Source organism: Ahaetulla prasina, chromosome 5 (genome assembly GCF_028640845.1).
Source record: "Ahaetulla prasina isolate Xishuangbanna chromosome 5, ASM2864084v1, whole genome shotgun sequence".
NCBI lineage: Eukaryota > Metazoa > Chordata > Lepidosauria > Squamata > Colubridae > Ahaetulla > Ahaetulla prasina.
In genome coordinates this window covers 54689577-54761665 of record NC_080543.1, presented here as the reverse complement: position 1 = coordinate 54761665, position 72089 = coordinate 54689577, and the positions used below count along the sequence as shown (strand labels likewise).

General features: G+C 37.1%; 2 protein-coding genes across 6 annotated transcripts in view; both read right to left on the bottom strand.

Moving 5' to 3' along the window:
* Positions 1-14923, bottom strand: part of BACH1 (BTB domain and CNC homolog 1) — a 33182-nt gene extending 18259 nt beyond the window's left edge. Inside the window, exons 1-2 of one of the 4 annotated variants that reach the window (XM_058185676.1) lie at positions 14766-14910; positions 12342-12492 (exon numbers count right to left, since the gene is read on the bottom strand). The gene's annotated coding sequence lies outside the window, so the exon portion shown is untranslated. Of the gene's footprint in view, positions 1-12341; positions 12493-13680; positions 14151-14765 lie in introns of those variants that run through there. The other 3 variants (XM_058185673.1, XM_058185672.1, XM_058185675.1) reach the window with 3 other exon arrangements.
* A 17239-nt stretch (positions 14924-32162) lies between these two features.
* On the bottom strand, positions 32163-71412 carry MAP3K7CL (MAP3K7 C-terminal like). Of its 2 annotated transcripts, none has more exons than XM_058186197.1 (5): positions 71228-71412; positions 65804-65912; positions 48562-48623; positions 36610-36725; positions 32163-34562 (listed from the first exon to the last, which is right to left on the bottom strand). In XM_058186197.1, the coding sequence occupies exons 2-5, from the start codon at positions 65871-65873 to the stop codon at positions 34382-34384; spliced, it is 429 nt and encodes a 142-aa protein (XP_058042180.1). In that variant the 5' UTR covers positions 65874-65912; positions 71228-71412; the 3' UTR covers positions 32163-34381. The 2 variants fall into 2 exon arrangements, with proteins under 2 accessions (XP_058042180.1, XP_058042179.1); XM_058186196.1 differs by lacking the exon at positions 71228-71412 and adding an exon at positions 68727-68865.
* Positions 71413-72089: the final 677 nt, after the last annotated feature.

Below are 72089 nucleotides of genomic sequence, written 5' to 3'. Positions count from 1 at the left end.
TTCCCAGCCAGCATAGCAATTCCTTTATAAACTTCAAAAAAAATCCTATACCGTAGAAATGGAAAGAAAAATCATTTGGGAGATGACAGTCATCTGAACAAATGAAGAACGAGAATATAATATAGTGTAAAACACTGTGATTCTGTCTCATTCAGTGATACAGAAATATAAATAAATTGAACTAGGTTCCATGTCTGAGAGTAGCATTCTCTATTCTATCAGTGTTGTCTAAGATTTATGTGACTGTTTTTTTCTTGTTAACTGATCTTTCATCAATTTTTCTGCAGTATTACTAGCTAGTATCAGTAATATGGATTTATAACCATAACACTAAGATTAAAAACAAGTTAGATTGAAATTTCATTGCCCAGAATCTCTGAAGGGTTTTCAAGGTTTGTTCTGATAAAGCAGAACAAATTCAATGTTCTATTGCAATGCAGCCACAACTTGTAGCACTGCAACTTCCATGCTTATCCTCAGATGGACCTTATATTCCTCCATATGATATTATATATCAAATCCTATCATTCACTGCCATTGTTATTAAAGATAACTAATGCAAAATCTAGAACGTGCCCCACGTCCTGCTTTAAACTGAATATTCAAAGTCTCTTAGATGCAAAAAAGGAACGATCTTGAATGCTTTGCTAAACCACATATTCTCAAGTGACTTGATGTATTCTGTATTTTTATACTGCTTCTACTATGTTACAGGAAATAAAAAATGAAACAGAAGGCTAAGAAGAATCCAGAAAAATATGAGATCTTGCAGTTATCATTACTGAGGTTAAGAAAAATTCCAAACACAGGATAAATTTTGGATGACCCCTGACAAGAGTAGGATGAGAGTTGTGAAACTACTTGACCTCTTGGCTTTTGATAACATCAAACAATCGTATCCTTTTGAATTGGCTCAGAAGATTAGAGATGGGAGGCAGGTGCTGTGATTTATCTTTCTCTGAAGCTGACTGGAATTAATGACAATTGGGAAGGAGATATTCCACCCTCAACCCGTGTGCAATGCTGCAGGATTTGGTGCTCTCTCCTAATATTACGTGCGACTGCTGGGCGAGTTCATCCATCATCATGGGGTGAGATATCGATACACTCATAACCAATTATATGACAAATTAAGTAATTCTTTGAATGTCTTGCCAGTGACTGGAGCTGTGAGGTTGTGGATGGGGAACAAGACTTCAGCTGAACCCCGCAAAACTGAATGGCTTTAGGTTTTGCAGCCTGATGGTTCTAGGCTTATGTCATCTGTGGTGTTGGATGGGGTTGCAATGCCCAGACATATCCAGTGTACAATCTGGGGTTTCTGGAGGCTAACTCACAACTCTTGCTCAAAGAGCAGATGGTACTTATGGTTAGGAGGGCTTTTTACAGCTTCCTTTGTGTGCCACTTACACCCGTTCCTAGTCTGAGATGCTCTGTTCACAATAGTTTATGTCATAATCATCTTCAGATAGGATTATTGTAATGCACATGGGTGTACACGGGTCTGTCCTTTAGGAGTATCTGGAAGCTTCAAGAAGTGCAGAATGCAACTGTAGGACAGTTACGTGTACCTCCAAAACAGCACAAGTCATACCTCTGCTGTGTATGGCTCCCAGTTTGCTTCTGGTTCCTGTTCAAAGTGCTGGTTTTAATCTTTAAAGCCCTTCATGGCACGGGACCAGGTTATCTGAGGGACCGTCTTTCCTCAATTATAGTTGCTCATCCCATTAGATCTGACAGAGAGGGCATTGGCTAGGGACTTACACTTGGTGGGCTCCAGGAGGCAGGTCTGTCATGCCACTGGCCAATGGAACATTCTCCCCCAAATTGAGGCTAACCCCATCCCTGTTAATGTTCTGGAATTCCCTCAAAACCTGGACAGATCATCAGGAGCTCCCATGAGATAAGTAACATGAAGATGACTCCATCACTGCAGTTAATATTTACTCCCTTCTGTGCTTTTAGTTTTTTTAATATCTTGATTGTTTTTGTATTTTTAATAACAACTGCTTTATATTTATTGTTTTACTTCAGTGTTGTATGCTGCCCACTGGCCAGAATCACTTCTTCAGGAGGTGGTCAACCATATAAATTTGATACTATGATATATTATATTATTATTTGATTATAAGTATTGTACATTTTGACTACCTCTGGAAAGCTTAAATATTAACTTTCTTTTTTGAACAAGCATGTTGCATTGCAAGATTATGCATATATTCACCATGAATCATTCAGTTCAGAAGAAAATCCCAATCATGCAGTATTAAAATCAAATAATCAATTAGTAAGAGATTGACTGGTGTCAGCATTCAAAATTATAAACACAATAAAAGTATCCATAAACCACCTAAACTCTCCCCATGGATTTATTCAGAGAAGAAAATGTACAAATAAATAATAAACAAATAAACAGCAGTCTTCTCATACAAACTCAGAAATAGTTTGAATACAAATCCTTAAACAAATATTCTGCCAAGATTAAAGAATTATCAGCAGTTTCAACCTGTAAACTATTCTGTATAGCAGTTCTCTTTCGTTTTTTTTTTCAAAGCTTTGCATAGTCTTTTGTAAACTATTCTGTTTAAAAAAAATCTATTCAGATTGTATTTAAAAATACATAGGTTTCTATAAATATTCCACAATGTTTTTTTTACCTTTCATGAAAAGTAGGACTTAACATTTCAATCAACCTAATTATAAAAGCTTGATATCCAGATCATACTAGTACTGTAATTGATATTCTTTTCACCTTTTACACTTCTGTTTGTCCAAAAGTCAATGGATGTTAACTGTTGATGAATTTTTAGTACTGGGGGGAGGGGAGTTCTGTCATTGCCAAACTGTAAAACCCAGAAAACTATTGGTCATGAAATCTTACTTAATTGTAGCAAAATTAGTAGAAAAAAGTACTTATTTTAGCAGCCCCACCTCAAACCGCCTTCCCTTTTATGGACAAATAGATATGTTCCAGTTGAGTGCTAGCAGTAGTTAAGAGTTGCTGATTCATTATGTTATGCTTACACAGCATGAAACAGCATTTTACTAAAAAGAAAAACAGACTTTGCTACTGTACCACCTTACAATTTAAATGCAGTCAGTTGATATGACAAGTAATTTGAAATTAAAAATATTTTGCTTATTTTTCTCCTTATACATAAAATGTTATAAACATATTTTTAATAAATTCCTTCTGTTACTGGAAGATAGTCACTGCATAACTGCAATCTACATTGAAAAATCTAGAATATACTAATGGCTTTAAAATATCTGATTTCTCATTAGACATTACTATCTACATATTTAAGAGATCAGAGGTGTTCAATTCAGGGGGGAAATTGTGCGATAGGGTAATTAAAAGTGTCCTACTAATGCATGGGAAATCACATTCAGCTATAATGCTCATTAAATCTTTCAACCTAACCTACTTTATGGATTTACTGTGAATATAAATAAATAGGAGAAAATGAAAAAAAATTATGTTTCCCTTAAAAGGAAGATAGGATATCACAATTTCCCTCACAAAGTAGAGGGAAAAGCACAGATTAAAATGGCAAAACTGTTATGCTTCTAAAATATAAAAAGAGACAAAACACAATTTGTTCTTGGCTCCTAAATATAGATAGTAACAATTATTTAAGTGACTGGAGGTCAGACTGACATGGAAACCCAACTTTCAACTTTCAGTGTAAAACTCAGTGAATAACACTGGACCAGTTACTTAACCTCATCTATTACACTGAACTGTTGTAATACAATATATGTAAATGTGGTGGTTTATAAAATATATACCACTTTAAGGTCTTTTTAATAAAAATATATGTACAATCATAAAAATAACTACAAATTATCTCAAAATGTTTTTACCTATTGGAAAAATGCAGAATATTAGAAACTTCATCAGGAAAGAAAAGAGTACTTTAATAAAAAACCCTATTCCACAACACAACACAGAAATTAATAGGAGAAAAATAAGGTTGCCTTTCCTCATTTCCTGCTAAACAGTAAATATGAAATATGGACACATTGGGCATACAATTTAAAGAATTGTAAGCACTGAAGATCTGAACATAAGTTCTATACCTAAAATCATTACACAGGAAGACATCATCTATTTATAAGCTAGAACCCCGCAATCATAAATTGGTAGGGTATTTTTTTTTTGCCAGTCTCAAAAAACAGCCTTGTGTTTAGGATTACAGTTGTAAATATAGAAAAGAACAAGGAATATCTATAGGAAATGAGAACAATATATAAAATGAAGACAAGGTAGTTATCAAGGTAGTTAACCGATTAGAAAAAATAAAGCTGAGGCTTGTAAGAAATGCCCAAAGCAATGAAAGTCTTTATTGGATATGTCAGAAGACAAAGAAAGACAAAGAGGTTGTAAGGTCTATTACCATGATGGTGAATCTATGGCACGCGTGCCAGATGTGGCACGCAGAGCCCTCTCTGTGGGCACGTGTGCCGTTGCCCCAGCCCAGCTCTAATTGCGTTTCTCCATCACGTTTCAATCAATTCCAACTTCTCACGAAAGAAAAAGATCTCACAAAGTTGGACTTGATTGAGTGAGCTTTTTCACTCGCGCGCCTCAAAATGGGGAGACACAACCCCATCCTCCTGAAGCCCATTAAAAGGTGGAGCCACAATGCAACCCTGCGTCACCTCGGCTCGGCAAAAAAAAGCAGTTTCTTTTCCTGCAGAGCTGCCAGTGTTGGGATGCCGTGTCTCCCCGCTGGTTAGCTGGGCTTCTCCAGGCAATCTCACACTCTCCCCTTCTCTGCTACCCTTCTTCAGATAGGGTCGCCCAACAACGGGAAGGGAGAGAGAGAAGGGGGTGGCATTCCTGCGTGCTGCCGTTTCTGTATCATTCTCCCCTCAATGCTAACAGCCGCAGATGCCCTCTTCTCCCTCTCTGTTCCCACTGCTGGGGGATCCTGTGCGATGAAGGGAACAGCCGCTTTAGCACACAGAAATGGCAGCATGTAGAAACGCTGCCCCTTTCTCCATCTCCATTCCCGCTGCTGAGGGATCCTGTGTGATGAAGGGGCCTAGCAGAGAGGGGAGAGTGCGAGGTTGCTGCTTCTGGGATGAGGATACCCAGGAAGCATCTGGGTGTGGCTCACCCAGCTTCTATTCCTCTCACAGCCAGCTTTCCTAGTCTAGCTTGATGCAGGCTTCCTCCCCAGGCCCCCGTCTGTTTCCCCCCCCAACAGCTGGACAAAGCTAAGCAAAAAGCCAGTCCTCACCAGTGCCCAGCTTCATCGACAGCGGGCTTGGAAAGGGTAATGTGAGTTGCACTGCCACCTGCATCAAGCTAGACTGGGAAGGCCACTGTGACTGAGCACCGAAGAGACTGTGGAGAGATGCAGGCAAAGAGGCGAGCGAGGGGTGTCTGCAGCATGCCAGCCCTGGCAGACTTTCTAAGCCTGCCTAAAGCAGGGAGGGAGGGTGGGAGAGCAAGAGAGATCCGATCTAACCTCTGTGTGTGTGTGTTTGTATGTGTGTGAGTGAGTGTGTGTGGTGTGTGTGAGTGAGAGAGTTCTGATCCAATCTCGGAGAGTTATATCAGGGCTGGTGGCAATGTGCTCTCTCTCTCTCTCTCTCTCTCACACACACACACACAGGTTGGATCTTTCTTTCTTTCTTCCCACCCCCCTCCCACCGGAGACCCCTGGATTTCCTCCCCAACCCTACCTGTCCCATACAGGCAACACCCACGAGTGATGTAGAGTTGGCCATGGCCACTCAGTCACATGACACCCAAGACATGCCCACCCGGTCATTAGGAAGAACTGGTTATAAATTATTTGACTCCCACCACCGGTAGTAAAACCTTACTATTCAGGTTAAATTGCCGTGTTGACACTTTGCGATAAATAAGGGGTTTTGGGTTGCAGTTTGGGCACTCGGTCCCTAAAGGTTTTGCCATCATTTGTCTATTAGGAATAGAAAGGGATAAAGTAAATAATGAGTAATGGCAAAAAGGCAAAATGTCTTAACTTCTATACTTTAGATTTGTCTTCTTTCAAAAAAGAAATTAAGATCTACCTGGCTGTTACTAGGCCACTGATGAAAAGAGAGAATAGTAACTTAGGACAGAAAAAAGCATTTAATTTAAACAAATTCAGCTATCCTAAGAGAGGAGACAAACAAGCAGAATTGATCAAAGAATAAATGAAATTTTTGAGAACACCTACAAAACAGGTAAGATCCCATAGTATAATAGAGAAGAATAGCATTATCCCAACAGGAAGGACAACTGGGGAAATTACAAATTTGACAATTTATCATCAATGGTGGGCAAGGTCCTCAAGATTATTAAATTATAAGTGAACTGTTGGATAAGGATGCATCAATTAATAAACAAAATGGGTTTGGTGCTCACATATCAGACTAAATTTACAAGGTTACAAGCTTCATAAATCATGAACTTCCAAAGTATTGCATCAAAGCAAAGTGCCCCCATTAATAAAATAGTAAACATAAGCTACATGATTATGTAGAATCGTATGAGTGAATGGCCACAGCCAGATATATATCTTAAATGATTCTAGTCATTATTTATTATTATTATTGTTATTGTTGTTGTTGTTGTTGTTGTTATTTATTCGATTTTTATACCGCCCTTCTCCCGAAGGACTCAGGGCGGTGTACAGCCAAGGTAAAACAAACAGTGCAATATACAATTAAAATACAAATTAAAAAACTTATTACATAATTGGCCTAAAACTTTAAAACATATAAGACTAAAACCCATTAAAATTCATGATAAAAATTTAAAAAACCAATAAAATTTAAGCTAGTCCCGCGCGAATAAATAAGTGTGTTTTCAGTTCGCGGCGGAAGGTCCGAAGGTCAGGTATTTGGCGTAAACCCGGGGGAAGTTCGTTCCAGAGGGTAGGAGCCCCCACAGAGAAGGCTCTTCCCCTGGGGGCCGCCAGCCGACATTGTTTGGCGGACGGCACCCTGAGAAGTCCCTCTCTGTGTGAGCGTACGGGTCAGTGGGAGGCATAAGGTAACAGAAGGCGGTCCCGTAAGTACCCAGGCCCTAAGCCATGGAGCGCTTTGAAGGTAGTAACCAAACCTTAAAGTGCACCCGGAAGACCACAGGTAGCCAGTGCAGTCTGCGCAGGAGTGGTGTTACGTGGGAGCTACGTGAAGCTCCCTCTATCACCCACGCAGCTGCATTCTGGACTAACTGAAACCTCCGGGTGCACCTCAAGGGGAGCCCCATGTAGAGAGCATTACAATAATCCAAGCGGGAGGTAACGAGCGCATGAGTGACTGTGCACAAGGCATCCCGATCAAGGAAGGGGCGCAACTGATGAACCAGGCGAACCTGGTGAAAGGCTCTCCTGGAGACGGCCGTCAAATGATCTTCAAACAACAGCCGTTCATCCAGGAGAACACCCAAGTTGCGCACCCTATCCTTTGGGGCCAATAACTCGCCTCCAACAGTCAGCTGCGGCTGCAGCTGACTGAATTGGGGTGCCGGCATCCACAGCCACTCTGTCTTGGAGGGATTGAGCTTGAGCCTGTTCCTCCCCATCCAGACCCGTACGGCTTCCAAACACCGGGACAGCACTTCAACAGCTTCGTTGGGGTGGCCTGGGGTGGAAAAGTACAGCTGAGTATCATCACTGTAGAGTTGGTATCTCACCCCAAAGCCACTGATGATCTCACCCAGCGGCTTCATATAGATGTTGAACAGAAGGGGCAAGAGAATCGACCCCTGTGGCACCCCACATGTGAGGCACCTCGCGGCCGACCTCTGCCCCCGTCAACACCGTCTGCGACCGGTCGGAGAGATAGGAGGAGAACCACCAATAAACAGTGCCTCCCACTCCCAGTCCCCCCAACCGGCGCAGCAAGATACCATGGTCGATGGTATCAAAAGCCGCTGAGGGATCTAACAGGACCAGGGCAGAGGAATAACCCCTGTCCCTGGCCCTCCAGAGATCATCCACCAACGCGACCAAAGCTGTCTCCGTGCTGTATCCGGGTCGGAAGCCGGACTGGAACGGGTCTAGATAGACAGCTTCATCCAGGTACTGGGGTAGCTGCCGCGCCACAGCACTCTCTACAACCTTCGCAACAAAGCGAAGGTTGGAGACCGGACGATAATTACCCAAAATAACTGGGTCCAGGGAGGGCTTCTTGAGGAGGGGTCTCACCACCGCCTCTTTCAAGGTGGCAGGGAAAACCCCTTCCAACAAAGAAGCGTTGATAATCCCCTGGAGCCAGCCTCGTGTCACCTCCTGAGTGGCCAGCACCAGCCAGGACGGACACGGGTCCAGTAAACATGTGGTGGCGTGGAGCCTCCCCAATAACCTGTCCACGTCCTCGGGAGTCACAAGATCAAACTCATCCCAAACAGACTCAAAAGACGTGCCTCCTCCCTTTCACTTGGATCATCCCAATTTCGGTCCAGACCATCCCGGAGCTGAGCGATTTTATCGTATAGATAACCACTAAACTCCTCGGCACGTCCCTGCAAAGGGTCATCCTGCACCTCCTGATGAAGGAGAGAGCGGGTCACCCGAAACAGGGCGGCCGGGCGGTTATCTGCCGACACAATGAGGGTGGAAGCGTAGGAACGCCTCGCCTCCCTCATTGCCACTAGGTAGGTCCTAGAATAGGACCTAACTAGTGTCCAATCAGCTTCGGAATGACTGAACCTCCAAGTACTCTCTAGGCATCTTCTCCGGCGTTTCATCTCCCTCAGCCCCTCGGAGAACCAAGGGGCCGGACGAGATCTGCGCCGGGTCAGAGGCCGCAAAGGCACGACACGGTCCAAGGCCCCAGCCGCGGCCTGTTCCCAGGCCACAACTAGTTCCTCAGCCGAACTGTGGGCCAGATCCTCAGGGAATGGCCCAAGCTCCGTCAGGAACCTCTCAGGGTCCATCAGGCGCCTGGGATGGAACCAATGTATGGGTTCCGTCTCCCTGCGATGGTGGGTGGCGGTTCGGAAGTCCAGGCGAAGGAGAAAATGATCTGACCATGACATCGGTTCTGTTACTAAATCATCTAATTCCAGATCATTTAGCCACTGTCCAGAGATATAAATTAGATCCAGCGTGCCTCCTCCCATTTAAAATATAGGTTCAACATTAATATAGTAGCCTGCAAATGGCTCTTTCCAGGGCCCTATGCTGTTTAGTATTTTTATTCATGGGTTGAAGGGGTGATACAAACCTAGGAAGTTTTAACCCTAACCCTAACATTTTAAAAGATTCAAAAAGATCTAGACGAGCTTGAATAGTGGGCTAAAATAGTGACATTTAATAGGAATAAAAGTAACATTTTGGATCAACGGTATAGAAAGAAAAAATGTCAGGAACGAGTGTAAAAGGAAAAGATCTAACTTGGCACTCAGTCATATTTATGAAAAGGATGTGGCTACTGTAATAGTTTATAAGTTGAGTATGAACCTACTATGTGATGCAGATGCTAAAAAGGAAAACACTATTTAAGGATGCATAATTAAAACAAAAGAGTTCAGATCATAGGAATTAATTACCCTATTTCAGTCTAATTTTATCAGGCACCATTTGGAATACCATGCCCTATTCTGAGAACCAAAGTTTAAACAAATTAGAGTAATTTCATACCTACCAAAATAGTGGAGACTAAAGTGGAAATTATGAAGAACTATCAAAGGAGGTGTTTAGCCTCCAGAAGAAATTACTGAGAGAACCATAAAAGTAGGCTTCATATATCTAGAAAGCTGTATATCATATATCTAGAAAGCAGTCATACAGAGAAAGAAGCAGACTTCTTCCTCGCGACCCTAGAGCTGAGGACAAAAATCAATTAATTTAAACTATGGGGAACTAGATTCAGATCAGATATGAGGAATAATTTTCCGAAAACAAGATTTGTCAACCAGTAAAATAGGTTGCTTTATAAAGTGATGTACTCTCCTTTAGTGTTAGTACAGGTAGACTCCGACTTACAATAGTTAGTTTAATAAGTGACTGAAAAAAGTCACTTATGACCGTTTTCTACACTTATGACTATTGCAGAATCCCCATGGTCACGTGATCAAAATTCAGATGCTTTGCAACTGGTTGATATCTGTGAGAGGTACAGTGTCCCTGGGTCATGTAATCCCCTTTTGTGAACTTCTGACAAGCAGTCAATGGGGAAGCCAGAATCTCTTAACAACTGTGTTACTAACTTAACAATTGCAGTGATTCACTTAACAAATGTGGCAAGAAAAGCTGTAAAAGCTGTAAACTGGGGCAAAATTATTTAACAAATTTCTTACTTAGCAACATAAATCCTGGGCTCAATTGTGGTCGTAAGTCGAGGACTATCTGTATTGAAACACAGGCTGGATAGTCAGATCTGATACAAATTAGCAAATCTGATTGGACTAGATGTTCTCTGTACATTCTAATCTAAACTTTTGATTCTACATTCTGCATAAGGATAATCCAGACAGTTAAAATAATATGAAATTCATTAGGAAGTGAGCAACATCAGTTATTAAATAGGTAATTTATTTGTGTATTAAGTAGTTATAATGATATTTAGTAAAAAATATCATTCTTACAAATCGTAACTGTCATAAACAGTTCCAGAACTTGTAAAGATTAATTGCTACACTTACATTATCTTTAATCTCATAATTTGCAATTGTTTTGCTTTTAAAGAGATAACTAATGAAGCTTTTCTTATCTGATTTTATTGTGAATACTTTATAGCTTGCATTATTAGTAATCACAAATAGGGCATACTCTGAAAATGAATTGCTCCAGACCTTGTAAATACAGCACATCCCTGCTATTCATTAACACAACTCAACCTTTTTCAGATGTTCACATAAATCTGAAAAAATGTGTAGCTGCTTTAAAGAGTTGACTTATTATATTAAGTACAACCCTTAAAGCATCTAAACTAGTAAAGAATCCTAAAAAATGTCCAGAAAATACTTTGTATATGCAAAATGTCAAGTTCATGGTCAAAATATCTATTCAAAACATAAGAGTTCTAATCGCACCTCTAAAAAGAAATTGCAGTCTACCTTCAAACACATTTATATGCACCTTTATAATTTTACCTACAGTTCTGTATGTATGCATTCATTGCAATTCCACAGAAATATAGAAATACAGTGTCATATTAGATCTTAATAAAAAAAATATTTGTGGTTCTAAAATGCACAGGTTCAAACTGAATCCTGAAGTACAGGACATTCATTTTGGGAATCTGATTCTTCTGCAGGAATATAGTAACCTCATACAGTCCAAATTGAAAATCTATTCCACAGTGTTGATTAATCCCCTTTTCTTATCATGATTAAGTTTCAGTTTATATTTCTCCATGCAATCCCACCATTAATTCGGGTTAATTCTGAATTACAAGTGATTTGTGTTTAATGACAGAATTGGAAGCTAATAGAAAATAAATATAGGGACAGATAATATTGGACCATTAAATTCGAAGTACTTCCATCTATTAATGTACAAGTTGAATCTTATGCATAAAATATGGAATCCACTGAAACACAATTTTGCACTGAAACTGATTCTTTGGAATCAGCTTTGAAATTAATCCTCTAATAAGGCTGGTTCATTAGTGTCATAAATTTTCTCTCAACCAGGTAGTTTAGAATAATATAGTTTATGGTCCTGAAGGCTCTTGAGATATCTAGTAGAGCCAAAAGGATTAAATTCAGCCTGTCAGATTTCAACATAAACTTAGATGTTACCACATCCTGTAGCATATTTTCTCAAATATAGACTTGTGGAGACTGGCTATAAATTGGGGGGCAAGGAACGGGGTCGAGAGTTCAAAAAAATCAAACATTTTACTACCTCTTTTTTGAAGCAGAAAGGAATTGTTGCAATGAGGAACTCACCACTATTCCTATTTATTCAGCCAGTCCATCCACGCCCGACTTTTAAAAGTAAAGGAGAGCAATGGTCAAATACACATATAATTGGTCTCTAAGAACTTTAAGGGCATATTCCTGTATAAGCAGTAAAATATCAGCTGGACAAGACAAGCCTAAAATCACATCCTTTTTGTTAATCAGCTGAGGTATTCCCTATAGCATGGATACAAATTATTTAATTACAACGTGGTGTGAAATTTGATAATTATAGTACTTGGCATTTTCTTCTTCCAAAATAAAATATAATAGGATGTTAACTGCTGAGAAGGCTCTGAATGACTCTGAATGACTATTGTATTAGAATGGAAAACAGCAATGCCAAAAAATGGTTGTAGAAGGACCCTTTTTTATTTAGTTCACTGTCAGGCCATGTACTTTACAGTCAAATTTGGTCAGATCAAGGAGAAAAAAGCACTCATGAATTATTGTTAATTACCTGGAGCACTTCTCCATTTTAGAGGTACACATAAGTGACAAATAAATCCCCAATAATCAGCAGGAAGCCATTCAAATCCAACAGCTTTCCGGGTAAACTATCTTAATTGGTCCTCTTGTTGTAGTTTTGCAAATCTTAGTATATCCAAAGCCTACAGATATAATGATAAAAGATTACCAAAAAGTTCCTATATATACAGATTATTTCTATGCAGCCAATGAAGAAAATAAAACACTATGTGTACCTTATGATTTATATTTTGTGCTTTCATGACTGGACTGGGTTTGTTTTAGTCCATTGTATTTTTGTTTGGTTTTCATACTATGTGCATCATCCAAATATGCAATTATGGGATATGCAATATAAATTGATAGAATAATAAATAGAAGAGACTGACAAATGTCATGAAGTCCATAAAATGCTGGGCAATTCACAAAAGGATTGCTATTTTTTATGCTGAATTACTCAAAAAACATTCTTTGCTTTCAAATTATGCTGTCCAGTTTGGGATGGGAGACAGTTTAATAATAAGGCAGGTGGTATCAACAGACTATGTCTCCAGCACTCACCTTCAGATACACTCATTAAAAATTGGAATATTGGGCACCTAACTAGAATGGAATTATAATGTATCTAGAGTAGTCCCACTGTACAATAGGCAGCAAATAAATTTAATAAACAAATATATTTTGCTTGCCAGATCTTTGTTTGTTATGTACAATCAATCACTTCTTAAAAGTTAGAAGTTATTGGCCCTCCAATATCATCCATTCAAGATATAAGGCAAGTTGACATACTAATCCAAGATGAAATCTTGAATCATCTCTCTTTTCACATTTATCAACAGTCAGTCGCAATTCAAGAAAACTCTTGCTGTTTTAGGATTCTTTTGTAAATAACAAAGTATTCCTTACATATTGCCAAGCTAAGCAAGATGGTATTTAAATTTATTGTTTCAGTAATAATAAAAGATAGGGAACATTCAAAATATGGTTTGTCAGAATTAAATACTTTTTTGAAACTGCTAAATGTAATATGGAGAAATGCAAGGAAGTGGTTCCTACATTTGTTTATCTTGACAAATATTTCATGAATCTACTAATTTTTTTTACAAAGCATACTGAACTTTGGTGACTCAGTGATCATATAAATAAATCTGAGTCCCCACTTACTTAGAAATCAACTGATCATATCTTCATATCATATATCAGATTATTTTAAACAATCACTTTTCAGCTAGACCAAACAGATTTTATCCCACTACAGATACATTTTGCTATTTTCTTCAGAGTCTAATTAAACTGGCGCCCAGGTTTTTGAATTAGTTATTGCTACATACCAATTTCTTAGAAAAATCTCCAAGCTCCAGCCCCATTGCACAGCGCTCAGTTAGTATGATGGCTTTTCGTGTCTTTTCAAAGTTTGAAGAAAACTGCAAGACCTAAATTACTCCCTCTTTGTGTAAAAAAAAATAATTTCTATTCACGGCAAATACACTCACTTGGCAGCAGCCTAATCCTTCTGTCGGAACCGAAACTTAACATTTTAGGATCATGCTCATCAAAGCCGATTTGATCGTATTCGTCCCAAAGCTAGTTGAAATGAGTTAAATGAAACTTAAGTCTTGTTTAGACAGCGAATCGCCACTAATCCTCTGGTTACAAAGTGGCAGGTTTACTACTTCTTTCCCAGGCTACACACACAAAATAGTGGCCGCATCCGGTTCTTTTACAGCCGAAAGGGCTCCCTGTGAATCCCTACCGCAGTTATATTAAGAGGACTCAGAACGGCTCTACCTCATAGACCAGGAGTCTCCGAGCTTGGCAACTTTAAGCCTGGAGGACTTCAACTCCCAGAATGCCCCAGCCAGCTTTGCTGGCTGGGGAATTCTGGGAGTTGAAGTCCTCCAGGCTTAAAGTTGCCAAGCTCGGAGACCCCTGCCATAGACAGACCCTCCACAGTAACGAAGTTAATTTAGGCGCGGTAACTCAATCCTGGCACTCAGGTCTTTTGTTTTTTCTTTTTTAAATTAACGCGCTGTCCTACAGTTCACTGGTGTCTTAGTTTGCCCCCAGCAGACACCCGAAAGACCACAAGCGCCCAAAACCTCGGACGCCACCATCCCATCTGCTCCCCCGCTGCCCGCCCTCCGCTAAATCATCCCATTCTTCAGCGGGCCGCAGCGGAATCGACCTTTCCCAGCCAATCCAATAGAGAAAGGAAGCGGGGGGGGGGGGGAAGCAGACGGACAGGCAGCGTAACGATCCGATAACAGGCGCGCCTGCGCTCTACTGGTCCTCTCCTCCCCTTCTCTTCCGTCCCTCGGCCATCCAGGGAGCCCGTTCTGCCCGCGCGCCAAAACCCCGCGTCCGTCCGTCCCCCACTCCGGCCCAGCCCGAGCTCTCCACAGCGAGCGTTTCCTACCTAAACACTCCTCGGACAGCTCCGCGGTGTCTTCGCTACGCTCTCGGTCAACCGACTACAGTCAGGTGACAACATCACTGCCTCCTCCACCCTCTCTGAGCCGATTGGACGCCGATTCCAGCTGACATCACTATTCTCAATCCCCCCCCCCCTTTCTTCCTTCCTTCCTTTCCTTCCTTCCTCCCTTCCTTTCCCTGGCGTTAAAGTTCCCCGCATGCGCGCATGTGCCTGTTTTTGCTTCCCGCGTCCTCCCCCGCGTCCCCCCCCCCGTTGGCTTTCTGGGCGTGGTTGAGATCTCTTAAGACTTTTTTTCTGAATGGGCGGGGTTGCTCGGCCAGTTCTGCGTAAACGCGTCGGTTGGGGTTGTTCGGTGCTTTGACTGCCTTTCTTTCCCTTCTGCGGAAAATACAGACCTCCTGGCTACTGTCAGTCAATGCAGGAGAATCAGTGAAAGAGCTTTCTTCTGGGTAAACGCATTCCGAAGCTATGGCAGCAATATTGTACCTTTTTTTCTCCCCCCCTCTTCACGTTTAATGCTCTGCGCTGATGTGATTTTCAATATTTCAAGTACTGCCAAAGAACATTACAATTGTATTTTACCTTGACTTTCCAAACACTGCAGGGGGACCGAGGCTTGTTCAGATTTCAGGAACTTGAAGAAAATCTATATGATGGCAGCACATCAAGAGGGAGGTTGGTTCTGGTAGGTCCGGATCCGGATCCAATAAGCAGGTTTCCAGTGGAATGCCGGAACAATGTTAATATTGTAAACAATGTAACATTGTAAACAAGGTCTGTCTGAATATATTTGTGTTATACTAGTTTGCAAAACATGAGTAGCTATCGAAAAATTATATCACTCTGCCTCTGATCAGCTTTTGCAGAAGTTTTGAACATAATTCCCGTTTTCATAGTTACCAAAATTCTATAAAGAAAAATGTGCATACAAATGATGAATAGAATGAATGCAGTAATATTTATTGTTTTGTAGCAGCAGTAAGCTACAAAACCAGTAACAAACAGTACGCTGATGATGAACAGCCAGCGTAATATGTGCAGGATAAATTTTATAGCCCTAGAAAACTATGTCATGACTAATGTAAGCCTCCATGGATCACAGTAGCTCTACTACTGTATAAGCATGCTTAGACCTGGTTCTATCTTGAGCATGCGACTGTGATCCAAGCATAATAAAAGTTTCAACTTGTTCAGGTTTCTGCAAGTTAATAAAAAGGCATTATTTGTTGTATTAAAGGTAAAGGTTCCCCCTTGCACATGTGCTAGTCATCCCAACTCTAGGGGGCAGTGCTCATCTCTGTTTCAAAGTCGAAGAGCCAGCACTGTCCAACGATGTCTCCGTGGTCATGTGGCCAACATGACTAAATGCCAAAGGCGCAAGGAACACTGTTACCTTCCCACCAAAGGTGGTCCCTATTTTTCTACTTACATTTTTTATATGCTTTTGAACTGCTAGGTTGGGAGAAGCTGGAACAAGTAACGGGAGCTCACCCCATTAGGCATTCGAACAGCTGAACTGCCAACCTTTCGATCAACAAGCTCAGCATCTTAGCCATTAAATCACCACGTCCCCTATTCCTGGTATTTGAATGCCAATAAAGGGTTTATTGCCAACTACTTTATCAGGAAAACAGCCATAAAACTAAGACAGTTGACAAAAAGAGGGAAAGAGTATATAAATCTAAATATAAAAAGAGAAACTATTGTAACTTCTTATGACAAGCTAATTTTCATTCTGTAATTAACCACAAAGGAACAATTTTGTTAGGGAACCTCATTAAAAAGCCATTATCACATATAGTTTTATTCTAGTATTAAATAATATTTTAACTGATCATCATCAACTTGTCCACTGAGAGAAACTATACAATAACTCTATCATCCATGTCTTCTAACAGGAAATAACCAATGCATGATTCAATTAGGTCAAAATATCATCAGACTTCAATAACTTTATGTAGTTAGAGCTATTACAAAATTGAACAAATTCTAAAGTTTATACCCATGCCATCATTAAGTGAACAATGTTTTTTTTTTAAAAAAAAATGCATCTTATTTCTACAGGGTAGGGTGTAGAATTTTGCAGACAAAAGCAGATTGCTTACTAGTGGTCTTGATATTCCGGTGATACATTTGTATGATTAGATGGAACCCATCCTAGACAATATAGTTGTTGTTGTTAGTTGCGAAGTTGTGTCCGACCCATTGTGACCCCATTGACAGTGTTCCTCCAGGCCTTTCTGTCCTCTACCAACCTCTGGAGTCCATTTAAACTCATGCCTGCTGCTTCAGTGACTCCATCCAGCCACTTCATTCTCTGTCGTCCCCTTCTTTTGCCCTCAATCTTTCCCAGCATTAGACTCTTCTCCAGTTAGTCCTTCCTTCTCATTAGATGGCCAAAGTATTTGAGTTTCATCTTTAGGATCTGGTCTTCTAAAGAGCAGTTAGGGTTGATCTCCTCTAGGACTGACTGGTTTGATCGCCATGCAGCTCAAGAGACTTGCAGGAGTCTTCTCCAACATTTGAGGTTCAAAGGCCTCAATTCTTCAGCGTTCAACCTTTCTTATGGTCCGACTAATAAAACTTGTTTTCAATAGCAAAAGCCTTTAGATTGGTATACCGCTTCACAGTGCTTTACAGCCTTCTCTAAGTGGTTTACAGAGTCAACAGATTACCCAAATAATCTGGATCCTCATTTTACCGACCTTGAGCCTGGCGAGATTCAAACTGCCAAATTGCAGGCAGCCAGCTGTCAGCAGAAGTAGCCTGCAGCACTGCATTCTAACAACTGCCACCGCACTCTTTAACACATGAATTAAATATTAAAAATAGAAGATGGGGCAGATAAAGTAAAACAAGGATCTGAGATTTCCATTACATTGTATAGAAAGAAATAATCTATAAGCTTTGGCTAACCTAAGAAAATAAAAATAACTATTACTATTACTATTACTCCGTCCACTGAAAGATCTAAAAACAAAACCTTTTGCTCTGAAAAGGCAAAGGAATTTCAGAGGAAAGGTAAAGTGCCTTTCGTCGCGAGCTCAAAACACACCTATTTATTTGCGCGGGGCTGGGTTAGTTTTTAAATTTATTGGTTTTAATGGGGTTCTTAGTATTTATATTGTTTTTATCAATCTGGCTATTGAATAAATTTTTTATGTCTGATTTTAAATTGTATTTATATGTTTGTTTTTAATTGCCTGTGAACCGCCCTGAGTCCCTAGGGAGATAGGGCGGTATATAAATCTGAAAAATAAAATAACTATTACTATTACTATTACTCCGTCCACTGAAAGATCTAAAAACAAAACCTTTTGCTCTGAAAAGGCAAAGGAATTTCAGAGGAAAGGTAAAGTGCCTTTCGTCGCGAGCTCAAAACACACCTATTTATTTGCGCGGGGCTGGGTTAGTTTTTAAATTTATTGGTTTTAATGGGGTTCTTAGTATTTATATTGTTTTTATCAATCTGGCTATTGAATAAATTTTTTATGTCTGATTTTAAATTGTATTTATATGTTTGTTTTTAATTGCCTGTGAACCGCCCTGAGTCCCTAGGGAGATAGGGCGGTATATAAATCTGAAAAATAAAATAAATAAAATAAAATAAAGTGTTGTGTTATAATTATTTACCACCAATAGTGATTTGTTAAATAAAAAGAACCAGGGGACCTTGGTAACTGAAATATTTTGGGAATGATGTTTCTTTATTCAGAGTTGGTGTACAAAAGCAATATTATCCCTAACTGAGCAGTGACATTCATAATAAATCAGGATGCAGACAAACAGGACATTCTCACTTGCATTCTGACAACTGAAGCAATATTTGAGGGGGTCCTTGGTAATCTCTGAGTTTGCTTGTTTTCTTGCAGATGTTTCAGTACCCAAATTGGTAACATCATCAGTGTTAGTAAGGAGTGCAGTTTGCTGTCAGTTTATATTCTGGTAGCTTGCATGTCAGCATTGGTGTGGATGTGTCTTAGAGATTCTTTACTTGGGCTGTTTTCTGTAGGTTTCTTTGGCAGTTTCTTGATTGACAACCCCAGGGGGAAAAAAACAGAGTCATCTACAACTTACGATGTAAGGACTGCAACAACCACTATGTAGGACAAACAGGCAGAAGACTGGAGGAATGGATCCATGAACACCAACTAGCAATCAGAAGACAGGATGAAAATTCTTTAATTTCACAAAGTATAGACAGATTTAACCATAGTTTCAATTGGGAGAATGTGACCATCCTAGGCCAAGGCAAATTCAAAAATACCAGGGAATTTCTAGAAGCCTGGTGCTCTGACAAATCAGCCACCAATAGATACATAAACATTAACAACATGTATTATAAACTATGCCAAACAGACTTTATCCCAGCCCAAAAAGGAAGAAAAAATCCCAAACATCTCTCCACCAGCAATCGGCACCCAAATCAGCATAGATTAATTCCAAGTTAACATCAGACTAACAATCAAGTAAACAATACCCCAATCAAGAAACTGCCAAAGAAGCCAACAGGAAACAGCCCAAGCAAATAATCTCTAAGACTTTCCCCACCAACATTGACAGGCAAGCTACCAGAATATAAACTGACAACTAACTGCACTCCTTACTAGTACTAATGATGTTACCTAGTTTGGGTAATGAATGTTTTTTGCAAGAAAACAAGCTCAGAGAACACCAAGGACCCTTCATGTCACATGGAATGTACATGGGTAGCATTTACTATAGAAATGAACATCACAGATTCTACAATACATATTTATGTCCTACTGTAGGAATTTAGCACCCACCCCCCTCCTAGAAGAATGAAATATTTTAGAAAATATTTAAAAAGGCAGAATATATTTCCCTGGATGAGAAATGGAGAAACATGTTTTAAAGACAAAGCAGCTCCCTGCAACTTTCTGCCACCCCCCACCTTTGTCAATGGGCCATTAAAGCCTCAACCAAGCTCACTCATTCCCCCCCCACCTTTGTCAATGGGTCAGAGGTAGAAACTCATTCTCCCCACCTTTGTCAATGGGCCATCATCTGCAACATAATAGAACCCATCTAGCAACAGAAACTCACCACATGGCAAGGCTCAGGCAAGCTTGAGGGACAACCTACAATGTTAACTAAGACCCCTAGACCACCTGGGAGTTTGATAGCCAATCAGGATACTCTTCCTGTGCCCCAGAAAGTTCAAAGCTCAGAAGAAGCATAAAGCCAGGGAGCACACAGGATCTCAGCCCCTTTTCTGTTCAGGAACTCAAGCCATGTGATCCTGACCACCATTAAACCATCTTTCCAAGCAGTCTCCATGTTTCCAGTGTCTTTGTCCCCACTTGGAACTGAACCCAGATGGATATTTCTTCCAACACTACATTAGAAATAAAGACAACAAAACTGGAAAACAGTATTTGTAACCTGTTGTTAACTCAGATACCACTTAGGAAAAAAGTGTGTTATTGAGAGAGGTGGGGACAAGAAAAGCCAACAGTAGCAGAAAAATGAAAGCGTTGCTGTTTTAGAGACAGAGCACCTGGAAATATAGTGGCAGAAGAAGTTTGAATAAACAGATGGACAAAAGATTATATAAAAATATGTGGCTGCAGAGGAAGTAAATACAGAACTGGGAAAAAATGAAACAGGAGGAAGAAAGGCTTCTAATTTTGGCTACAGAAAATGTCCAGACACAACAGTAGAAAATTCAATGGTAAAAGAATTAATACAAGTTTTAGTTGAAGCAGTGGAAGAAAAAAATGTGAGATATTGTAAAGAAGATAGAATATTAATCATAGAAAGTAGAATAGTTGTTGAGAATATGGAGATGACCACACAATAACAGATTATGCATTTTAAACAAGGATTTTTTTCTTGGGTGTTTTTTTTAAAGAATTGCTTGCAGTTCCAAAAGAACTCATTTCTCTAAAGGATGTTGAGAAATCACTTGAAGTAAAAACAGAAGAAAAAGATGAAGTTGCTACTAAGTCAAGAAAGAAGGAAGATGATGAAGAGACAGAAATATTAAGTAAAATCCTTATGTTAAGGAAATAAAATTATGGCTGAAGAAGAGAGGTGTGAAAAACTGATTCAGGATATGCTAAGAATTGGCAAAAGCAATGGGGACAGGATATTAAAAAAAGTTCAACCTTGTCTTACTTAGGCAAGATAAAATTATTGCGTCAGAAACCTGAGAACTACATCCAAGTTGTTAGTTTGTACTTTGGATTTCATGGTACAAAGCTATGCATGTGGGCAGATATGTATACCTGTCAGAAGGGATTGGAAAATGTAAAACTATAGCATTCCCACTTCTTCTCAAATTGGAAGAAAGAGGAATCTAGAGAAAGAAGAAGCTCAGAAGTGTAAACCAGAACAGGATGTCAGTGGTGGGAAATAAGATTGCAGAAAAATGTAAGATTAAAAAAAAACAGAAGTGGATATACAGGAAATTTTCTTGATATTTTATTTGCATATAACTTACAGTATTCTCTTTACATCTTGGAAGGTTCTCTTTACATTTTGGGGTGGAGAGGGGTGTAGAAGAGAAGATATGATGAAAGGATATTTTGCTATAAATAAATAAACAGTTAACTAATGACCCAGCAAGAACCTTAAGCTAGGCTTAGAGAAGATAAACAGGGAGGAGTTAGGGCAGAGTACAAAATGTGAAAAGAAAAGAAGTACTTGCATTTCCAAAACAAAAATTGGTAGCCTTTACAACAAGCCAAACTTTTATTATGTAATTAAGCACAGTCTTTCTCTTCAAAGTGAAACAATTTATCTTATTCAACACTACCAACACATGCACTTTTATTTTTAAAGTTTTTAGTTGATACACTTTTGGAAAACAGAATATAATTTCATCTTTTCACATCTATGTTTCACATCTTTTCCATGGAAAAGAAAATAATCTTCTAGAAAAAAGACATGGCCACTTCAATATAGGATCAAATTTCAGTATATGAAATGGCTGTATCAGATTTTGGGTAACGTGAAATAAATTATAATACTTCTGATAAAATCTTTTGATACATGGAAATACTGCTCATTTTTCCAAACAGCAAGTTGTATTAATCTAAGAATTTCTGATTTTAAGTACTTCAAAATAAAGTTGCTGGAATTAAAAATGTAGTAGGTAAGATTTAATTTGTCACCATATGGTAAACAACTTCTCCCATTTTCCATATCTAATGAAATACATTTTTCCTATCCTACTTAATTACTACTGTATAGACAAAAAATCCCATCTTTCACTGCATCTGGTTTATATATCCCAAGTCTTTGCCAAAATTGTTATGTTCTCTACCCACGTAATATAAAACAAAATAAAATGCAATACAGACATTGAGACTTCTTCCCAATTTATACTCAGTGAAAATTTTGTCGTGGACAACAGATGGAAAACAAATTCAGATGATCCAATTTAGGTTATATACTACTCATTGTTTAATTGTATTGTAGGTTAAATTAATTTGTTAAAATTAATACTTTTAATATGCATCCTGGAGCTAAACTTTTGTTTAATTAAATGAAGTCATCAAAATTCTAGTATTTGAAATAATTTGAATTCAAAATATGCTGGCATTGAATCTATTGTACATTGTAATACAAAGTTTTATTGGTGTCTGTCATCTCAAAATATACCAGAAATAGATTTAACATGCCAAATGATTGTCCAGTAAACCACCAATCTTTCATTTGTCCATCACCAAATCTTCCAAGAATGCCACAGTGCAAACAGAAGCTTTTTAAAGTTCAATTGTTACCAAAGATAGTTGTCTAATTCAGGAGTCTCCAATCTTGGCAACTTTAAGACTTGTGGACTTCAACACCCAGAGTTCCCTAGGAGTTAAGTCCACAAGTCTTAAAATTGCCAAGGTTGGAGACCCCTGGTCTAATCGATAAAATGTTGGCCCAGGTTCATTCACTTCAATTTATTCACTCATGAATTTGTGACACTTTAACTGTTTTTGCCCTTATCCTCAAAAAGATTGTTGTGAGGATGAAAGGAAATATGCTTTATTAAAGAGAGAATAAACACAATACTAATGTTTAAAATCAACAACAATTTTGCAAAAATACAAAAATGTTGGTATTAATCAGGGGTGAAATCCAGCAGGCTCTGACAGGTTCTAGAGAACCGGTAGCGGAAATTTTGAGTAGTTCAGAGAACCGGCAAATACTACCTCTGGTTGGCCCTAGAGTGGGGTGGGAATGGAGATTTTGAAATATCCTTCCCCCAGGAGTGGGGAGGGAATGGGTATTTTGCAGTATTTTCCCCTGCCATGCTCAACAAGCCACACCATGCCCACCAAGCCACACCCGCAGGACTGGTAGTAAACATATTTGAATTTCACCACTGATATTAATGTATGCTTAGCCATTGTTTGAGAATATACCGTATGACTGGTCAGTTAAAGTTATCTTTTTTAACCAGACAAATTCACTATAATCCTCAACCATCCAGCATAAAATGGATATGAGATTCTGACCACTGGGATACTTACTCACTACTTTGCTCCAGGGTCTACTACTAGGAAAGCATCTTTCTGCCACTGCCAGAAAGAATACAAAGACTCTGAGGTGTTTAACATCAGGAAATAGATCCAAGGATACAAATGATCCCGCATCCCAATCGAATTCAGGCTTGACAATTATTGCTTTATAATAAAGTATGGGACTAAGAGTAGGGAGAACCAGATTTATTGTTTGTTTATTTATTTAATTTTTATGTTGGCATAACCTCACAACTCTCAATGTGTCACAGTAAAAGCAACAACAAAGAAATTAAAGCAATATAAAGAATTAAAGAAGAATTAAATGGAATTAAAACCATTTAAAGTAACTGTACAAGCACTATACAATCCAAATTGCAAAAACAAAACAAAAGTGGGAAGGAAAAAAAATAATAGGATCAACAAGAGTTGCTACTAAAAGTCTCTTCTAAGTTTCTAAAAGCAACCCTGGAAAGAGTCAGTTTGATTTCAATGAAGAGCCCATTTCATAGTGCTGGTGCTTCTACAATGAAGCAGCCACCTTCTAACTTCATCTTCCCAGCATCATGAAAGGGTGGCAGAACAACATATAATGGGTGATTCCAATAGGTGCCAAACCTTGACGTAGGTGATTCCAGAAGGTGTGAAGCCATGATGTACTTTATAGGAGAATAATACCAGCTCAAGCTCACAATCAACCCAAGCCCTACACCGAGTTAAGTTATCCTTAGTGCAGGTGTTAAGGTAGTGTTCTTACCTTTGTCTTGACAAGATTTTAATATAATTGGATGCATTTCATCCAAACATTCTGGCTCAAGATAATCCACTCACTATTGAGGACACGGCTTCATAGTGGAGCCTCCTTGTGGAAAACAAATAGCTGAGATGCATAAAGAGGGATTAACCCAGTATCTGTTGAACACTTCAGACTAGTACAGAAATATTTTACTTTCCTATCCTTGAGCTGTTCTTCCAAAGCTATTCTGCTTTCAACAGTAAGGCTACCTGATTCTTTCAAATCATATTTGCTAGATCTCTAAGCTGATTCTTTGTTTATGGATCTGGATCTGCTGGGAAGCAAATGACCAACAGAAGTAATAGGGGAAGTGGAAAAGTGCACCAGCAGCTGCTGTCACCTGCTGTTTAGACTGCTTTCGAACATAGGTTTTGTGCTTTTCTGGAATAACGATAAACCAGTATTGAAAAGCAGCCCAACTATCAATGGAATGCTTTGAACAGCAATAGCATTTAAATTTATATATAACTTCACAGTGCTTTACAGCCCTCTCTAAGCGGTTTACAGAGTCATCATATTGCCCCCAACAATCTGGGTCCTCAATCTGAATACTCATGTAAAAAATAAACCCTGTGCAAAATCAGAGTGAATTCTGACAATTTCTAAACCTTCCAACCTGGTTCTCAGTCCAAGCTTACCCCCTCCTCCATTTTCATCCCAAATTCAGGGATGGAGGATAGGTGATAGGTGGATGTTAGAGAGGAGAGGAAAGGAATGAAACAAAATTGAAAAATCCATTTACTCCTGCTGTGGTTGATTTATGAAGTGTTGTGGGTAATAAGATATTAGTGGTATTATTCATGACAAGAAGCCCTAAATATCCATTTATGTACTACTTAATTTAAGAGACTTTGTGTCTTGTATTTTAAAAGAATATAAGGTCTTTCTCATTATATGCAAATTGTGCTAGCTTGAAATATTCATCTTGCTTTGTGTTTTGTGTTTTTTTTAAACAACAAGAAATAGCGGAACAAATGTATAGTATGTTTCACAAACAATGTTTACATTCAGAGAATATACATAGAATACGGTATACTTTAACCAGAGATGAGAGGAATTAAAAAAATCCAACTTCCCTTTCATTTTAAAAACAATAGTAAACTGCCAGCAGAGGGAGCTGCTGTACCACTGTGCCATATAATCTATCCTGCATCATTAGATGTGATACTGAAATGATAATCCTAAAATTAATGTAACTTTAATGGAAAGGCAAAGGGAAGAATATAAACAATGGAGGTCAGTTATTATTAATGCTAAAAATAAAAAATTTATCATAAATATTTTGTCTAGAGATGTAGAAAAAAAGTACATGAACACTCAGAAAAAAAGGTTTGTGATTTCTGACAAGCCATAATACTGGTAGAAACTAAGAACATTTATATTGGATTATAACACTTGGACAACAGGATGATGATCTGGTCAGCAAAAGAAGTAGAGACAGAAACTGTTTATTTCTCTTTATGAAATAATTAATATTGATTTTTGATGTGTCTATAAAAAAAATCATGCTTTATAAAGAATAAAAATGCTGAATTTTGCAGAAGAAATATTATGCACTAGATTCTAATTTATTTCTGAAATTGCAGATAGTTGTGCTTATTCTACCTGACTGAAATCACATTAGTACCTTACTTTGCCTTACCTTACTTTACACAATTATTGTAGCCTTGAATCTGCAAAGACTGAAGATAATTGTTTCTGCTGTCATCTGTTTCTTTGGCATTAATACACCATACCCAGCCTGGAACTGCTTCACTTTGCTTAATGAAGGCTTATATTAAATAACATGAATGGATAGGTGGGGAAAAACAAGAGTGTATAGAAAACATGTCTGAATTATAAAGAGACCCAAGAAACAATGAGAACTGTGATTGATAAGTATCTGATTAGAAAAAGGATATGTGGTTTTAAATATAGTATTTAAGTATAAATCTATTTCATATTAACATATAGAAACCAAATAAAAAGAATGATTAATTTTATCTTTATAATGAAAAACTAGCAATTTATACAATGGTAATGAGAGGTTCTAAATGTGAGACAAACTATTATTCAGATCAGATAGCTAATTACAGTCATGATTGTAAAAAATCATGACTCCAACACACAATCAATTCTTAGCAGGTAGTCAATTGACTGAAAACATTTGTACAGGATTATGTTAACAATAACTTTCCTGGACAACTTGAAAATGCATTGAAATAAAATAAATAACTTGTCAAATAAGTTGTCGATCATTTGTCTCCACACATCAAAAAATTAAAATTTATTAAAATTTAGCCATTTTGAAAGTGACATCATCACTTGAATCTGTGAAAGAATTGTGATATAAAATCTTTCAGATCTGTCAGGAACTATGAACTGAATAAAGCAATAAAGCAATAAATTTCATCATATTGTAGGAAGTTAGCACCCACCCCACTCCTAGAAGAATGGGATATTTTGGAAAATATTAAAAAGGCAGAATATTATATTTCCCTGGATGAGAAATGGAGAAATATGTTTTAAGGACAAAGCAGCTCCCTGCAGCTTCCTGCCTGCCCCCACCTTTGTCAGTGGGCCAGAGACAGAAACTCATTCCCCCACCTTTGTCAATGGGACCATCATCTGCAACACAATAGGACCCATTTAGCAACAGAAACTCACCACATGGCACCTGGGAAGATTACATCAGCCAGCAAGGCTAGCTAAAAACTCCACCCCCTGGGGGTCTGATAATCAATCAGGACACTCTTCCTGTGCCCCAGGAAGTTCAAAGCTCAGAGAAAGCATAAAACCAAAGCACGCGCAGCATCTCACCCCTTTTCTGTTCAGGAACTCAAGCCACGTGAACTTGACCACCATTAAACCATCTTTCCAAGCAGTCTCCATGTTTCCAGTGTCTTTTCCCCACTTGGAACTCAACCCAGATGGACATTTCTTCCAAGAATATAATGGACATTATAGCTGCAGATGAGAGACAGATTCAAGTGCTTCTGAATGACAGAAGCAAAACCTTTCAGCAAAGGGAATATATCAGTATATTTCCTGATTCAGATGCTGAAGCACTGAATTGAGCTAAGGTGAAACTTTTTATCAAGATTTTATATCAAATTTTGATACCAAAATATCAAGATTTTTAGCCAGGATGAATTTTATTTAAGTTTTCTTTTTGAAAACAAAAAGAAAAAGGTTTTAGCATTCTTTATAAATCAATATCCATTATTTGTTATATTCTAATTTCTTTAGTCTGGAAGCATTCAAAGATGTAAGACGAATGTAAACATATCACTATTGATTGGTATCTCAAATTCTTGAGTGATGGTATCCAGGAGAAACTGGGTTGGCTATGATGTCCTCAGAACGTCCATTTAACCCAATAAATGGTCTTGCGTGTTTAGGTTCTACATCAATAAATTCTGTCTCCACACATTGAGGACATAACAAGGAATTGTTATAGCATTCTATTTGCCATTATATGCACACATACTTGGGCATAAACATAAAAATGTAAAAAAGTTTTTTAGCAGAACTAATTTCCTGATAATATTCTGGAAATGTCTGTGTAAAGCTTTTTAACAACAAGACAGAGTGGTTTTTCTGTGCTGCTCCTACAGCTTTTGAGTTTAATATATAACTATAGCATTCTTTCGTGAATTCCCATCTGAGTATTAACCAGGCCCAACTCTGCTTAATTTCTAAGCCCAGAGTGTAAGTCAGTTACTGCTACTCATGGAGACAACTTCAAAACCAAATCAGATAATTTATTACTTGCTTCCTTGCTTGCAAAACAACCTTGATGATGTTCTGGGAAACTGAACAATTAAAATGCACTGATTTAAACGTGAAGATAAATTGTTTTGATATCTGCCAATTTCTTCTTTAGATCACAATGAAAGATAATTGGATAGCTAGGGCCTAAACTGTTTAGTGCATTAAAGTTTAATACTACCATCATCTTATGTTGTGTGTGGTAAATATATTACTATCAAGGTAGATGTTTCAGTATAAACATTATACAGCTCAGGAATGAGTCAGCAGTTACCAGTTGTATCTGGATTAGGCTAATATTTATGATATTTAAAATTCTGCTCCTTATTGTAAATATTAGGCTAAACTTATTTTAATCTCTGTTAATTCTATGAAATAGATCAGGGGTGATATCCAGCAAGTCTGACAGGTTCTGGAGAACCAGTAGCAGAAATTTTGAGTAGTTTGGAGAACCAGCAAATACCACCTCTGGCTGGTCCCAGAGTGGGGTGGGAATGGAGATTTTGCAATATCCTTCCTCCAGGAGTGGGGAGGGAATGGGGAATTTGCAGTATCCTTCCCCTGGAGTGCAGTAGAAATGGAGATTTTGCAGTATCCTTCCCCTTCCACGCCCACCAAGCCACACCATGCCAACCAAGCCACGCTCACAGAACAGGCAGTAAAAAAAAATTGGATTTCACCACTGAAATAGATTCTAATTTAATAATCCTTATAGTTGTTTCTATGCTGATCTTAATATTTATTGAATTGCTGTACAAGAAATACTTAATTAACAATAATTCCACAAAAGTCAGTCTAACAAAAATTGACTTTATGAATGAGCAAAGTATTGTAAGAGTAATCTTAGAAACTATTTTGTGTCCTCAAATAAGAATTATTTTTAATGCTTTCATTTCAGTGACACATGCATTATCTTTTTTCATCTTTTGATTTTTTTTAAATTAAGTGTTATTTACTGTATATGAAAGTTTTCTTATAAAGAGTGACAGCCTTATTTTATTCTTATTCAATGCTTTCTAGCTTCCTTAACTTTAGTTTGATATTAAATAATGGCAACCCTTAAAATAGGAAAGTGCATAAATAGATGAGAAGCTCCAAGGTTCAAACTGAAATAGTTATTGTTTGTTCAGCTGCATGTATCATGGTAGATCTGAGCTCATTGCATATTTGGTATATTTATAAGCCACTCCATTTAAAACCTTATATTTCATTACTATGTATTATTTAGTATTGGTGATCTTTAACAATTGAGAGTGCCTGATTTTTTATCAGTGTCAGAATGGTAGAAAGGACATTTCTGTAATTATTCTGATAGGAAAAGCACTTCAAAGGAACACTTCACAGCCATTATGATTTCACTGGTTCCACTGTAACTGTCTGTAAACTATTTCACAGATGTGGGACTCTTGATAAATCTAACCCATGGGAATACTACAAATTATTCCTCCCTCCCTCCCTCCCTCCCTTCACAATAACCGTAGTTCTTACTTTCAAGGTCTAGGTCATTTTGGTTTCATGTAAATGTCAAAAAGGAGTGGAGAAAGTACTGAGCCCTATGGCAGGCCACAAGATAACGGCCAAAGGCGGGACCTCCCCCTATCAACACTGATTCGCACAGGCCTTGGATTAAGGAGCCGAACCAGCACAAAATTGTGTCACCAGCCCCAGCCCCGGTAACTGACCCAAAAGTATATCATGGTATCAAAAGTCGCTGAGAGAGTGAGGCTGATTGCACCACCCCACCCCATGATTCTTGTGAAAGATCATTAACAAGCGTGATTAATGCAATTACCATTTTGTAACTGGGTCTGAATCCTGACTGAAAGGGTCCAGATAATCTGCTTCATATAGGACCTTCTGAAGCTGCCAGGCTATCACCTTTTCCGCCACCTTTCCCAAAAAGGGGAGATGGACAAAAATTTTATTTGCACTTAGCATGTGTGAACACTATTCATAAACAACTGTTTGTGATTATGGTTATATGAAATAACAGTTTTCATTTGTTTATGACAGTGATTAAGGAAGCTATGACCTACTGCAATCCTCTATTGACAGATGTTCAATTTATTTAGTTTATTTTTTTATTTGGGATATTTATGTGGCCACCCAATTCAAATAATATTTTAAGTGTCCTTTGAAATGATTGTTGTTGGAGAATAACAGCTCTCATACTAAGAAAAAGGTTCCAATAAGATTAATTATTTTCTACCACGGTACCATTTTTAAAGACCAGTTATATCTATTCTAGCTGTGTGGATGATTAGCTATCACAGGATTTTCAGCACTGGAAATTGAAGAGCAAGGCAGGCTTGGAAATGCTGGAATAAAAGTTTTTAAAGTTTTAATTCCTTTTTCTCTTTTGCATACCATCTCTTATTATTAAGTAGGCTCCCCCAAACTATTCAGATAATCTAGGCATCTAAATTGGGACTTGATAGAAAAGAGGATGAAATAATACTTTTCATGAATTTTATGACTTCCCTTACATTCCTATAAAGACTGATTGACTTTGGCTTGAGGTTCGTTCAGAATCACTACAGGACCATATTCCTAGTAAAATTAAAGTATCTGATACATTATTCATTATATTTATTATCAATAATACTCATTTTCGGAGTATTATTAGTATTATCAGAAAGTAAGGAAAACAGGGAAACACCCAGCCCTGGGAGTTTTTTAAAAACTGGCCTTAGCATATTATTTTCTCACCCTCCTGATAAGTTTTGACATCCATATTTCTGTGAGGTAAGTTTCAATGTTTGTTTTTAAAGTTAATATATGGATAATACTAGAATTTAAATACAACTCTGATCCATGTAGCCATGAGAATTTTATAATATAGAATAATCCAATTTAAAACTACATTTTAAGTAAAATGTGTATTTCACTTTGACATTGCAATCAGTTTTAAGGAACTGCTTTTAAAATTTTTGCAGTACTTTAAAATGACATTTTCATGTGAATCAAACATGGCAGTATTCTTGGTGGTTTACTCAATTTAAGTACTTATTTGGTTTATTTTGGCCCAGGTTTCATAAGTGCTTCTGAATTTCCACAATGATAGTATATTTCATGTTTACTGGATGCATAAGAGAATGTTCAGTAAGCATTGGTTACTATCAGTCTGCTTTTGAGACATAACTCGGAAGATGAAACATTAATCCGTATGATTTGGTCTTATTCTATTATTGTTGCATTTTAGACTTATATAAACAAAATGGTCAACATGATTCTGGATTAAATATCATGTTAAAGATAAATATGTTCTCTATGTTATTTGAACCTATCCAGATTACAAGAATTATGCATTTTGGGGACAAAGGGCTGACTAAAACAGTTATTATACAGTGGTAGAAAAAGGTTATAAACATCTCTGTTAAGCAATTAATTGCTGATATATGTAGTTTATCAATATTAAGATTATTAAAATTGTATTGGTTCTTTAATACTATGTACTGTATGCATCAGTGCTTTTATTTTATTATTTAATATAGTCAAATAAAAATTAAAAGACCATAATATAGGCTGGCATCAAATCATTTGAAACAATAACAGAGCTTAGTGCAGTTTAATCTGATTTATTTTTTTAAAAAAACCTTCGTATTGCAATACATTAAGCCAACTAAAATGAATTTAAATGCTGGCTTAATCAATAAACTATTTTAATTTTTTATCAATTTTATTTAATATTTATTACAATGGTATAAGCAAACCATGAGGTTCAATTGGTTCTAGTAGCATCTACAACACTAACTAACTCAATTGCAATAGTATTAGAAATATACTTCATCTGATGGCTATCTGGGCCCAACTTTAATAAGATTTATGAATTTGTGCTCCATACAACTAAATTTGATGTTTTCATTGTGGAGAACAGATAGATGGGGAGGGGGGTAGTGAGGAATTTTATAAGTCTGTGGTAACGAAAAAAATACAAATCTGATAAGATTTTGAAGGCTATTCTTATTATGAAGTGGATGCTTATATTCCAATAAAGATGGCTTGTTTTGAAGATGTTACCAGAGTCTGTGTCTATCTAGAATCTGCTATTTGTAGTTCAATATTTTAGGCAGAATAATGAAATTCAGGAATAAGACTGGGCCGCGGTGTGGCTCAGGCTGTTAGAAGCCTGTTATTAAACACAGCTGCCTGCAATTACTGCAGGTTCAAGCCCCACCAGGTCCAAGGTTGACTCAGCCTTCCATCCTTTATAAGGTAGGTAAAAAGAGGACCCAGATTGTTGGGGGGGCAATAAGTTGACTTTGTAAATATACAAATAGAATGAGACTATTGCCTTACACACTGTAAACCGCCCTGAGTCTTCAGAGAAGGGCGGGATATAAATGTAAACCAAAAAAAAAAAAAGACTGTTTTTAAAATTGTTTTTAATGAAAAAAATACTGTGCGAATAGAACAACAATATAACAAAGACATTTTAGCTGATTCAAGAAAAACGAGTTTGTGGAGAAAAAGAAGAAAATGAAACATTTAAAATATTTATCTAAGATCAGCCATTTTTCTAGAAAGTTAACCACAATATGGATGTAAGACTAAACCATTTTTTCATTACAAACCTAAACAAATTACCAAAAAGCAAATTCCAACCTGAATTTACTTTCAAGTCATGTGTGTAGGGTTGAAATTCCAATGGACAATCATATAATAAAATTATTCACCTGATATCTCTGTGTTACTTTTCTGATGTTTTTTTTAAAATAATTTCTAGATTCTTGATCCTAGCCTCATGTGTTTAGAAGTAAGGCTAATTTAATACTATTGAATTTATTTTAAAGTTGTGTGTATTCAGAATCATACACATTTCTATACAAATTCTGGTTTGGACTAATCCTCAGCCTATAATTCTGGAAGGATATGATGATGGCATAGTTTTTCTGTACCTGACATACACATATGTATCGTATTACATTTTTGTAGTTTCCGAAGCCTCAGAACAATAGATTTTTATAAAGTAAAACACAAACTTTCTTAAGTTTGTTATTTTACAGCAACATAAGTTTTAATACCACCCTGAACAAAACTGGCAAAAATATTTTCTTCAGTGGCATTTTTTGCCTATTCCAATTACGATTGTACTGCTACTTTGTGTAAACCACACTGATAATTTAGTTTATAACCAAATCAGAAAGAAAACAACTCATAGACAGTGTTGACATACAGGTGTCATTGGCGGAATAGAGTCCTGGCAGTTTGCTGGCATGGAAAGATGAGGGAGAATTTTGAGAATTCTTTCTTTAAGTAGCTAATCTTTAGCTCTATTTGACTGTATGGGGAAGGAAGATGGAACAAAACTACTGATAAAATTTGCTTTGGCAAATCTTATTAATTTACTTGCATAGAAATGTATAATAATTCTTTTTATTATACTGTTGAAATAATTGTGTGCTTTTCCTGGTCTGAAAAATCGTTTCAGAGCACAAGTTGGATGAATGATCCCTATTCCTTCCAGCATTATAAGTCTGATTACTTTGTGGTATTGAAGATATTTTTACAAAAAAGAGAAATGTAAACAAACTGATCCAATGTGGTTTGAACATGCACTTTCTTGGAAACAAGATGATTCTCACAACACATTGAGCACTGCTTTTAATTAGAGTGGGGTCGCAACCATATGTTGTTTCCAATGTATGACTTTTGTATGTAGCACGAGTGTTAATAGAGATGACTTCTTGTATAAAATCACAACTAAAAGAATACTTACACTATACACAGAAAAGGTAACAATTTCAATTGCTTTCTAAAAAATGTATAGTAGTTAATTTTGTTACATTTTGAATTTTTATGTCAAATATTAAATCTTCAAGCCTTCATTTGGGAATAATGCCTAACTAAATTTCAAACCAAAAATGCCATTAAAATCAACAGGATTTACTTTTAAGAAGTTTAATACCGTTGTACAACATAGACCTTTCCCTTTATTGTTTAACAATGTACATATTACCTTGTGAATTTATACTGAAATTCTAAATTGAAATATTATTAAACATCTTGGAGGTTACTACCAAATAATTTGTTTCTAATTTTTTTAGCTGTAGCTTGACAAAGAAAGTGATTTAGGTACTATGCTGCTAACTTTTAAATATTCTTCCATATTTGAGTACCTTTTTACCTCTCTTGCTAGGTTTTTCTTCCAGTTTTCTTAGTTCAAATTTAGAAGACAGCATTGCTACAGCCTGCTCCATTTTAACATTCTTCCTGCCATACATCTTAGTGTAATGCACCCTCCAACAGAGATGACTCATACCAGTTTCTAATGCACTTAAACATTCTTAAAACTGAAAGAAATATCTTTAGAACAGAAACCTGATCCATTTGCATATATAATAGGGACTGATAAGCCTCTAACTATGCTACTTGAAATAAAATATCCAATATCCATATTTAGCTAGTAGCTGGAAAGCATTACATTAAATATAGATGCTTGTATAGTCTGCAAGTTTAAGTGTTCCAACTCTTTAGAAGGAATCTTTGAGACAGAGAAAGAAAGAAAAAATCCATTTACCCAGCAGACTCAAGATTTGCATTTTTTATTGGCCCAGATATGTTGATTCAGGTTATGATGATCCCTGTCTCTTTTGATACTGTATTCTAAGCTTCTCCAGCTGTTCCACACATTGTGTCTGGGTCAACTTCAGTGTCCGGTTCTCTTCTGTCAGATCTGCGTACTCCTTCGTTAACTGTGCAGCATCCCTGTTCTCTTTTTCAGCTTCATCTAGCCTAGTGATCAACTCTTTTCTGAAAAGGAAAACAAAAATTAAGCATCTTTTATTTTCCAAGGTTATATTAAAGGTGAACACAGATATATTGGCTTGGATCCAAAGATCCATGAATAAAAGAAGAAAAAGCAGAATTGCTTTCTGAAAATATCAGTTAGTGGGCAATGTATTGGTTTTTTTCCTGCGAAAACTCCAGTTGATGTATTCAATATAGCAATCAACATGCTCAACATGGTAACAAATCCATTGTGTATAATTTCACTAACAGCTATAGGTAAATCTGAATTAAAAGGAAAAAAAGTTGTTTTATAATGTATATATATATACATACGTACATATGTATGTATAGTATTTATATACATTCTTTGTATAACCTCTTGATTTTTTCCCTTTGAGATATCCCTGCTGCAGTTGTTACTAATGGAAAGCAACTATGGACAGGTCTGAAGGATCTTTTAATCATTAGTTCTAGGTTCTATTTTTAATTAACAGTGATAGTATGGTAAATATTGGTAACAAATTATGTATTTGAAACTTAAGCGTGTAACTTAACATACAATATTATATATTATTATATGTTACTGTATATTATATATAACATATAATAATATATACTAAAGGATAAAACTAAACATCTAATGCTGAGTTTACCTAAACTCTGATTAAGAGACACAATGCCATTTAAAAAAAAAATCTTTTTCAGTGTTCCTGAGCTTTTGGTTTACTCTTTGAAAAATTGGGTTGTATTTATTGTTCAGGCAGTTATTTTTCAGTTTATGTCTATAGGCCATAGTTTCCCACAATCAATAAATCTTTTCAGTTAAATACAGTACTTACAATAACTGTTTTCCTCCCTTGCAATTGCACACTTTCAGTGAGGCTCTTTATCAGAAACAATAAAATAGGAGCTGAATTTTTATTACTAGTGCCAACCATGAAAAAGAAAGGCAGAGGAGAGGCACTGAAGCCAGGCAATTCTGTGCTAGGTCTCTCCCTTGCTTGCACTCTTGCTTCTTGAGACTGGAAACCACTGAGAAAATTTAAGTGCCATGACTTCTTTTTTGTGCTGTCCTGCAAATGGGTTCACCTGTTTCCTATGCTTTCATGTAGGTGTGTGAATAAATGGAAGATGCTATGTGTATCTGGATTTGTGGTATTGTACTTGAGAAAGGAGGGAAAGGAAGCATGATGAGCTACCCCCCACCAGCATCTGACTAGCATTGTCTGTTCAATGGGGCCATCACTGCATAAGAATGCTTATTCCTACTGATCAGGGAGCAAGTTAGAAAAATAGAAAAACAAATTCACAGCTAAAAGGAGATTTCTAATCATGTGAACCTAAAACAATATCTGAAGACAACCTGTGTAAGCTATTTCCAAAGTATTACTGGTTCCATCCAACAACCATGATGACTCCTTTCAAATTTACTGCACTGTGAATCAGTTCTTATAGCACACAAATTCATATCTGTTTATCAAAAAGAATCACATTTTCATTAAGACTTTATTTCAGAAATCTCTTCTCCCATGGGTGAAAATTGGGAGACTATCACATTGACATCATGTTTTGTTTTAAATGGTTTCATCTAGATTTTTATAACCGAAAACCATCCAAAGGTCCTACACATCATAGAATCAGGTTGAAGAAAACGGGTTCTCTTAGTTAATTAAAGCCATGAAAACTTGCTCATTTGCAAAAGCAAATCCAAGTTATTGGATGCAACATTTCAATTTATTCTTAATGCTTTGAATGCCAGCATTTCTCTGGATTTCTAAAGCACTTTCAAAATTATTGCACTGTAAGTAAAATCAGACCAGGTGCAGAGAAACATGAAACATCAGGAAAGTACATATCTTATGTTTATTGTTCGTTTGTTTACTTATTTATTCCATTTCTACAGCCATCAATCTCAACAAATGACGCTTGCTACTTTCAATGCAAGTCACATGTTCCACCTATTCACAGAGATAAATACATTTTATTTCACCTTAGTTAAATCACTAAACCAGTTTATGACTCCGTGACAAACTGAGTATTTGTGAGATGTGGGGGGAAACAAACTTACTTTCTTTCTTCAAGCAGTGCAATTTCTTTTTTGACTTCATAGTATTCTTCTGCTATTTGGCAATGCTGTTTGAACACCTGCATAGATTCCTTTGAGTCATGACAGGGAGGCAGGGGCTTTATGAACAAAAAAAAAAGGTATTTAAATTTAAATAGAATTTAAATGGAGATGTCATTTGAACATAAAGAGGAGATGCTTTATTTGATATTGCTCTTGTGAAAAGGTTTAAATTGCCTCTTCTCCCTGTAAAAAAGATACATGATCTGGCTTTTTATTTAAGGAAAAAGTAATTAACTTTCATCCAGAATAGCATTTTGTGCCTCATTTAACAAAACAGAACAAATATTAAATCAGAAGCAATGCAATAACCAAAACAGAAAAAGAGAAAAACTGAATAAAATAATGCATTACTAGAATCACACTTGACATCATTGCATAGAATTTTGATTTCAAAAGTAGTACTTAATAATTTAGTATGTTGAGTTAGGTGAAGAATTGTGAGTAAAAGTTCATCATGTAGGTTTTTTTTAAAAAAATGTATATTTAATTTAAAAAGTGAGCACTCTTCTTTCACTGTATGTTGTTATTTAGAAATGGTCATGTTAAGCATATAGATACCAAATATTCTCTTGTGACATCTCATTTTTTATTTTATTTATTTTTCACATTTTGAACTCCCCACCTGCCTCAAAGAGTGAGGACAAACCCATAATTTCTCTTTGCCCTATTGCCAGTATGGGCCTCTCATTTCCTCTGGAAGGCAGGAATAGATGGCATCCATCCAGAGTCATTGAGATTCAGAGAGCAACAAGTTTAATACATACTAATAAATTATAGTTTGTTGCATAGTCAGCCAGATGTTCAGGTTGGATTTGGCATTTTTATCCACCTATCAAGTTCTTCCCAAGGACCTGGGATATACAGAAAGCAATTAATGGTGTTAAAGAAGATTTTGTCCATGCTGATGGTGTTCAAGTAGTACTCCAGATGTTTTGGGATTGTATCCAAGGTGCCTATTACTTTTCATACTACCTTTCCTTTTTTTTTGCCACAGTTTATCTACTTCTATTTGCAGGTCTTTGTATTTCCTCCAGTCTTTGTCTTCTATTCTGCTATTCCAGATACTGCTACTGTATGTCCACTATCCAAACTTTTTTCTCTTTGTTATTGACAATTGTTAAGTCTAGGACTTATGAGGCAGATATCTGTCCATTTGAATTTTAAAGTCCCAGAACAATTTAGCTTCTTCATGATATTCCAATGCACCATTGCTGCTAATTTATCATGCCGTTGTTTGTAGTCAGTCTGCACAATCTTCTTACAAGATCTAAGTTTGTGAATTCTTGCTTCTTTAGCTTCTTTGTAGAGGCAGCACTTGTTGCCTATTACTGTCTTCTCAATTCTGGTTTTGTATGCATTTGTTCTTAAGTCTTGGTCTGGTGTACTCAGAATTAGCTCCTCTGTCTCTTTCTTCAATTTTCTGGCTCTTAGCCATTGCCACGTCTCATTATGAGATTTACCTCCAATTTGTGGCACTGTAGTTACAGGCAGTCTTCAACTAACATCCATTTGTGTAGTGATTGTCTGGAGTTATGACACTGAAAAAATGACCTGTTGTTTTTCACACTTATGACCATTGTATATTCCCATGCTCATGTGATCAAAATTTGGATACTTGGCAACTGGGATGTATTTATGACAGTTGCAGTGTCCCAGAGTCATGCAATCACCGTCTGCAACTTTCTGGGGCAAATAAAATCAATGGGGAAGCCAAATTCACGTAACAACGTGTTACCAATTTAACAACTGCAGTAATTCACTTAACAACTGTGGTAAAAACAGTCATAAAATGGGACAAAACTACTTAACAGTGGTCTTGCTTAGCAACAGAAATTTTGGAGTCAACTGTGGTCATAAATTGAGGACTACCACTACCTGTAGGTTGGTTCAACAAGGGTAATAAAACAAAATAACAATGAGAGGACTGTATTAGGCTCAAGCAAGAGAATGCAGGAAGATGCAGTGAGGGATTCCTCAGTACAAAGATGAAAAGTACAGAAAGAAGGGAACAGCATCCCAAAGGATAAAGGAGGCAGTATTTGACTAAGGCACCAAGGGAATGGCCTTGAGGCATAGATGGAATTGCTACTACAAACAACTGTCAGATGAAAGCAACCTGAGCCCAGGGCAGAACTCATACAAGACTCTCTTCTAGATTTCACAAAGGTAAAGGGAGGGAGATGGAGTGCATTAAGATGCACATTAAGTGCATTAAATGCATTCTGACAAAGCTTGATGAACAATTCCAAGCACATTCAGAATTGCAAGATTCTGAAAGACTTGAGGTATAATAAACTGATTGGATGAGGGGTATTTAATCTAATATTTAATAAAGCAATATTGTTGCCTACTGCAACAATTTAATATTCCTGGCAAGCACCTGTTTTAGCACTTTCATAAGTCATTGACCACATCTTCTATATTCTAAAGTGTGATACCATAATGCCTGCCATCTTTCAGTTTTTTATTGTCCCATTTCCTTTTTTGTTCCCTTTTGTCATGAAAAAGCTCAAGCCAATATACAAATTATTTCTGCCTCTAATTTTATCTGGACAACAGTCCTATGAGATAGTTAGCATTAAGATACATGATTGGCTCCAAATTACCCAGAAAACTCTTTTTGAGTGGGAGCATGAGATTGTTGTCTGTTGTCTGTTGTCCCTATGCTACACAACTCTGAGTGCTCAATCTATCTTCAAACAGAACTTCTAGTCTTGTGCTAATTTAAATTACATTTTATCGATAATAAATAAATATCAGCTAGAGACACATAGTGTAATTATTGCTACTAAAAATGAACTTTAATCTTCTGAATATGCCAGACAGAAATGCTATACATCCTGCTAGAGTGTCAGGAAGGCAGCAGCTCTTCTCATCACAAATGTGTCCTGTGTATGTCAACAGTATCTTGGAAAGGTTCATTGATTTAGATTAATAACATATTTTACATTCCAATAACAGAATACTTGGGGATGTGATAGAATGATAGCATTCATTGCAGTATCTTGAAGCCATCATTCTGAGGATTCGTTGTAGGCTTATTATTAATAATAAAAACAGTTTTCAATCTTTTGTACAAAAATTATCTACATGCAGACAATTGTGACTATTGTGGGTTTTTCTATTATGTAGTCATACTGTAGATAAAGGTATTTGGAAGAGATTCACATTGCTGAAATAAATTCTAGTTTTCATACCTACTGGATAGGATCCACAATAATATTCTGTTGGAAGAGGGCAGTTTTAGTAGGAAGTTCTATAATAAGCATTAAAATGCATGCTACATAACCACAAGCATGCACAATCCAAGAGTGTTTCAGCTTTACTGAACCTTAATGTAATGTAGTTGGTGTGGAATAGAAGATGCTGTTAACATAAGAATGCATTAACTTAGTTTTCTTCTATTATCTCTTCTGTATCTTGTTTTGTGATAGGCTTAGGTAATGACCTAGGGAAAGAGAAGGCCACCATCATGGAGCCTGAGATAAAGCTACTTGGTGAAGAAGTGCTCTATGTTTTATAAAGCAAAGCCAATTATGTGATTTCTAATTTATAAAATACATTATATGATTTAGGATATTATGATGAGACTGCTTTCCTCCATAGTGTGTTGCTGGTGTTTGCAAATATCCAAATAGTTCTGTCCTAATTCTGAAGGCAATACTTTGCTGTTAGGGAGTTATGAATAGATGAAAGTTTAGATTCTCGTATTAGATTCTCATGGTGGTTATGGGAGAAAGGGGAAGTGCAGATACAGAATTGTTTTAAAACCCAGAGAATGACAGATTAAGATTAAAAATGAGCATTCTTGGGGGGAAATGCAGGAGCTTTCTTATGGACATGATTGTAGGCAGCCAAGGGTTTAATAGTGGTTACAACTGACTTGGTTCTGATGGATGTGGAACATTATATCTTAATCCAAGAAAAAAATAGCTAGTGATCCTAAAGTAGATGGATCATGTTTTTTGTACTGCTGAAGGCTTATCTGTTCTTGAGTGGAGTGAAGTTCATGAAATATTTGAGGGAGACCCTGAGAAAGATTCATGAAGAAAAGTACCATGGGACCTAACATGCCAATTCAGACAGTAAGCCTGTTATGGGTGTGTCAAAGACAGACCAAAGAAAGATCAAAGATTTATTTATAGGCGAGTCATCACTAGATCAGGTCAGATGCTGAGAGACAACTGAAAGTTTGCCTATAAGTTCTGTATTTTTTTTCTGAAATTGAGATATTATTCTTAAATCTAGATATGAATAGTTTTACAATTTAATACCACAAAAGAGTATCAGGCGGGAGAGGGATTTGCTTGCAAAAGAATGCAAAATAGTCAAGGCAGAAAAGGGAAATGATTTGACTGTTCTAATTGAAGTGTAGAACAGCCTGTTCTGTTCTAATTGAAGTGAACTTGCTTCTTGGGATCTTTTCTGTGAATAAAAAAGGGGGAAACTTTCCAGGGAACCTGAAGCTTTTAATCAGAAGCCTCAAAGATTTGTACACATCCATAAAGGGCATCATTTCATAAATTCATACAGTTGATATATTTTTGTTTCATTTGGCTGAGCATCTATATTTTGACACAAATGGGTTATTTTTACCTATAACTATGTAAAACACATTTCTATAATGATTAAATTAACTTCTTGCCATACTACATTTTGAGTCAAGAGTAAGGACTTGTTTAATTTCATCTATGGTCCTGTTAATCAGCACCAGCGTTCCTCTGTTATAAGAAAGAAACTATTTCTATCTCCGCACCCTTGTTTTAGATCCCTCTATTTGTGGAGGAAAATGCTTAGAGTCCCTATGTAGGGAGTGGCACAGAATATTTATACTCAGATTGACCCTTTTAAAATGGTACAATATTATTCTCTAACCTTTAGCATGTTATTTTAGTAAGTTTCAATAAAAGAACAGCTAACAATTTTGATTAATAATTGGCCTGGGACAACAAATACAGATGATAGCATCTGATGTCTGCTTATAATTCCCTTTGATCCAAGTTCAGTCTTTGAATTTGAACATTAATTGTTATTGTTTCCATAACATTTATCAGAATATGAAAGTATCTTACCAAAGTCTCTGCTTTTTACAATAACTCTAGGGACTTGATCAATGTTCTTCTAATCATCTAATGGGTTTAATAGTTATATGAAATGTCTCAGTGTGAAGTTTTGCTTGGGAAATAGTATTGAAACTGCTTTGTCTTGGTGAATGATGACCGATATGACTGGGATGGTGAATCTATGGCACATGTGCCAGAGGTGGCACATAGAGCCCTCTCTGTGGACACGTACACCATCACCAGCTACTCTTCTGGTTTCCAGCGTGCACATGTACGCCAGCCAGCTGGTCTTTGCACATGCTGGAGTCTTTGGGTTTCCGGTGCTCCAGTGTGCGTGTGTCCTTATGTGTGCTTGTGTTCCAGTTTGGACACTTGGTGCCGAAAAGGTTTGCCATCACTGACCTATGATTTAAAATTATCAGATCATAAAAGTAGGATCCTGCTAGTGCTTTTAAACTTTTCAGTAACTTCAAGTAGCATCAAACGTGGTATCCTTTTTTGGCTGTCCTAGATGCTTTGGTGTCGGAGGCAGTTTTGCAGTAGAATTGGATGTTCCTGTTGGCACATGCATAGACTCTAGTGAATGAACTATGGTGGCGAAGAGTTTTATTTTATCTTCTATACTGTTTAACCTTGGTTCCAGTTGCCCACTGGACATGATTTAAAGGGGTGGAATTGATTTTTTTAAAAAAATAATAATGTTATGTGTCAGCTAGATTTGATGGCAAACTAAATTAATAAATGGCATAAGGCTCAATAATCTTTGGGACTGACTTTCACACTGTGTATCTTCCTGGTTAGTTTTCATCAGCAGGAAAGACTTTTTCAAGATGGCCCCACTTCCAACTCGGATACACAGGAAAGAATTTTTCATCAGGCAGGAAATGAATACTCCCTAAAGAATTACATTTGTCAAAAGCACTGCTTTTCTGAAGTTTTAATAATTATATTTTTATGTTTTACTTTAATTTTGCATTTGGCATCAATTTCATTGTAATACTTTATAGTTTGTATTTTTCAATTTTTGTAACCACTTTAAATAAATAGAATTTCCTCCCAAACTCAGCACTGTTTCTTCAATCTACAGATTTTGCAACCCCAGAAAATGAAAAGAAATAATTGCTCTTCTTCCTATTTTTATTTCTTTACAACACATTCTACTTAGTGATTTTGATTTTGATCAAACCATCCTGAAGTATTTTTTCCCAATGTTGATGTCAGTTTGGGTACTTTGGTTGACCCATCCCAAGACCCATTCTCCACCTGACATGACCCTTCCATTACAAGACCTACTGATTACATGAAGTCTTTATAAGGAGAAAAACATCAACACTGGCATTCTCTAAATTCCGCTGAAGATGTTACCTAGCTTGATAAAAAAACGTTTGGAACCCCAGCCTCACTTGGTTGTATAGAGTGAATGAGAGAGGATCAAATTACAAAACTGTATGAAAGAATAGGGATCAGGAAAGTTATGATAGACTGACAATATCCTTAAAAAGAGAAACACACAGATACACACATACTGTACAGCAGTGTGTAGCAGTGTGGTGGATGTATTTGATAGAAAAAAAGGATGATTTGCATGCATAGAAAGATAGGAATATGGTATATGGTGTTAGTAAAATTACATTTTATTATACATAAAAATTTAACTTTATAGGCCATTTGTAGGGCACAGATATCTATTGAAACAAAGCTGATCCAATTTGAATTTACAGAAGGTACATATATTTCTATAAAATGTATGAACATTGTTCATCGTCCTTCGGAAATAATGGACTTTGTTCATTTTTTGGGAGGGAAAGTGTGAACTCAAATTCGGAATACTGAATTTGCAGCTTTCCAAATTGGGACATGGTACATGAAATCAAGGTTTTACTGCACTGTCTTTTCTTCATATCATTCCTTTAATTTCTTTTGCTTATTTTCTTACTCTTCTTCCCTACTTTGCATAACACTGCTTACCATGAAAAGATGTGGAAAATACGTTATCACTAAGGCTATATTCATAGTGAATATTTGAAAACAGAATTAACATGACAAAAATATAAAACAAAAATGTTCAGTTCTCAGAATACAGAGTTGAAGCAAAGCAACATCTATGGTATCAATTGCAATAACCTTAAAAAACGTTAAGAAATGTAAATCTGACTTTTGGAAATGGAACCGCCAATTAGTTATTAGTTACTTACAAGCAAATTAGAGTTTAGTACTCCAAAACAAATTATCAATTTTCATTTCAAAATATTTATTTGAATTGTACATTAATTATAAATCCTGTAAATTAATATTCTATTTTAAATTTTGAACTAGCACCTTTTTTTTCACTCATGTTCATTTTTTTTTTGGCTCAAAATATAACTCTTTAAATCTCAACTGCTTAAGATATGAATTCAAGCCAATATTTCTACATGTGCAGGGTAAACAAATGCATTGTATTATGTCCACCATTAACATCCATTCACATCTATAATATTGATATCGTTAATCAGTGTTCCAGAAAAGACCATAAAAATGGAGTTTGAAAACCAGTAATTTGGATTATTCTACTGCTACAGTCTAAGAAAAAGAAAATGAAACTAACAGAAAAATTCAGAGGAATTTTTGTAAAATGCAGGATTATCTGGATGAATTTTATAAATAGTGAATTCATTACTGAAGAGTTGGTTATTATGGTCCTTAAGAAGATTTAATTATTCCGAGAAAAATCTCTCTAGACCCAAAAGATTATAATAGATGTCCATGGGTAAATGTCATCTTTTGGGGATGATGATTGCAAACAGAGCTGTAACCTAACTATAGAAATTCTGTTAGCATTCTGCTTGTCTAAAGATCAGTCTCAAAGCTTTTTTAATTAGTATTATTTAAGGACAGAATTGGCTTGGATCATCCCAAGGACTATTCTAAATATCTATTGGGTAAGGTCACTTGGATCTGTTCAGAGATAGATTTTGGCTGGGCAGCCTAGAGAATGAAGCTGATAGATCATCTATCAGCGGGTGGGGAGATATCACAAGCATGCTGTTAATACCCAGGTGTACATCTCTGTACTGGATTGTACAAATGATTCAGTAAAAGTGCTTATCAGTGCTAGAACTGATGAGGGCATAGATAGGGATGAACATTTCAACCCAAGCAGAAGCGAATGTCTCCAGGTTTCAGAGTGCCATGTCCTGGAGCTGTTTTATCAATAACTCCAGATAGAGTAGCATTCCCCAGAGTTGTTGCACAATCTGGGAGTCCTCATGGATTTTCAAGTCCTGCTCAAGGACCAGGTGATGTAATCATTAGGGAGGGTCTTTGTGCAAATCCATCTTGTGTAACAGTTGTGGCCATTACTGTATTCAGAGGCTTTGCTCAGGGTCACTCATACAGTACTTTAGTTACTTCCCATTTAGATTACTCTAATGGTCATGGGTCTGCCCTTGGAAAGCCTTTGGAAACTTCAATTGATTAAGAATGGGGGCTTTAAGGATGGGTCATTAGGCACAGCTCAATATATATGAATTTTGGGCTGTGAGTTATTTGTAAGTTCCCTCAGCTTTTGTATTTATTATATTTGTTTGTATATTTTTATATTGGTTTTGTATTGTTAGCCATCCAGAGTTATTTGCTTAAGTTGGGCAGTTATTTAAATTTTCTAAATAACTTGAGAAGAGAGATAGAGAAAAATGACACTTTGACACACACCTCCGGTTTTGCTTTTGATAGTATTGTTTGCACATAATTATGGAACATTCACTCATGTCAGCCAATTTCTAGAAAGTAACATTGGATTTCTAATTTAGGATGTCTGAAGGAACTATTTTTTATGTTTCATATTTATATGAAGCTACTAGCTTCATAGAAAGTTTAGGCTAAAATATTGCCATAGCTTAATGATATGCAGTTAAAGAATATACATTAAGAGAACTTGTGTATGATTAGCAATGAGTTCATCTATGAACTAGATGCTGAAGATCAATTCCTGGCTCTTTATTTCTATTTCTTTTTTTAAAAAAAGCACTACAGATGACAGATTCTCAAACCCTGGATATAGATAGCTTGGCTCTGCTGATTCATGGTGATAACCTAACTGCTGTAATGCAGTCCATATGATGTCACCCTTGAGATTGCTCCAGAAGCTAGAGCTAGTTCGTTACATGTACTAAAATATCTTCACTGGCTGCCAATTCACTACTGAACCAGACTCAAATAAATGGTAATTTAAATACATCAGCCACCAAGATACCTACAATCTCTGGAGGGATGCATGCTTTTCATACTATAGATTACTGATTGTCACTTGTCTACAACATAGGAATAGGCCATATCTGTGATGGCTCTGTTCAATGAAAAACAATAAAGGCTGTGAGGGAGACACTAGCCAATTCAAGTAGGCTAAAACTATAGATCACTGCCATATTGTCAAGCCCATGATTGGACTAGTTGTAATACATGACTGTGGAGTCAATATCTTGTGGAATAGATCTTGATACTTGAAAAAGTATCTTGAAAAAGTGAAGTAATTGAAAAAGAGCACAGATGACAAGATGATACCAGCAAGAGCTCCCGACAATGAACCATAATAGTAGAGAAATTATGACTTCCAGAAGTCAGAAGCAATAGTTTAAAATAGGCCTGATTCCCAATGTTCAGGGATAACTGCTTCATATAGTATTTCATTAATATGATTAATTTTCACTTCAGTTAATGATCTTTTCCCCAGTATTTACAAAAAAGACTAAATGCATACTTCTGATTTGAACACTATGTTCAGCTTGTCTTACATGTTTAGGCTTTCATGAATGTTTCTATTGTTATCCACCCTGTAAATCCTGTTTCCAAAACTAGAAAACTTTTTTATTCCTGACTTAAGCAGCTCTTATCTCCCCCTCCCCTTTCTATAAAGAGAAAGGCAGCCCATCTGTCTAACAAATCTGTCATTTCCCTCTTTCCATGCTTCTCATTCCCGTAATGTCATTTTTAGTCAACCAGTTGTATGGGTTCAGTTTTTAGAATTTTAATAGCTCAAGTTGTCTCCACCAATGTTACATCTCATATCTTTAGACTTATTCATTTGGTATAGTTTGCCCTCTCTTATCTTAATATGTTAACTGCATGTACATTTGGATTCCCATTAACAATAGTATATTAGTATATATAGGATTGCGGCTATTAAAATGAATGTGTTACCTAGATTTTTGTTTCTGTTCCAGATGATACCAATAATTAAAAAGGATAAAAATTTGGAAGATTGGCAGATTGGGATTAACAAATTTATATGGCAGGGTAAAAAGGCGAGGGTTAAAATGAAAATAATACAGGACTCATGGGAAAGAGGTGGTTTAAGAATGCCTAACTTTAAACTATATTATGAAGCAGTAGCCCTTTCAGTAATAAGTGACTGGTTTAATTTAACAGAGGAAAGAATTTTGAATATAGAAGGTTATGACTTGTTATATGGATGGCATGCGTATTTATTTTATGAAAAAAAGGTGGATAGGGCTTTTAAGAATCATGTGTTGAGAAGTGCTCTTTTGTGGGTCTGGAAAAAATATTCCTATAAATTAGATTACAAGATTCCTATATGGGCGAGCCCCAGACATGCAATAGAGAATATAAATATAGAACAGAAACAGGAAATGATTACTTATAAAGAACTTTTGTATGCTGAAGGAGGTAGATTGCAATTAAAATCATTACAGGTATTAAATGAAGAAGGGAGGAATTATACTTGGTTTCAATATGGGCAAATAAGTGCTAGATGGAAAGAAGATCAAAAAATTGGTATAATGCAAAGGGAGGAAAATTTAATAAAGCAAATTAGAAATCAGACCCAGGAGCATATAAAGAGATTGTATAATGTGTTGCTTGAAATAGATTCAGAAAAGGATTTGGTAAAGGATTGTATGATAAAATGGGCACAGAATATTCAGGAACCAATAATGTTGGAAACATGGGAGAAAATTTGGGTTAGAAATGTTAAGTTTACACAAGCACAGAATTTAAGGGAAAATTTTTATAAGATGTTTTATAGATGGCACTTAGATCCCAAAAAATTATCATGTATGTATCCTAATATCCAAGCAAAATGTTGGAGGTGTGATTGTGATGATGCTACATATTTTCATATTTGGTGGACTTGCAAGAAAATTAAGGTCTTTTGGATAAGAATTTGGTGGATTATTCAAAATGTACTGAAGAAGAAGATAAAGTTCCTGCCACAATTTTTCCTTTTGGGAATTATAACGGATTGTACAGGGATTGAGACTAAATTGATTCTGAATTTAATAACAGCAGCAAGACTGTTGATTGGACAATACTGGAAGAAAGAAGAAATACCTACAATAGAAGAATGGATACTGAAAGTTATTAATTTGGCTGAGATGGCTAAAATCTCAGCTTTTTTAAAAGACAATACGCAGGAAAGATATTTAATTGAATGGAAAAAATGGATTGATTATCTACAAAACAGATATCAGATTAAGAAATATCAGATTGCCTTTGAATAATTAGAAAGTTATTTTATGTAATGGGGAGGGGGTCGGGAGATGAAAAGCTTTGGATGTGGTTACTTGGATTGGAAGGGAAAATTTTATTCTATGTTTGGTTTATGTATAACAATACCTTGTGACTGACCCGGGAAGCCGGGGCGGGGGGGGGAGGGAGGGGGGAAGGGGGGTTTTTTTTGGGTGGGAGGGGGGAAAAAAGGGGGAAAAATGTTTCTGTTTTTTAAAACTCTTTCAAAAACAAAACAAAAAACAATAGTATATTATTGATAATTTTCAAAAATATGTCCCATATTATAGCTTTGAATATTTAAAACAAAACAAAACAGAGGCACCTGAAGCTGCTGTTCTAGATCTGGAAAAGCCAAAGGAAAAGCATTCTCTGGGGGTGAATCATCTGAAATAAAAACATAAAGATTATGAACTCATGATATAAAGATTAGAGTTTTCTTATCTTTGTATTCTTATATGTACAGAAATAACATTTTGATTGACATTTTATCACATTTTATAGACTGTATCCATATCTATGCAATATATGTGTATTTTTAAAAATATAGATATGTACATGAGTCTATCCATTGTAATTGATCACCGATAGTATCATCCTTGGATTTTTTTTTCAGCCAGTTATAGCCTGAATCTCATATTGGATTCCTCTGTGACATGTATTGGAAGAATGGTTAGGTCCTTCTCCCTTCTCTCTTGTAATTGATATTGCTTATTAATCAAACTTTCTGTTCCAATTACACAATTGCCAATCCACTAAAGATGGGGAGAAGAGTGACGTGAACCAGGCTCCCCTGTGATGTTGCACCTTAGTGGAAAGAGATTGCCTTTACTGCTTCTTTGTAAATGGAAAAGACAGTTGCTGAGATACTAGAAACAATCATTCCATATTTGAGGATTCACCAAGTCTGTCTCCAGTCACAGGGAACCATTGTTTTAATCCCCTTGGTGCTAATGTATTTTACAATACAACTCTTTAATATTTCTTTAGTCCCCAAATGCTAAACACTATAGACTGCAATGCCAAACATTGCTGCCAGAACAGCAGAAGCCAAGGAGCAATCTATCATCCTAAGTATGGTCAGCGATGGAAGCAATGATCAGAGACCAAGAAGTATCAGTAACACAAGATCAAAGGCTTGGAAAACAGGGAGTGGAAGAAGGAACAGAGATACAGTGCTTCTGCAATGACCTTAGGTCAGCATTAGTACATAACTAACAGAACTCTTAAAGAGTAATGTAGCCATAGCCATTCTGAATACTTCTTCAGGTTTAACTGGCTTACATTTTTTGTCTCAAGCAACTGGTGATGGTGCTGTTAGCTGGTTCCTGTTGAAACTTGATCAACTCACCCTCTGCTTCTGTGTTCATGTGTTCTAAGAGAATGGTTTAAATAATCCACAATTGTGTTCACAACATGCAAAACTGAATGAAACAATTATTTGTAAACTAATATTAGCCTGCTGGGTAAAACAGAAAATTCTATTTTTATATTTTGTAAAGTATATCTTAAAAGAAAGTATCAAAAGAAGCAGCACCCATGTTAAAAAAAACCCCACTAGGACATGATGTCTGACCAAGGTGATGAGTTCTTGGTCCCTGACTCTGACCCTAAGGGGTTCCTAAAAACGCTAAGGTCTTTGCTTGCCATGTATTAATTTGCCTTACATTTCTGTTTTATATTTATTCTGTGTTACATACATTGTCTTACATTGCTGTAGATGGGCTTCTTTTCCCTGAATAAAATGTATCAAGTCCTTTTATTTTTTTATACAAATCCATTATTCATTATTATGAATATAAATTATATAATATTAGTAATTTAATTTAAATTATTCTCCCAAAACCGTTGAAAGCTGGAAGCTTTTGTAATGTTTAGAAAACTAAATATTATTTTTTCTTGAATCTTAATGGCATCATATAGTATTCTGGATTTACACAATTTGACAACGTATGACTCATTGAAATATGGTTGCTTACATAAGCTGAAAGAGAGGCCTCATATACACAGATCTCACACTAAACCCTACTATTATTTCTTCAGTTTTATTCCAATATGCTGTGTGAAGTCAGATATTGTTCAGCTTTAATTCACTGCCGTAACTTTCTCATTAATATACGTTTTCCTGGTGTTGGGACTGCCTTTGCTCACACTGCATATAAAGTTGTTTCTCCTGTAACGGAATAAACTATAAAGATTCATTAATATGAGGAATGGTGACCTCATATTTGCTTCATTATTTACATTTATTATAAAAAGATGAAGAGCTAAAAATATATATGTGCCCACTTCATACTAAGATATGCAGCAGATGTATTTTCTACTCTGGGATTATGTCGCAATACAAAAAAGCCTTGTCTGAAGTGTCCTAAGAGCTCCAGGAGGACCATGAAAGACTATTGGGATGTCAAGAATGAGCAGCTGGACAATAGTAACATCCTCTTTTTCTTCTGGAATGAGAATGGAATGAGCAGATCTCTGGCAAATTGCCATATGGCAGGCAGCCCAAACCAGTCTGGGTAAGGGGGAAACATTGATGGATTCAATGATGAGCATTATGTTTACTTTTCCAGTGATTAGTTTGAGGTATACCTCAGTGACACGTTTTTATGCATGTTATATGGAATTGAATCTAATCAAATCAATTCTGAAAAACCTTGCCAAGAAAACTGCAGGGACTTGTCTTGGCAGTCTCCAAGAATCAGATATGATTGAACAGGAAAAAAATGTGGAATTGTACCTAATCTTTGGCTAATAAAACAAGGTATTTTGTTCATCATTCCTTTGGCTTACTAAATTATTTTTATAAATAACATTGATTAAAAAATTCCTCATATATAAGGCAAAAAAATTTTTTTCTTAATACCAGTGGCTTTCTGAACAGAGATAGAAACTATTAGTTTGTTTGCTCAAACTTGTTTGGTGAGTTGAATATAGTTTATTACAAATATGTGGATAGGACAGTAGTTTGAAAAAATAGCATTTACTTGATTAACTACATCACTGACAAAATGTAATAGCAGATATTTTGACATAAAAATAAGGCTGCCCAAGCGCCGTATTTATTCTCTATGCATGCTCATCATTTTATTATTTATTTATTTATTTATTTATTTATTTATTTATTTATTTATTTATATTATAAGAATGCTCAACCCTAACTAAAAGATGAAAAGTGAGTTAGTAGGATGTGGGGGGGAGTGGATCTATTATTAATCTATCAACCACCTCCAATGTGTAGCTCCCCCATTGGAGTCTCAAGCCAACTGTCAAAGCCAGGTTTTTAAGCTCTTATGGAAGTTCAGGAGGGTTGAAGCTGACCTCACTCTGGGAGGGTTGGCTCCAACTCTCCTGATCTTCTGCAAGAGCTTAAAGACCTGGCAAGATGTTCCAAAGTGTAGGAGCGATAGCAGAGAAGGCTGTTCTGCTGGACTCTGCCAGCTGAATACCCTGGCCAATGGGGCCCATAGCATGCCTCCTCTGCTGGGACTGATGGGACAGGCCAGTCCAGGTGGGATGAGATGGTTATCTCCATCAAGCCTTTTTGGATAGAAAAATAGCCAGACAGACAATAGATAGATAGATAGATAGATAGATAGATAGATAGATAGATAGATGACATATATTAATTCACTACTGCACAATATAGCTCAAAATTGCTGTTTCTCAGGAGGATTCCCATCACATTTTTTTCTTATTTAATTATAGATACAGGTGGTGGTTCTGATTTTCAAAAAGATTAAACTCCGTAACTGACATGGACTGACTGAAATTACCTTCTATGACTGCTCTTAGAAAACCAGTTTCCATTTGGCACCCATGTTTTGTCTACATCTTTATTTTAGGTTTTGGTGATTATTACGTATGTGGCTCTTGCGTAATAATACCTCAGGAAGTATTTTACTGAACAAAAAACAAGTCACACTAATGCAAAGTAGTGAACTATCTTATTGAAGGCACATCGGAAATAATCATTCATCTCAAAATTTGAGAAGTTTGAGAAATGAGAATTCATCTCAAAAACAGCAACTTTGTCAAGCGCCCAGAAAATCAGGAGATTCAGGCAATTCAAATGAGTATAAAAAGTTGTTGCAAGCTTAAGTTCTCTAAAAAAATCTGGCCAACTGACCATTAAGGGAAATGCAGGAAAGAAAAGAGAGGCATTCAAGGTGGGTTGGACTTAGATCTCTTGTGGGCGTTTTTTCCCCCCCTTAGGATAAATATTTTTCACTCAATCATCTGTTTTTCAGGATGGAAGCATTTGTAGCAACAGCTGGACATGTACAAAAAGGGCATCAAGAGTGGGCTGTAAGGGATAGACCACAAAAGCCATACATGGTCCAGGAATATTTTACCACTGCCTATGAATTAACATCATGTTTGCTTTGGTCTGCAAAGATATTACTCCCACGGAAACTGTGCCTTACAACTAAGTGTAGAGAAGTTGTCTGATTAATCTTAGCAGCAAGTTAAAGTCTGAAGACAGTATGCTTTGACCAAAAATAGATCTTCAGAACAAATGTGTATTTCCTAATAATAGTATGGAAAAATCCAGCCAGCAGTCTTAAGCATCCTGAGCAAATATTGCCTACCACAAAACAAAAATGATGAGTGTAATGGTATTTAAATCTCTGCAACTTTTGATATGGAATAATGATATGAATTATGATGACTAACATCAAAGCAAAATTTACAATTATACTCTCTAAATCATGAATGGATATAAAAATAAATGATTTATGGATGTAGTCTTACACTGCCAAAAATTTCTGATTTCTAGAAATGCAAAATGCAGCAACTATACAAAAATATTTTCTTTCCTGAACTGAATTTTTGAATTTAAAGAAGTTTGGGGTAGTACTTTGTTAAATGTATGATCACATTTTTTTAGTGCTCAGTTCTTGGGTTTAGAATTCTTTCATTTTAACTTTTAACAGATAACAGATTAACAGAGTTGGAAGGGACCTTGTAGGTCATCTAATCCAACCCCACCCCCGCCCAAGCATTTGTGACAGATGGCAGTTCAGTCTCTTTTTGAAAGCTTCCAGTGATGAAGCTCCCACAACTTCTGAAGGCAAGCTGTTCTATTGATTGATTGCTCTCACTGTCAGAAAATTTCTCCTTATTTTCAGATTGAATCTCCTTGTTCGGTTTCCATCCATTATTCCTTGTCTGGCCTTCAGGCGCTTTGGAAAATAGGTTGAACCTCTCATCTCTATGGCAGCCCCTCAAATATTGGAGCACTCCTATCATGTCTCCACTGGTCCTTCTCTTCTGCACTCTTTCTAGAGCCTCAACATCTTTTTTATAATGTAGTGATCAAAACTAGATGCAATATTCTAGGTGTGGTCTTACTAAGGCTTTATAGAGTGGTATTAGTACCTCCCTTGATCTTGATTATATCCCTCTGTTAATGCAGTTTAGGATTGCATTGGCTTTTTTGATTGCCACCACACACTGTTGGCTCATATTTAATTGGTTTTCCAAGATCCCTCTCACAGTTGCTGCTATTAAGCCTGGTTTCACCAAGTCTATATGTGTACTTTTGGTTTTTCTTGCCTAAGAGTAAAATTTTACTTTTCCCTATGTTGAATTTCATTTTGTTAGATAGGGTTTAGTGTTCAAGTCAGTGTTCACCCATTAGCTAGGGTGTTAGCTATTCCTGCCAGCTTAGTATCATCCACAAATTTGGTAAGTTCCCCTTCTATCCATCTAAGTCGTTTATGAAGATATTAAAGAATACTGGGCCTAAGACAGAACCTTGTGGTACTCCACTGCTTACTTCCCTCCAAGTAGATGTAGTACCATTAAGGACTACTCATTGAGTATGGTTTGTCAGTCAGTTACAAATCCATATGATGGTGATGCTATCTATCCCACTTTTTTCTAACTTACCAAAAAGTAGGTTGTGGTCTACTTCATTGAATGCCTTGCTGAAGTCTAAGTATATTATGTCCAAAGTATTTCGCTGGTCTAGTAATTTAGTCACTGTGTTGAAGAATGAAATAAGATTGGCTTGGCATGATCTGTTTTTAACAAACCTGTGCTGACTTCTAGTTATTAGTTATTTTCATAAAACACTACTTGGTAAGTACTAAGTTTTTGTAGAAAGTAAAGAACATATGGAATCCTCAAGTCTGTATAACATAGAATAAATGAAATAACTGAAAATTTTTGGAACTAACTATGCAAGATCATTTTAGCACATTCTGATTTTGTTAAGTTAGAGAGACTTCTGGATGTTTGGACTAAATACTCTCTGTTGATTTTGGGTATAGAAGTAGTCCTTGATTACTGACAGCAATAGGCACTGGAATTTCTGTTGTTAAGTTATGTGGTCCAAAAAGCCCAATGTCACATGACCGTGCAGCTTATCCCCCTCTCGTGGATCTGGCCCCCCTCTCTATCAAGGGCCTACCTTGATGACGGATTTTGGAATCCCGAGAGGTGGCATGTGGCTAAGAGGGGGTTAAGGGGTTTTTTAAAGGGTTTTTTAGAGAAATTTTTAAATAATTTAAATAAGGGGTTTTTAGGGGGTGGGAGGGCTGAGAGGGATTTGGGGGAAATCCCATCAGATCCAAGGCTAGACCCTAGGAAGACTCATGGCAGGGACTTTTCTGATCCGGAGGTGGAAGAAGAGGCAGGAGCTCTATGCCACGAGGGCGGTGTTATTTGCACAGTAACTGGGAGGGGCAGATATGGCGGGAGTGGGGGCCCATATCATGTTCGGGGGGTGCGCGCTCGCTGTTTGCAAGCGATCGCACGCTCCGGTCCCCCTGACTCTTCCTGTTCCCCGAGTGGTCTAAGTCCTCAGAGTCTGGGCCTTCGGTTGATGTTGTGCAATGCCAGGTCCATGGTAAATAAAGCCCCCCTCATTTGTAATCTTATTCAGGAGGGGGGTGCCGACCTGATGGGCATTATGGAGACCTGGTTGGGCACGGAAGGGGGAGTTCCCCTGGTGGAAATGTGCCCACCAGGTTTCTGTGCATTTCATCAGCCGAGGGCCCAGGGTAGGGGTGAGGGGGTGGCGGTTGTTATCAACGAGAGTCTAGAGCCAAGGGAGACCACTGTACCACAGATAGCCGGATGTGAATCCCTCTTTGTGAAGTGGGGCCTGGGGAGGCAGGTGGGCTTGCTGATCACGTACCTGGCTCCTTGCTACGTGACAGCAGCCCTGCCCGAGCTGCTGGATGTAATCGCCGGGATGGCGGTTGAGACCCCCAGACTTATGGTCATGGGGGATTTTAACCTGCCATCGGTGGGCAAGGAGTCCATGGCAGCTCGGGAGTTCATGGCTTCCATGACGGCCATGGACCTGACCCAGTTAGTGACGGGTCCCACTCACATCGGGGGAAACACTCTGGACTTGGTTTTCGTCTCTGGACAGTGGTTGAATGATCTGGAACTAGGGGTTATAGTTATTAAACCCTTGTCATGGTCAGATCATTCTCTCCTTAAACTCGACTTTTGAACTGCCGACCCTCACCGCAGGGAGACGGGACCGGTTCGCTGGTTCCGTCCCAGGCGCCTGATGGACCCGGAGAGGTTCCAGATGGAGCTTGGGCCGCTACCTGAGGATTTGGCCCACGGCTCAACTGGGGACCTTATCGCTGCCTGGGAAGGGGCGGCGGCGGGGGCTCTGGATCGGGTCGTGCCTTTGCGGCCTCTGACTCGGCGCCGTTCTCGATTAGCTCCTGTATTCCGAGGAGCTGAGAGAGATGAAGCACCAGAGAAGACGCCTAGAGAGTAATTGGAGGTCCACCCGATCCGAATCTGACCGGACACTAGTGCGGTCTCAAATTCAGACCTATCTGGTGGCAACGAAGGTGGCAAAATGGGAGTATTTTTCTACCCTCATTGCATCTGCAGATAACTGCTCAGCCGTCCTGTTTCGGGTGACCCGCTCCCTTATCCATCAGGCAGCGTTGGAAGACCCCCTGCAGGGGTGAGCTGAGGAGTTTGTACAGTATCTGCAAGATAAAATCGCTCAGATTCGGGAAGGGTTGGACGCAGATTGGGTAGGGCCGGGCGAGATGGCAGAGGCTGGTCTTGATGTTTCCATCTGGGATGAATTCGATTCTGTGACTCCTGAGGACATGGACAGGATACTGGGGGGGCTGAATGCGACCACATGTTTATTGGACCCATGTCCCTTCTGGTTGGTGCCGGCCACCCGGGAGGTTACACGTGTTTGGCTCCAGGGAATTGTTAATGCTTCGTTGATGGAGGGTGTTTTCCCTTCCGCCTTGAAAGAGGCGGTGGTGAGGCCCCTCCTCAAGAAGCCTTCCCTGGATCCAGCCATTTTATCTAATTATCGTCCTGTCTCCAACCTTCACTTCACGGCGAAGGTTGTTAAGAGTGTGGTCGCACGACAGTTCCCTCAGTACCTGGATGAAACTGTCTATCTAGACCCGTTCCAGTCCGGCTTCTGGCCCGGTTACAGCACAAAGACAGCCTTGGTCGCGTTGGTTGATGATCTCTGGAGGGCTTGGGACAGGGGTTGTTCCTCTGTCCTAGTCCTATTAGATCTCTCGGCGGCTTTCGATACCATCAACCATGGTATCCTGCTGCGACGGCTCGGGGGATGGGAGTGGGTGGCACCGTTTATCGGTGGTTCTCCTCCTATCTCTCCGACCGGTCGCAGATGGTGTTGGCAGGAGGGCAGAGGTCGACGCCGAGGTGCCTCCTATGTGGGGTCCCACAGGGGTCGGTCTTCTCGCCTCTTCTGTTCAACATCTATATGAAGCCGCTGGGTGAGATCCGTGGCTTTGGGGTGCGATGTCATCTGTACGCTGATGACACCCAGCTGTACATATCCACCCCAGGCCACCCCAACGAGGCTGTTGACGTCATGTCCCGGTGTCTGGAAGCCGTATGGGTCTGGATGTGGAGGAACAGACTTCAGCTCAATCCCTCGAAGACCGAGTGGCTGTGGATGCCGGCTTCCCAGTACAGCCAGCTTACTCCATTGCTGACTGTTGGGGGTGAGTCATTGGCCCCCACAGAGAGGGTACGCAACTTAGGCGTCCTCCTGGATGCACGGCTGTCTCTTGAAGATCATTTGACGGCTGTCGCCAGGGGGGCTTTCTATCAGGTTCGTCTGATCCGCCAGTTGCGTCCCTTTCTGGACCGGGTTTCCCTGCGCACAGTCACCCATGTCCTCGTTACATCTCGCCTGGACTACTGCAATGCTCTCTACATGGGGCTCCCCTTGAATAGCACCCGGAAGCTCCAACTGGTCCAGAATGCAGCCGCGCGGGTGATAGAGGGAGCACCTCGTGGCTCCCATATAACACTGCTCCTGCGCGGGCTGCACTGGCTTCCGGTGGTCTTTCAGGTGCAATTCAAGGTGTTGGTTACCACCTTTAAAGCGCTCCATGGCTTAGGACTGGGCTATTTACGGGACTGCCTACTGCCACAAACAGCCTCCCACCGACCTGTGCGCTCCCACAGGGAGGGCCTCCTTGGGGTGCCGTCGGTGAAACAATGTCGACTGGCGACCCCCAGGGGTAGGGCCTTCTCTGTGGGGGCTCCTTCCCTCTGGAACGAGCTGCCTCCGGGGCTTCGCCAACTCCCCGACCTTCGGACTTTCCGCCGTGAGTTGAAGACTCTTTTATTCCATCGAGCTGGGCTAGCCTGATTAAGTAATTTTAAATGGGGTTTTAGCTTTTGTATCAGTTAGTTTTTTAATATTTTGGCCATTATTTATATAAATTTTTAGTCTGTTTTTTAATGTGTATTTATTGTATCTTTTAAAGTGGCTGTCAACCGCCCTGAGTCCTTCGGGAGAAGGGCGGTATACAAATGCAATTAATAAATAAATAATAAATAATAAAGTGATAGAAATTTTGGCACTTCTGGCTGAATGAATCACTGTTAAACATTAAGCAAGTATGTCACATGGTCACCATTTGTGACCTCCTGCCAGATTCCCCATTGACTAAAATATAGCAACAACTAAACAACACAAAAATAGTATATTAAACACTGTCTTTGCATTTTAACTAATGGTTCTCCTTTTTTGTTTTGTTTTTTTGCAGTTCCAATATGGTAATTCTAATTAAATGAAAATAATAGTTGTAATGCCATGGTTAAACTATTGCTCAAGGACAAGAAGTTTCAGGTTCAAATTCCACATTCCTCTCACTTGCTGACTTTATGTTAGTTAAGAAAAGAGAGCTATGTATTATATTTCAAGAAGGGCAGAATATAAATATAACAAATAAATTAATATACAATAGCAATATCATTTAGACTTATATACCACCTTACAGTGCTTTACAGCCCTCTCTAAGCGGTTTACAGAGTCAGCATATTGGCCCCAATAATTTGGGTACTCATTTTACCCACCTCAGAAGGATGGAAGGCTGAGTCAACCTTGAGCCTGATGAGATTTGAATTGCCAAATTGCAGGCAGCCGGCAGGAAGCAGAAGTAGCCTGCAGTACTGCATTCTAACCACTGTGCCACCGCAGGTCATGTTTGATACGTATACTATAAAACATTTAAATATAATGTTAGAGCACAATGGTGAATGAAGACAAAGGTTTACTTTTTTCCTCTCTGTTATAATCTTATGAAAATTAAATCCCTTGATTCCTATTAGCCACAGATGAAAACTTGTGGCTAATAAAGCAGATTTAAAATATTTGCACTGAAATGATGGTAGCTGAGGAAACACTCAATTTTATTTTCCCTGTCCCTGTAGCAACTACTGAAAAACAGCCACAACAAAAATGGCTTATGCAAAATTAATGTTATATCTGTCTGTATCTCAACAAAAGTACTTGAGAGAACCGGAAGCGTCGCTGTGAGACTGGCTGGAAAATAGCAGGCTCCAATGAGCCTTGCAAATGGCTGTCAGGGAGGTCAATTGCTGTCGGTGGGGGGTCTTCGGGGGGTCTTCAGACCAGATCTGTCTTGTAGGGATGGTGAAGAAGAAGAGGCACCTCAGACGACAAAGAGGAATAGGCAAGTTCCTTGGAGGTCAGAGGAAACTCTTTGATCTGGCGGCAGGAGCGGTGGCCATTACGACCATCATGAAGCTGGGGCAATCGGAATAAGATTTGTGCAGGTGTGGTGTTTTGTATTGTATTGTATTGGTACTGGGTGAGTGATTGGCCAACTCACAGGTCAAAAAAAAGTATTTTAAAATTTTTTAAAAGAAGTCCCAGCAAGGAAATAGCAGTTAATTGGCATTGGGGAATGTTAATGAAGGGAGAAGAACAAAACGGAAGTCAAAGCATTAAAGCCCAGAATGGAGCTTGATATTTGGATTAGAAGTTGGATTTGGAGATATTAAAATTAGTATAAGAAAAAGAAACCCAAAAGAAAATAGTTTCTGAACAAGATTGGACATAATCTTAAAAGTTTTGAATTTTGAAGGAAGAACAAAGAAAAATTCAAAATAGAAAAGCCTGGTAAAGGAAAATTTTCAATTGGATTTTCAATTGGATTTTCAACTCGAATTTGGGATATATAAAATTAAGAAGAGAAAGAATAAACTTGAAAAACATTTGACAAGCAGAGTTAATACACAAATTTGATATTTTGTGACTTTGTTGATTTGAAATTTGTGGATTGGAGAGAGACATCTGCTGGCGGAAAAAAAGCACTACAACGAACAATTTGAAATCTGGAAAAAATTAAAGTGACCTTGAGCTACAAGAACCATGAAAAATTTGAAGGAGGATTTGTTTTCTTTTAAGCTGTTTGATCTTGACAAACAAAGGAGGTGGAAAATAATAAAACTGTAAATTGGAGTTAAAAGCAAACCATAACATCAAAATGTGGCAGGAACTAATTGAGATGGTTAAAATGATACATGTATCATTTAATCTTGATAGAAAACAAAAAATTGTGTCAGAACATATTGGATAAAGAGGCTAAGAAAGAGAAGCAAGAAAACAGCACTGAAGATAAAGACATTGATGAAAAATTAAATGATTACATTGGGGGTAACAATGAAAAAAAGAGAAGGGATGGGAGGAAACAATCTACAAAAAAAGCAAACTAAGGGAAGAAAAGGGAAGGGGAAAAGGCTAGAGGAAAATATTTTTAATGATTACACTGAGATTAATAGTGGCAATAATAGAGAGGATAGGATGAAGCAAAAGAGAAAAGAAAAGAGGAAAGGATTAGGCAAAAAAATGTTTAATGATTACACTGAGATCAACAGTGGGGAAATAAGAAAATTAAGAGGAGAAAAGGGGAATAGATCAGATGGGAACTTAGGGCAAACCAGACGAGTAAAGGATTTAAAAGTCAAAGGAAGGATACAGAAGAAAAGACATAATTATAAAAAGAAGAAAAAAAGAAAAAAGAAAATGAGAGAATTGGATAAAGGGATAAAGGGAGGTAAATTTTAAGAGGTGGATTGCTGGATGGACCAAGAGAAAATGGTTAAAGGAGTAACTAATGGAAAGGAGGAAGGGTAATATGATATATACCTATAGTTATAAGTGAACTGTATTATTATTAATATTTGTGAGTGTAATACGAAATATATTGTGATACAAATGGTAGAATGGAGAAAAACAAGGGAAAGGAAGAAAGAAAATGTGCTATATACTTATAGAATCAAATGAACTGTATTAATATCAGAATTGTAAAAATTGAATTATGATATAAATTGTGAAATACAAAAAGAATGGTAGAAGGATTAATATCTTATGTATTTAGAAGGGGTTATGATATGGAACTTCAAATGAAATTGAAATTGAATAAGATATTAATAGAAATTAAGAAAAAGAAGATGATTAAGAGATTAAGATAATGTTTGTATTTGAAAAAGATGGTGTGAAAAACAAAACTGAAGAAATACATTGTTTTCGGTAAAATGGTAAAATGATTAATAGGGAAATAAGAAATGATAAATTGGTCCACCATAGAAATAATTGACATTAAGAGATAAATGTGAAATATCAACCTATAATAAAAAAAATAGAAACTAAGGATGGAAATGACTATGTTTAAATTAAAGGGTTTCAATAGAAAAAGGAAATAAGAGGAAACAAACTGATGATAATTTACAAATGTGGTGACTTTGAGAAATATATGTGATAAATGGAAAAATAAGATAATGAAATGAAATAAGATTAAGATTGGAGGTTAGGGCGGATAGTATATTGATTATAAATTACCGTATTTTTCAGAGTATAAGACGCACCGGAATATAAGATGCACCTTAGTTTTTGGGGAGGAAAATAAGAAAAAAGCTGATTGGCAGGTGGATTGGCCTCCTGGAATACTCCCAATCAGCTGTTCCCAGAGGTGAATTTTAGCAACAGGTTTCTTGGTTGTGAGCTCTGTGCCTTGCTTTTTTTGGCTTTTTTTCCCCTGCCTCTGAAACTCCGTTTCAGAAAAAAACTTTTTTCTGCCTCTGAAAGCCTCCGAAACAGAGCTTCAGAAAAAAAGCCTCTGCAGCTCTATTTGGGGGCTTTTTTTCTGAAGCTCTGTTTGGGGCTTCTTTCCTGAAGCTCTGTTTGGGGCTTTTTTCAGCCTCTGAAACCTCTATTTTAGAATCTGGGTGGGGTTACATTCGGAGTATAAGACGCACCCAGATTTTCACCCTCTTTTTTGGGGGGAAAAGGTGAGTCTTATACTCCGAAAAATACGGTAGACATTAAGGAGATGAAAAATGAAAAAGTGAATAATATGGCAGAAATTGAAATATATAAATTATATTTGGGAAGTACTTATGTTATAAGCTGTAAAATTTGACTTGGTCAATACTCTATTCAGAAAAAATGTATTGTTTATGTTTTAAAAAAATAAAAAAAATTACAAAAACAAGCAAACAAAAGTATTCAAAAGTGTTTAGGCTTAACAATTTACTTTCATACTTGAATGCACATATTTTGCTTTACACACCAGTGGCCTCCTACAATTTCTTTTTCAAAAGAAAGTATTGTTCTAAAAGAAGAAAGATGAATCACAGAAAAGCCAAAATGAATTAAGAAGTATGACTCAATCTCCTTAATGGGACAGCTGCTGTAATAATATTTGACTGGTAATTGTCAAATGCTTCAACAAAGACACAGGATCAAAGCTACATAGGACTAAGGATTGTTTTGGCAATATGAGGAACATGCCACAAGATGTGCTACTCAGAAAAAGCTTCTGTAATTTATATCTTTTATAAATGCAAAGGCCTCCCATTCAAATCTCAAACCAGTCCTCCATCCTATTAGTCCATACTTCATTACCCATTTCATACAAACATTTGTGTAGCAACCCTTTCTTTTAAACAGATATATACCGTTTACCTGTAAACTTCATAAACAGATACCTCAATAGTACGATAAACAATGTTAGTGTACTGATGATATATTGTATACCATCATATGTTTCTTATAATTGGCTTTGTTTTGCTACTTTCAAAAGCTATAAGGCCAATTAGCTGGTTTTAAAAAAAAATTATTTTGAGGTTTGCTGTTTAGTTTTTCCAACCTAGGTATTATAGAATTAATCACTAATGTGGAAAACTGACACTTAGGAAATTGCATTATGACACCCAGAGATAATGCTTACTTCAGCTAACATGCTAAACTAGGGATTTTCAAACAGTGGACCACAAATCCCTACAAAATCATAATTTGAGAAGGTTGTTGGGTTTGGGGGAAATTGCATTTGACCAGAGCCTCTGCCAAAATTTATCCCTGCTTTGCCTACAGATGTTGATAGCTAGATTACCCAAGGAAAGTCTATTGCAAGTAATGCCAATTTTGACTTCACTTGCATAAGGAAAATATTGAGCAAAGCCGGGAGTATGGTTGGGCAGGCCTCTAGTTTTATACCTGCAACCTAACTTGTACTTGTAAAGCTGGATGGCTATTTCCCCTGTTCTCAGTTTTCTAGGCCAGAGGTCTCCATTCTGGGAGTTGAAGTCTGCCAGGCTTAAAGTTGCCAAGGTTGGAGACCTCTGTTCTAGACAATCCTAAAACTGGCTTGTTAAAATAAAACAAACAGTAGTGTTTGGAATAAGTACTGATAGAGCTTCTGTTTTATATTTGAGTATGGCTTGCTTATACAAAAAACGATTTCTGACCTTGATGTCCCTACATGTAGTCCTTGACTTACAACCATTCATGATTGTTCAAAGTTACAGTGGGGCTGAAAAAAGTGACTTATGAAGTGACTTATGATAATTCTTGTACTTACAATCATCACAGAGATCCCATGGTCATATGGCCAAAATCTGACTGCTTGGCAATTAGCATGTATTTATTATGACAGCTGGCTTCCAATGAGCAAAGTCAATAGGGAAAACCAGTTTCACTTTATGACAGCAACAAAAAAGGTTGTAAAATTGAGCATGATTCATTTAATGACCATTTAGTGATGGAAATTCCAGTCCCAATTGTGATTGTAATTTGAGGACTATCTATATGACATTTGTTTTCAGCACAGGCGATGGCAATCCTAGACCAAGAAGCATGCAAACCAAGCTTCTTGGCCTAGAAGTATCCTCTCCAGTGTCTTGCTGCATCTGTCAGCAAATGCTGCCTAATATACAGTAGTGGCCAAAATTGTGGAAACTTTTTGGAAAAAGTGTAGTTTTGAGGTTTGATGACTAATAACACCACTTTTTGGGGGGAGTTTCAAGATAATCATGTTCCACTGCTGGAATGGCCTGGGAATAGCCCAGATCTTAACCCAATTGAAAATCTATGTAGCCGACTAAAGAAACTTGGTAATTACAAATGTCCGAATTTAGAGGACGGTGCTCATCTCCATTTCTTAGCTGAAGGAGTCAGTGTTGTCCAAAGACATTTCCATGGTCATGTGGTCAGCATGACTATTTGACAAGCCGCACAGAATGCTGTTACCTTCTCACCAAAGTGGTACCATATCTATTTATCTATTTGTATTTGCATACTATCAAACTGCTACATAGGAAAGAGATGGGGCAAGAAATGGGAACCTACCCCATCATGCAACACTCAGGAACCTGGGCTGTCAGCTTTCCAGCTGACAAGCTCAGTGTATTTAACCCTAACCCTAAGCCAATTCAATTTCACATCAAAATGCCTTTTCTTTAACACCTACATTGATGTTTAAATGAGCACATACGTGCCCGAGAGGGTTTTTTTCCTTGACAGAAGATAATTACATAAATCTGGTGTCTGCTTGATTAGGCATGGAATATTGTTATGATTTAAGATATATAGCAGAAGAACTAATACAAAAAGTTTTCTTTTTTGTTTATGAACTAAATAGTAATCATATCTGAGCAGGAATCATAACTGATTTATTTAAAGTGTTGTGATGTATTAATAATTGTCTTCCTGAAAATGGTAAAAAATACATAATGTTCAGTTAGAAAGGAACCCTAGTTTCACAAGTCAGAACAGATATCATATTACCCCTGTGGAGTTTAATCATAGTGCCAACTGAATCAAAGGGCAATGAAAATAGATGAATGGGTGTTAATTCCATGGCACATGTTGCTCTTTTTGTCAGAAAGAAGTCCAGCATGTCACTACCTCTCTGTAACAGGCAAATTTTGCAGTGCTAAGTTTCTACTTCATGGAATGGTTAAAGATAGGAAGGCTGATGGCAGAAAATGCTAAATTTATTGTCGACCATTTACATTAATGTTCCAAACTTAAACTTTCTTACTAGAGAGTCAAATCTTACCTAGTATTTAGGGTACCTGGACAGCCTAAACTAAATTACCAGGGGGCAACATAGAGTTAAGAGTTATGTGGCTATTTTTTACTGCCCCATAGGGGTAGTTCAAATAGAAGCAGTTCAAGTAAGGTACTCCTAGCTTACTTCTAAACATACATAAGAGTCTGAATGGTTTGCTTTTTTATTCATAACTTTTTCCTAAAATACTTTTTACAAGCTTTTTCTTTGGTACAGTTCACATGGTTTATTTATACTTAATTGTCTTTTTAAAATCATATCTGGACATATAAAATGTCCAGAAAGGTGTTGTCTGAAAGTTGGATTTAGGCTACTTGCAAATTTCCTTTTCTTTTTTTCCCCTTTTTTTTGGGGGGGGAAAATCCCAATAGCTTTATTGAAACAAAATGCAGTGAAGTTTACTTCAACGGTTGTAAGCAAGCAGAAAGTTTAAAAACCACCCTTCAGACGCAGGACCAGGTGGAGGGTGGACTCTGGAAATGAAATGGAAAATTTCATTTTCAAACATGGGACTCTCCAGATGGTTTCAGGCCTGGGGTGTTTATCAGCTTGGCCTTCTTTACAGGATTGGTCCCCAACAATTCTTATCATGAGGTAATGAATATGAAAATTAGTCAAAGTTGCACAAAAGGCAGGTATTGGACCTTCCAATAGATAGATTTTTGGACTTGAATGAAAATGATATATTTTAAGTACTGAGATTGATCTCCTCTTTTAAAAAATAGTAGTTAAAAAGTATACAGTTAAACATTTCAGAAAATTTAGAGTTGAATATAATGTTTTAAATAATACTACAGGAAATGTCTTAAATATCATTTCAGCCACCTAAGAAAAATCAAATACTCCTTTGAAAGTAAAGACAATATAATTGGAAGCAACAAAGGCAAGCAAAAGAATATTTTTGTAGATTATTACCTGGTGAATCATTTAAACTGAAGGCAATTCGTATCCGTTTATCAGCAGGTACCCTTGCTGTGGTGATCATGTGGGCACTCGAACCTATGCGTCTAGTTATATGTTTCACCTAGAGAATAAAATAGCAATTTTTATAGGTCATGCAAATACATTGATAGTGCATATCAGATATGTTCCTATAACATGTTTTAAATTATGTTCAACTAGAGATTTCTATCCAGATTTTTCAACAATTTCTGATGCTCTCTCAGCATGTTTTCCTTTTCCCTAATGAAATTATGGCCCCATAATACCTTGTTACATTTAAATGCAAAATAGAGAGATTTTAAAATGCATAAAATGTTTACTTTGATAACAGAGGGTCTATTTAAATATTTAACATACTCTACAGAAATGCAGAGCAAATTAGAGAGTTGTACTGTGTGTGTTAATCATGAGCAAATTTGATTGGCTTATACAAGTCAGTCCCTCCCTCAATGACCTCTGGTGGTTTGTTGTTGTTGTTTTTTTAACAAAATTAAAGGCAGATGGATCAGGTTTTTTTTTCTAGATTAGTTCATCTTTAGACAGAATAAAGCAGTTGTCTCCAGCAACTGTTAATTAGACAGCTGTATCAAGTGACAGCGGCAGATATAATTCTAATGTCATCAAATTCTGTGTATTATGCTATTATGGTCTTCTGTTGATGAATATGTGTTTACTTAAAAAAAAACCATCTGTATGAATCATTGTGCTGATGCAGTTGACTTGTTTTAACTTTAACTCTACTATGGAAGCAAGGATTAAAACAAACCACCATACTTAAGTTTAGCACGAAGTGTCATCTGAGTCAATTAAAGCAACCTAGCAGCTGTTAAACTGACTTTCACCATAGAATGTGGTAGAATCAAAGGCAGAATGGAAATGGGCAACATGGATGGTACTGATGTAGCTTATTTTATTACCTTATGTCTTTTGAGGGAGTGACTTTCTATTTCTTAATACATTTCTGTAGTTTGCATAATGTTCCCAAAAGGGAATAGTATTATGGGCATGCATGTAAATAGATGCAACTATAATAAACAGGCTAACAGATTGCATGAGAACAATTAACTCATATTAGTTCTGAATGATAGGAGCTTGCTAAACAAAATGCTTATGACATTTCAAACCTACTATATACTATGCAGATAGCTAGCATAGCTTTTCTGGAACACCATTCCAAAAATTAGGTTACTAGGTTAGGCTGATCTGTGGATAAGCTGTGATCAGAGCCTTTAATTCCTATGTAAATTATGCACTTTCATTGAGGTTGGTTACTTTAATACAAGATTTAGGAAACCACAGTATCGCTCTCATGAAGTGAACTATAGTTCACGAAAACACATCCTTTTTAATAAAAAACAATCTCAAAAAAAGCTACCAAATCCTTCTGATTTGAGGCTACAATATTCTAACACCACTTTTTATACAATGTCAGTAAGGTTAATTATAATTCATATGCCAACAGTGACTTATAGTAAAAAATAACTCTTCTTCCAACTCGAGCCACACTTTTTATTTTAACTGCTGCTGTACAAAGTCATGACATTTTAGGGAAGCTTAGAGATAGTCCTCGACTTATGATTGTTTAACAATGGTTCAGTGTTACATCAGCCTTGAAAGAAAGTATCCGTACTTTCATTTATGACTGTCGTATCATCCCATGTTCATGTGATCGCAGTTGCAACACTTGGCAATTAGCTTGCATTTATGACCAGTTGCAGCAGCCTGTGCTCATGTGATCACAATAGGCAACTTTTTTGCTGATTTCCAGCAAAAAAAAAAAATCAAAAACAAAACAACCCATTGGAGAAATTGGAGTCATGTAATGATCATGTGATTTGCTTAATGACCTTTGTAAAAATTGTCATAAAATTGGGTCAGGTTTACAACCACAATGAGTTACAATGGAAATTCTGGTGAGAAAGAGAGAATGCACCTGGTAAATGACTTTTTGACTGGCATTGCAAGAAACTGACTATCTGGAAATAGCTGACTATCTGGAAATAGCCTAAAGCCTTTTTGCACAGGTACCTTCAACTGATACTCATTCCTGACTACATTGTCATGAAATAAATGATAAATCATTTATTATGATCCTTCCTGATAACCATAGTTCTTGAGAGTTCTAAGAAAAAAAGTCCAGTCTAAGTTTTTCTTTGTTCTCCCTCCACAAGCATTGTCCTTCAAACAGATGGGCAGATGCCCAACTATTCCTTCTCCACAATCCATTTTCTGGAACTTGTGTTTTTAAAAGAAAGTTATTTAATTTGGTCACAGGTGATGAAGAGAAAACCTACATAGCATCTTTTGCCTGCCCTCTCTCGATTCAACAGATTGTTGCAAAACACAAAACAAAATACAGCTGGGAATAATGGAGGTAGGAAAATACTATATCATTTACCCACTCATCCTATTATAATTTTATTTTGAAAGTGGTAATGATCTTGTAAAGTGATGGCAGTACAATTTTCCAGTTTTAATTTCTAAACAAAATTCAGTCCAGTCAGACAGATGGAAAGAGATAAATTATACATGCAACAGAGTGAGTGCATATTGCAGCCTTTACACCATATCTTATGCTTTGAAATCCAACCTCGCCTGAAACATCTACTTATTTATTATACAAAATTATATTCTGCAGTGCTTCCAACAAAGTAAACCTAAAGGGAGAACTGAGCATGTAATGATTGTCTCCAAACCTTAGAGTCTTCTGAAGCAGTACCTTTGTCTGAAGACCATAGCTCCCAGACCACTGTTATGGAGGAACTTTTCTGCAGGCTAGGCAGACTCCCAGCTGTTTAAGGATTTATACCAAGCACACTGAATTTGATCTGGAAATCAGTTGGGAGCCAATGCAGCTTAGGCAGAGTAGATAAAATATGCTCTCACCAAGACGTACCTGAGAAGAGTCTTGCTGCTGCATTTTGAATCTGCTGTAATTTCCCAATCTCTTTTAAGACATCCCCATGGGGCACTTTGCTATAATTGTAATGGCAAATGACTAGAGCAAATATCTCAGTTGCCAGATCAGGCAGCTCCAGGAACACTCCAACCACATAAGACAAGAAGCACTTCGAAAGTGGTGAGGTTTCCTGGATCTAAAAGGAATGGGGTTGAAAAATTACACTTTTACCTTGATGTCAAGTTGTGCTGTTTTCCAGGAAAGGAGAAGGATATGGAAAAGACCAGATCTTTAAGTAAACCCCAAAATATTTCTTGGGAGGGGAGTGGAGGAAGTGTTTTTGAGATACAAGTTAAAATTGTAACAACTTGATCTTAGTTTAAACTTATCTTGAAAAATGTGTCATATAGACAATTGGTACTGGTATAATTGTTGTATAAAATAAATATTAGATATATTACCCTATATATTGTTCCTATCACTGAATATCAAGTATGCTTTTATATCCATAAATGTGCAAGTTTTTTTTCCTTCTGGAAAATCTATGCTAACTAGGCCACTGCAATTTCACTGGTGTCAGAATATAACTGTGTGTATAATCGTGTGTGTAGCTTTCTATTGCTTTGATAGAATAAGTCTAAAAAAAATCTCAATAGCCAAAAATAATAGTGCATAATTAGAGTTTTCTGTATTCCTCTTCAGCTCAGATAAGATAGCTATTGTTATAGTAACAGACAACTCTTCATGGAGCAGGATTCTATCCTTCCAAGGTCTGTAAAATGAGGCCCCAGATTATTGGGAGCAATATGCTGACTTTCTAAACTGATTAGAAAGGCTATGAAGCACTGTAAAGTGGTATATAAGTCTAAGTTATAAGTATTATTATTATTATTATTATTATTATTATTATTATTATTATTATATATATATAAGTACTATAGTTATACAGGTAAAAATATAAAACAGAATTAAAACTGATTTATTGGTGAGATGTAAACTGAATAAAAATTGAGCATGACTTCATTTAACTCGTTGACCAATGTATATCTAATTTCCAATTTACCTTGCATCTGATTATGAAAATACTAATAATTAATTGTATACTTAATCCAGGAATCTTTGTCATTCATTTCAGGATAATATACTAATGTAATTTGTAGGTAGTGGCTACATTTGACATTATTAAACTATATTAATCATATCATAATTTATTATAATCCATAGTATAGCAGAATACATATTGTATTGTATTGCTTCAAGCTAAACTTTTTTGTGCCTAACAAATAACAAGTGTTAAAATGCTTTTAAAATAGCTTTTTTCCCCCAAAATACTGATAGGGCAACTATACTTAAGTTGCAAAAATTCAGGCTGATGCAAGATGGTAAGAAAGAGTTGGTGTTCTATATCTCTTTGTGCTACTAGTTGGTTTCTGAACTTTTGCTGCCCATGTATGTTAGGTACTGGAATTACCTAAATGAGACAAAGATGCTAATAAAACAGTATTAGATCCTGTTGATTCTGAAAAGAGTTTGACAAAATTTTCTACTTTGCTAGCCTTGCAAATTAAATAAAATTCAAATAAATATGTGAATTATGTCATACTTTAAATAAAATTATATAAACAAAATTTGGATTAACAGTCTTTATCCAAAATACAGTACTAGACTTCAAATTGTAAGAAGAAAACCTCAAATATCATGTTTAGATTAGAAAAGTAAAATTATGTTTTGCAGTTCTATTCAGTGAATACAAAGTCTAGTTTATTATGACTTCATATCCCAGATGGAAGCTTCAGAGATTCTACAAATGTAATCTCTAATTTATTCCATTAATTCTGTGGCTTACTAAAAAGTAAAAAAAAAAAAAGCATGAAAGTACTACATATTAAAAACGCATGAACTCTATCTTTAATTACATTATTTCTTAGAAAATAAGAAAACTTGTGCTATTAAATGCTTTTTTAAAAATATAGTTTTTAACCAGAAACTTGAAATAAATTGTACATTTTTTTCTTTTAATAAAGCCATAAAAGGATTTTCAAATATCCATTTTTTAAACTTTCCTGAGAGATCTGTACAGTACAGATTTATTTTTCTTCTATCTATCTATCTATCTATCTATCTATCTATCTATCTATCTATCTATCTATCTATCTATCTATCTATCTTACATATATCCAAGAGGTTTTCCTCTTAGAAAAATATAGCAAAAGGAAACTGTAGAAAGAACAGTGAAGATATAATGTGTATGTATCATCTAAAATGAGGTACTAAAAAAACCTGCTTCAAGTATACACCTTAATCTTTTCTTTTGTGTAAGACAGAAAGCTTTGATTGTTGTATTCTATGTCTGAATCAGTCATCTAGGAAACAGTTCTTTAGTTGGCTTATCTGTGAGTCTGCATGCACTTTGCTTATATCTAAAAAACTTCAGCTCCCGAACCCAAGTGTGGTTACAACTCAATCAGTTAGTCCGGTTTTCACACCTGTTGCCTTACCTCACTTAGTGGTGTCTGCACTTGTATAAATCCAGGGCCAGCCTCTGCCTTGACTTGTTGTTGCCTTTATGGAGTAAAGATTCAGGAAAAGAAAGACTGCACCTGCTACACAGCAGTGAACTGACAAGGTCTGAGAAGTTGAAACAGCTGTCAGGACAACATGCTGCTACCTGCACTTCCCATAGGCTTTTTACGCCCTCAGGACCACCCTTTTCTGTTTTCCGTCCCAATTCCACCGTCCCTTCCCTTCCCTGCAATGAAAGATTACAGCATTGCCGTGCTTCCTCAGCTCCCCCTCCCCTTTCAGGAACCATATTAAAGTAGCCAATTGTCTGGAGGCCAAGATGTTTAATTCATTAGTCCTGCCAAACCTAAAATACAAACCGACTTGCTTCATAGGACTGGAATGTTTTCAGCATGACCCAATCAGAGTCTGTGTCTATTCCAGCAAACTGGAAAAGATAGCCTGACTCCAGTCAGCAAAAATGTCTGCTGCTCCTATCAGCTTGGGGTGAGGTTGCCAATTTGAACAAGCGGCAAGCAAGCTCACAGTTGATCGCTGCTGCTAAAGTGGACTAGCAGTTTTCCTGCCAACTCTTGGAGATGTCAAACAATACTGTACTGTCCAGCAAATTAGAAAATAGATTTTGTAGCACTAAAGAAGAAAATAAGTGATCAGGGGTGGGTTCGCAATGAGAGTGTGAGTTTGCACTTGCTTCGCTCACACACATGCTTCTGCACGTGCAGATTACCCTTGATGACGGGGTGATTGGCGGAGCCTCACGCTAGTTTTACTACTGGTTCTATAGAACTGGACAGAACTGGGAGCAATCCACCATTGAAGTGGATATTAGAGTTTTTA

What these genes read in the sequence shown, in the direction of transcription:
- MAP3K7CL (XM_058186196.1), bottom strand. Translation starts at nt 68,750, where the DNA reads ATGCAGCAGCAAGACTCTTCTCAG. An exon ending in AGCAGCAAGACTCTTCTCAG is followed by an intron (nt 65,913 to 68,726) that starts GTACGTCTTGGT and finishes TTTATTCTCTAG; the next exon opens with GTGAAACATATAACTAGACG. An exon ending in CAGTTTAAATGATTCACCAG is followed by an intron (nt 48,624 to 65,803) that starts GTAATAATCTAC and finishes TTTTTATTTCAG; the next exon opens with ATGATTCACCCCCAGAGAAT.